The sequence below is a fragment of the Adiantum capillus-veneris genome, chromosome 12, assembly GCF_014529385.1.
Source record: "Adiantum capillus-veneris isolate H3 chromosome 12, ASM1452938v2, whole genome shotgun sequence".
Classification (NCBI taxonomy): domain Eukaryota; kingdom Viridiplantae; phylum Streptophyta; class Polypodiopsida; order Polypodiales; family Pteridaceae; genus Adiantum; species Adiantum capillus-veneris.
In genome coordinates this window covers 65,703,134-65,775,222 of record NC_140942.1, presented here as the reverse complement: position 1 = coordinate 65,775,222, position 72,089 = coordinate 65,703,134, and the positions used below count along the sequence as shown (strand labels likewise).

The 72,089-nt window shown below is 39.5% G+C and overlaps 1 protein-coding gene across 1 annotated transcript; it reads right to left on the bottom strand.

Annotated features, from left to right (window-relative positions):
- Window positions 1-45,031: 45,031 nt before the first annotated feature.
- LOC147445848 (uncharacterized) lies at window positions 45,032-59,534 on the bottom strand. Its single transcript, XM_086525223.1, has 7 exons — window positions 59,011-59,534; window positions 50,576-50,661; window positions 47,332-50,483; window positions 46,017-47,247; window positions 45,700-45,939; window positions 45,503-45,627; window positions 45,032-45,415 (listed from the first exon to the last, which is right to left on the bottom strand). The coding sequence occupies exons 1-7, from the start codon at window positions 59,032-59,034 to the stop codon at window positions 45,168-45,170; spliced, it is 5,106 nt and encodes a 1,701-aa protein (XP_086381349.1). The 5' UTR covers window positions 59,035-59,534; the 3' UTR covers window positions 45,032-45,167.
- Between the last annotated feature and the right edge of the window lie 12,555 nt (window positions 59,535-72,089).

Genomic DNA, 72,089 nt, shown 5'->3' with positions numbered 1-72,089 from the left:
CTCTTTCCTCTGACAAGAAATTGTTTGTCTTATATATGCTGTCTTTTAATGATTGAGTCAAAATTTTGGCTACTCTGGATAAAGACTCCATGGAAGGGGTGAATTTAATTACCCAATACATAGCCCAGCTTCCCTTACTGTCTTCACAATACCAACATGAGCTTGCCCTATTCTCTTCCTCAGGTGCTGATCTGTCTAACTTTATAAGGAAGCTGTGCGGTCTCAATACCTCTTTTATCTGTACACCGACTACTTCAACTATCCCACAAACTGGTGGTATTTTTTGTCGGGATAGTGCAGCCCTTGAAGCAGTTAAGGAATTTCAGAGTAATCTTTGTTCCCTCAATGACTCTAACCTCCTGGAGATGGTGCCTAAGATATCTAAAGTTTTTCCTGTCTTACCTGTTAGACAAATTGAAATTGAATCCCTTGGGGTTGACATCATTGGGTCCTTCCCAACAAAGTGTTCTTAGCACCCATTTTGAGTGAAACTTGGGTTTACCTTGCCAACCTCCCTGCCTCTACTGTGGAAGACTGCAGACTCAAGATAATGAAAGGAGGACAATTTTTGGACAAAAATCATCTGTACCTACTCTTCCTAGAAAAACCTGTGGATTTTCACCTCTCTCTCATTTGCTCTTGGCTAGGTGGCCAAGCTAAGAAAATCGTAGTTGCACAGATTGCCTTTAACATCTTCCGTGGATTGATATTGGATATCTTGAAGAAGTTAAAATCTAATGAACCTGGGATTTACTTAACTACTTATGCAAATTATAAAGGTGTTAAGATCATCATTAGTTTACTTAAACCATGTATTGATGAGGATGACTCCCCTGCTCTTAAAAGACCCAACTCTTTGACTATCCCCAACTCCTTCACTTTCTTTTTAACACCTAGCTCATCCTCTAACCGTGAAAAATCTCGTAGCTACACTAGGGGAAGAGGCAGGATTCCCTCCATCAGAAATTTCCTTGAATGTAATCCTTGGTGATATTGCAAGTTACTACAAGCCCTATGGAAGAAGAACTCTCAACAAAGTGGATCCGAACAAAGGATCTATCTACATACATTGTCTCTTTCACAATGTACTTTTCGATTTGATTTAACCAAAAAACCTTTTTTGTCAGTGCTTTGACCTATTTTTTGGCAATCACAAATTACTTGATAATATACTCATAGGATGGAAGTATCAACATGCCGTGAAAAATTTGGTCTACAGTAATGACTTTCTTCGGTGTGATTCTATTCACGATTGTATAATATACTCATAGGATAGAAGTATCAACATCCCGTGAAAAATTTGGTCTACAGTAATGACTTTCTTCGGTGTGATTCTATTCACGATTGTATATGCTATCGTTTTGCCACCTTTTGCAGGAACTTTGAGGGATATGGAGAACATGTTTGTACCTATGATCTTAGCATTATTGAAAATATTAAAGTACGTAGAATCTTGGCCAATGGGCTCAATCATATACCTAACTTTCCCAAAAACCTCTACCTTGCTCTATCAGCTATACTAAACTGCCTCACTGACCTTGTCAGTACTCTCCATTAGAACCTTTCATGCCTTCATCTTTGAGTGCAAGTGGTTTGCAATGTGTGTAGATGGCATGAGAATGGCCTCTACATGGTGGACTCTAGTGTGCATCACACAGAGAGGTATGACAATTTAGTTATGCCACGCAATTGTGAGCAGGTAAGTGACTACCTTTTTTAATCTTATTTGCTTGTAACATTAATTATACCAATGTTACTCACGTTGAGCTTCTCTTCTATAGGTCATCTATATCCTAAAAATCCACCAACCAAAACTTTGGTTCGTAATTCCTGTAACACCTCGGGGGAGAACCATTTTTTCCACTAATGAAGTGGAGATAGATGATTCAAGTCCGACTACTGCAAGTCTTAGCAAGGATGATTGTCATGATGATGATGATGATGATGAGATGGAGGATGACAAATTCAAAGATGATGAAGCCAACACATCCACAAAAAACAATTTTATTTCTCTCTTTATTGATTTAGGAGCCATGGGCTTAGAATTGGATGACACTTCTTGTAGGGATCTTTTGGAAGATGATTCATAAACATTTTGTATACTTTAAGTTATGAAATTTTTTGGTCTCTCCCCCTCTTCCTCTCTAATTTTGGAGATGACAGTCCTACCGGACTTAAAGAAAGTTGTGAAGGAATGCTTCCTTTGAAAAATATCACAAATACCTAGAAAATGGTTATCCTCGGATGAATCTTGGCTTACATCACAACTAGCTTTTGATTTTCAAAATATTTCTGATACATGGTTTGTTGTTGGGCTTGACAAAAGCTCTAACTGCCCCACTCTTATTTGTAAATAACTTGCTTGGAAGGCTACCCGCGATCGAGTATCTGGAAAGGAATTCTGTAGGATTAACTCTTCATTACAAACAATGACCAATAACATCTCAAAATGCCTAGGGAATCTAGGCTACCTTGTTCATAACACCAAGTTACCAATATTATTTTTTACCTATAAGATTCATAAGTATAAGTTCAGATGGATATCTGATGCTTCCAATGGTATCTTTACTGGTATCACCAAGGATATTACGCTTTGCCTTGATCTTATACTAGCTGAATTTGAGCTTATTTGTGCCACTAAACAAAAAATGTGCCGCGACTTCCTTTATTTATGACTTTGGCCCGACATGCACGCTGCCTGGTTAGACTTATGACCATGGAGGAGATTGATGAGATCTGCCAATGACCAATGATGGATCTCTTGTGATTAAGTACACCCTGCTGATCTTGTGCCAACCTTTGTATTAGCTCTTACTCTTTATTATATCCACACACACACACACACACACACACACACACACACACACAGAGTGTGTTATATTAGCCCTCGTTCACCACTTTCACTCCCTCCATGCTCATATCCTACGTAGTTCCATTTGAGTACCTTTTGTTTTTATTTTTGGTACTTAGACATTGTATTAGATTCACCATGTTGTAACTTTTTGGTCTCATAGGTCATTTTGGCCTTTTGAAGATGTTAATATAACATATTATTTCATTTCTCTCTCTCTCTCTCTCTCTCTCTCTCTCGTCAATTCTAACATTGAGCCATGCTTACACTTCTTCAAAGTCTTCTAGTGTGAATTCTCATATCAGGCCATCCCTAAGTTAAGATATTAGTGCTCTCTCTCTCTCTCTCTCTCTCTCTCTCTCTCTCTCTCTCTCTACACACACACACACCCACCCACACGTGTGTGTGTGTGTGTGTATATATATATATGTGTGTGTGTGTGTGTGTGTGTGTGTGTACACACACACACACACACACATATATATAAAATAGCGTGCGCGTGCACACACACACACACACACACACACACACTATTCATTGATTAAATAGCTATATTAGCTCCTACTGCTGCATTTAGCTATAAGCTTTGAACATGAGAGCTAACACACACGTACACATGGTCTTTGGACAATTTTTTTTTTCTTTTACTTTGTTTTTGACTTTTAAATGGGTTTTTTATTTTAAAAAAGGGACTTTACCCGCTATTTAATACCTCTCTTTACTAACAATTTTTCAAGCCAATTACGGAGTAGCATGCTCACAACAACAGGGTCAGAGGAATAAGTACCCACCTATGGATAATTCTCTATAACCTCCCTTCACTGATGACCACTAAAAAAGACCCAATTCGGCGATATATCCTAGCCACGGACAGATTTCTGGATATTTGGGACTTGTTCAAAAAACAATAAAAATCACTAGCTTTTTACAGCTAAAGAGCTTCAACTTTTTACAAAATAATGAAGATAATTTCAAAGTTTTCCTCTCCATGGCAAACTCTACACTAAACTCTCAATGACCTTGTTCTGACGTTCCTTATTTGACAAACCTCTTAGCCCAGCACTGTAGTTTTACATTGAGAACTCTAAACTTTGGAGTAAATATGTGTTCACTTATTAAGGATAATGTATTTTTCCTAGCCTCACACACACACACACACACACACACACATACATACATACACACATACATAGTAGCTTAGTGTTTGAAAAAAATCATTTTAAAAAAAAACCTTTTCTTGAATTTACCAAGAGGAATTTGTAGTGAATTAGTTGTATTTTATGGTGTTTTTTTCACTACTTTGAAAAGGAATTTTAACCTGTCCCCTTGCCCTCACTGGCATATTTGTTAAAAAACAAAAAACGGCAAGCTATTAAGCGGATACACATTTTTTTTCGGACACCGCTAAAAGCGAAGTGGGAACTACTACCTAACGGGCAAAAGTTTTTTTTTTTTTGGTTTTGTTTTGCATGTGAATCTGTCACGCAATGATGAAGCCTCTGTGACTTGCGCCAGACTTGTGAAACAGATTTTAAAACCTTGTGTTTCACTACACACACACACACACACACACACACACACACACACACACATGCCATGTGTACAACCTGACTAACTTACGGCTTGTTGCGAACTTGCATTAGAGGATATGATGAAGCAAAAACTACTTTTGGATACGCCATACAAGACAAATATTAAAAAAAAAAAAAATCTCATGCAACCTATGTCCGCCAAGTCGTTTTGTGGCTCTCTCTCTCTCTCTCTCTCTAAAAATAGACACTTGCTTCACTCTATGTAATGTGATTGGCCTATTAACTTGAGAGTAGCGGAAATTAGAGAGAATACTTTTGTGAAATTACTTTGTGAGCATAGCGGGTGAACATAATTGATGGCAGCAACATAAACATAGCATTTAGCTAACTTGGTATGAACAATAATTTTGCAAGAGAGAGAGAGTTTAGTGAACATGACAATAGTTGAGGAACGGATTTATGTGGAGCCGGGCGGTCCCCCCTCCAATAGGCATTTGTATTATAGTTTCTCCCATCAAGAGAGACTTGTACAATACAATCTTTGTGTTCCTTGTGACCTAGGTGATGCAATGAAGATGGAAAGATTCATGCATCACAAGCATAACATAAACTTGTGGAAACCATTAACTATCCCAAGCCTCAGTTCCAAGCCCTCAAACACCCTCGAAGGTGGAGAGAGCTAGCAGTGAATGAGGGTAGGGAAGAGGAAGAAGAAACATTCCATAGGAGAAAGAACTAGTTCCTCACTTATCACCACTCTTCTTGCTAGCATACATAATAGCATATTAATGAAGATGGAGAAGATGGCAAGCTTAAGCATTGAAGCATGGCTTTTGGTTGGATTTGCATTCCATAGCCAAGAGTGTTGGTGTAGGCTCTCAACCTCTACTTGCTTGGAGAAGGAGAGGGAGCTCTTGCACTTTGCACAATACATAATGAGAGAGAGAGAGAGAGAGAGAGAGAGAGAGAGAGAGAGAGAGAGTATACCCCTCAAGCATGCCCCCTACTTGCTTTGATCGACCCCCCTCCTTGTAGCTCATGCTTGAAGCTCATTGGACCCTCCAAGCCTAGCCAATCACAAGCAAGAGTCATATCAAGCAACAAGGATAGCCTTGGGACAAGTGTCCCCGTTTCCCCTTTGAGAGAGAGGACTTGATAAATGCAAAGACAATCAATTAAATCTTCTAAATTATCATTGGACCCCTTGAGTGGCCAACCAATAGGCTTCAGGCATATCATGAGGGCAACATGAGGAGGAACTTGATAAGTGTCCCTTTTGCTTTCTTTGTACCAAGCATACCTTGTGTGAGTGTGTGTGTTCTCTCTCATCCCCCCTCTTGTAGGGCTTAGGGGATGAAGACCTCCAAGCCCTACAAGAGGGGGGATGAACACTAACTATTGGAGGTCTTCAATGAAGCTAATCCTAAGGTCTTTATGCTCCATTGGTTAGCCTTGCTCTTTGACATACCATCTCTCATTTGGACCCCTTTGCCATTGGCCCCATGTTGAGATAGATCTATAAGCACATGTCTATATCTTAGCCCTTGCTCCGTTTATTCTCCCACATTAGATGATCAATTTAATATGAGAAAATCATTTGGGTTGGTTAGATATTAGATTTTATGACATTACCTCTCTCTTGAAATCATAGTCGTCCTCGACTATGAGGTAGAAGATAAAGCCTTAATCATTAATCAATCTTACTTAGCGGGTAGAGGATCCCTTTTTACCCTATGACATCTTTACAAGATGGATGACTAATCCATTTGGTGCTTGGGAGGCATAGCTGCCCCAAGCATGTCTGCTCTTTAGTACATTTCATGTTCCCAAGTAGAGTGACAAACTCTACTTGGTGTTTGAGAGACGTCATCATCACAAACATGATTCTATGCATGCATACTATTTAAATTTGTGCACAATATAAAGAGAACTAGTCTTATAAGACAAAAACATTGGTCATTTAAAAGAAATTTATACATTGGCTTACTCTAATGTAGCATCGTAAGCATTGAAAAGGTTCATACTATCCTTAAGCTATATTTTCCTTGCATCCATCTAGCATATTTAAAAGGATAATTTTTGAACTTAATAAGATATCGTTGGATAATCTTACCATGTCGTAGTACCTTGTCTTTATGTCTAAGGATAGCTTCGGGTTGTAGCACCTCTTCTTGGTCTTCAACTTCGGGAGTAATTGATTCACTTGGTGGCTCTTCTTTGTAGGGCTTTAGTAGGCTCACATGAAAAGCATTGTGTATGAGCCAATGGTTGGGCAACTTGAGTTGATAAGCCATCTCACTGATAGGCTTCAAGATTTGGAAAGGACCATAGTATCTTTTTGCTAGCTTAGAATAATACTTTTGATGGCACGTAGGATTTTTTTCCGTCGTTTGCCTTAGGAAACTTAAGTAAGAGCCAATCATTTTCTTTGAATGTTAAGGCCCTTCTATGCTTGTCAGCAGCAACTTTTTGCCTTTGTTGAGAGATGGATATTGCCTCCTTAATCTTTTGAAAAGATTCTTGTAGGTCACGACTATACTCATCGGCAACGAAGATCTTCCCATGTACTTTGAGTAGCAAGGGACTTTTAAGTCTTCCCTCAATGATCTCAAAAGGTGCTTTTCCCATAGAACTATGTATAGTATTATTGTAGGCATACTCTACGTACTTTTCCCATTGTGAGCATTGATCTACTTCTGTAACATAAGTCTTTAGTAGATCGAGTATCATAAGATTTGGCCATCCGTTTGTGGGTGATAGGCCGAAGAGAAATTCAATCTTGTTCCCAGGTTTTCAAATAGACCTTTCCAAAAATTATTGATCATTCTAGGATCTCTATCTAACACGATGGATGTTGGTAATCCATGGTGTTTGAAAATCTGTGATATGAAGAGAGTTTCCATTTGGTGTGTCTTAATAGTCCTTTTGATAGGAATAAAGTGTGCTTGCTTGCTAAACCTGTTGACTATTGTCCAGATTCCCGTATTCCCATGGATAGACTTGGGTAATCCAAAGATGAAATCCATGGATATACTCTCCCATGGTGAATTTCGGATAGGCAATGGATGGAGTAATCTAGGTTGCTTTCCTCTATCATATTTGGTCTTTTGGCATACTACACATTTTGAAACATAATCTTGTATGTCCACTTTCACGGTAGGCCAATAGAAATATGTCTGTACTCCTTGGATAGAAGGTTGAATGCCTCTATGCCCTGCATAGGGAGGAGCATGGGATTCATACATAACTTTCTCACGAAGTGAATGGGTAACACATAGCCTATTGCCATGGAGAAGATTACCATCCTGTAAGGTGAATGGTTCCTCTTTCTTCCCCAAAGCAAGGGCTGACATTATGTCTCTAAAAACAGGGTCAGTAGCATACTCATCTATCATAGAAGACAGATCATTGTGAGTAGCTATAAACACCACATTAACTTTTGGTCGTCGCCGTCAAAGTGCATCAATCACTTGATTGTGCTTACTAGCAATGTGAGCAATATGAAAATTAGATTGCGAAAAAAAATTTGCCCACCTCACTTGTTTGTCGGAAAGCTTGGTTTGCGTAATGAAATACTTGAGACTTTGGTGGTATGTTCGGAGAATGAATGGAGTCCCCAATAAGTAGTACTTCCATGTGTCTAGGGTATGTAGAACATCTAAAAGATCTTTCTCATAAATGCCCAAGACTCATTCATCCGTATTGAGCCTTTGACTCTCATATGCTATGGCATGCCCTTCTTGAAGCAAAACTGCTCCAAGGCAATCATCACAAGCATCACATTGGACCCCAGATGGCTTTGAGAGGTCCGGAAGTATGAGGGCTGGTTGGGAGGTAAACTTCTCTTTGAGCTTGTCAAAAGCATTTTGCTTCTTAGCAGTCCATAATACTTAACGTTCTTCTTTGTTAAGTCATGTAGTAGTCCTGCTACTTGAGAGAATTCTGCTATGAAGTGTCTATAGTATGCACACATACTAATAAAGCTTCTTAGCTCATGTAGATTCCTTGGATTAAGCCATGCTTTTATTACCTCTAACTTGGATGGATCCATACAGATACCATCTTGAGAGATAATATGACCTAGGTATGGAATCTCTTAAAGGAAAAATTCACTTTTCTTTTGGTTGAGAAAAAGCTTGTTTTCCCTTATGCTTGAAAAATCACTTGGAGATGTTGCTTATGTTCCTCCAAAGACTTGGAGTAGATGATGATATCATAAAAGAACACTCCAGTGAATTTGTGGTAGGGTCTAAAAAATTTCTCCATTAGACGGTTGAACGTGGCCGGTGCATTAGTCAAGCCAAAATGCATGACTAGATATTCATAAAGACCAAACGTTGTGCAAAACACGGTCTTTAAGATATCTTCATCCACTATCCTTATTTGCTGATAGTAGCCACTTTTAAGGACAATCCTACTGAAGTAGATAGATCCTTGTAGCTTATCAGACAGATCTTCTACCTGAGGCACGGGAAATCTGTTTTTGATAGTGATATGATTTAGTGCTTGATAGTCCACACACATACGACATGTATTATCTTTCTTTTGCACTAAAAGGACTGGAGAAAAAAAGGGAGAGGAGCTAGGTCTCACCATCCCTTTGTCAACCAATTCTTGTACTTGCCTCATGATCTCCTCTTGTTGAGCTTGAGAAACTCGATAGGGAGGCTTGTCAAGCGGTGAGCTTCCTGGAAGGAGCTCAATGCGATGGTCATCATCCCCTCATTTTGGAGGTAAGTCCATAGGGATATCATCAATGAACACATCTTGGAATCCTTTTAGAAATTAGACAAGTCTAACTCTTCTTGATTCCTACCATTTACATTTGATGAAACATTAGGATCTTTTAGAGACTCTTTGACAAAAATCATGTACGCAAAAACAGAGCTCTTCATTGATTTATCAAAAGCAGAAAGATTTACAAGTGGTATAGTACGACCACACTCACTAGCATCTATATACATGTTCTTTCCCCTATAGGTGAAGTAGATTCTCCTTTTAGGGAACTTCAAATTGGCAGCCATGCGATCAAACCATGGCGCCCCTAGGATAGCATCCTCATGTTGGAGAGGAGAGATGGGAAAGTCTTCTTTGTTGACATAGCTTTGGACATGGAGCCTCAACTTCCCAATCAAGGGAGTAACAGAGACTTGCTATCCCTTGAAGCAGTGTCGACTATTACAGCATCTCCCATCTTGAAAGCTTGAATGCCCAACTTCATTGATATGAAGTTGTGAGTAGAGCCAGGGTCAAACAAGATGAAGGCATCATGCTCTCTCACCTTTTCCCAAGCATAGGAGAGAGGTGCACCTTTGCAATGAGCATCCTTTTTTGGAGCTTCGATGATGGAAGCTCTAGGAGTCTTATTGCAAACATTCTTCTTGGGGCAAGAACGATAACCATGTCCTTACTCCCCACACTTAAAACACTTATGGTCCTTGTAAAAAGCTTCAAGCTCTTCAGGAGAGAGTTTGTTTTTACCTTTGTAAACTCCCTTCTCCTTGGACCGATTGTTGTTGTTGTTGTTGGAAGTGCCTTGGGAAGAATTTTGGGCATTGGTTTTCCCCTTGGCATCACCTTTGTCTTTATTTTCCATGGGCTTGACATTTGTCTAGCCCCTTGTCGGAAGTTGATGCACGAAGCAACCATGGTGTGATGGATTACTTCAATGATAGAACCAGGCTGTTGAGATTTGACATACTCAGACATCTCTTCAGGTAATCCTGCACAAAACTGTTGCTTTTGTTCGTTGGCAAAGTCTATCTTTTGAAAGGCAGTCGCCTTGAGATGTAAATCCCAAAATTTGTCTACATACTTGTGGATAGACTCATGAGAGAGAAGCTTCAAGATGCACCATTTGATAAGCACTTTGTCCTTTGCATTGCTTGCAACGAATTGCTTCATGATGGAAACTCGTAGAGTTTTCCATGTCTTTGGGGCTTTGCTATTGCCACGGAAGGCTTGCCCACCATTGACGAGACGATTTTTGAAAGTGCATAGCTACATGGTGTAGCTTGGAGGACTCTGTGAAGCCCTCGTCTCCAAAGGCCACGTGGATGAAGGCCAACACTTTTTCAGTAGCACCAAAGGTGCCATCATAGGTGAGAAAAGAGATACTCTTTCCTCCCTCTTTGAACTTCTTTAGCTTTTGTGACCTTTGCCATGCAGTGTATGATTTGCGATGTCCTCCCCTCTTGTATTCTCTAGGAGAATAGCCATAGCTTTCATCGGAAGATAAGGAAGGTGAAGAAGAAGGAGAAGATGGTGACCTCTTTCTTGCCCTTTTCTTCCTTTGTTTCCTATGTTCCCTTTTGAAATGACGAGGAGAAGGACTGTGTGTTGATCTTTTCCTCTTGAGACGAGTTGGCAATCGTCTAGACCATCGTCTTTGTGGAGCCACATCTTTAGAGGAACTTAAACTTTCATTGCTTTCTTGCTCTTTGGATTCCTCCTCTCGTATGGGAGAGAGTATTCTTTTGGGGTCTCTTCAAGAGACCTCCTAAGCTCTCTCTCCTCTTGGAGAGGAAGGGAAATCCCATAAGCGCGAAGTTGTTGTGTAACTTTGGCTTGCAAACCAGGGTTTCCCATAACTTGCTGCAACCTAGTAACCAGATAATTGACAAACATGAGGCCATCATCATTAGCACCTTCATGTGCAAAATCAAAGTTATCAATGTTCATTCTACTCTCTTGGTTATTGTCAGCCATGTTACAAAATTTATGTATGTACTTAGTGTATGCTTTGGCAATTCAAAACCTTAGTTTCCACTCCTCTTAGCCTTTGAAAATAGGCTCTTAAGTATCTACACCCAAACCTTGAAGTGGTTAATTATAGAGAGTAGTGGAGTAGGTCTAACATAGCAGAGTTGTTGAGGGCTAGTTCCTTTTGAACTTCTTATGGCTCAATGATGGTAAAGCCATAGGCAAGTCTAAAAAGACTCCATTATTAAGCCCAAAGCTCCCGAGGTGTGCACCATATCCCACATAGTGGGCTCAAAAAAACCGATAATAGATCCCAGTTCCACTTACCCTAATATCATTAACAAAATAAACCATTTATAGACTACTTAAGGACCTCTCTTCTTAAGCAATAAAAGAGAAACCAAATGCTCTGATACCAATGTAATATAATTGGCCTATTAACTTGAGAGTAGTGGAAATTAGAGAGAATACTATTGTGAAATTACTTTGTGAGCATAGCGGGTGAACATAATTGATGGTAGCAACATAAACATAGCATTTAGTTAACTTGGCATGAACAATACTTTTGCAATAGAGAGAGTTTAGAGAACATGACAACAGTTGAGTACCAGATTTATGTGGAGCCGGTCCCCCCTCCAATAGGCATTTGTATTATATTTTCTCCCATCAAGAGAGACTTGTTACAATACAATATTTGTGTTCCTTGTGACCTAGGTGATGCAATGATGATGGGAAGCTTCATGCATCACGAGCCTAACATAAACTTGTGGAAAGCATTAAATATCTCGAGCCTCAGTCCCAAGACCTCAAACACCTTTGAAGGTGGAGAAAGCTAGCAAGGAATGAGGGTAGGGAAGAGGAAGAAGAAACATTTCCTAGGAGAAAGAACTAGTTCCTCACTTATCATTACTCTTCTTGCTAGCATACATAATAGCATAGTAAATGAAAATATAGAAGATGGCAAGCTTAAGCATTGAAGCATGGCTCTTGGTTGGATTTTCATTCCATAGCCAAGAGTGTTGGTGTAGGCTCTCAACCTCTACTTGCTTGGAGAAGGAGAGGGATCTTTTGCACTTTGCACAATACACAGTGAGAGAGAGTATGTGTGTGTGTGTGTGTGTGTGTGTGTGTGTGTGTGTGTGTGTGTGTGTGTGGGAGAGTATACCCCTCAAGCACGCCCCCTACTTGCTTTGGTCGACCCCCCCTTGTAGCTCATGCTTGAAGCTCATTGGACCCCTCCAGGCCTAGCCAATCACAAGCAAGAGTCATAACAAGCAACAAGGGTAGCCTTGGGACAAGTGTATCCCTTTCCCCTTTGAGAGAGAGGACTTGATAAATGCAAAGACAATTAATTAAATCTCCTTAATTATCATTGGACCCCTTGGGTGGCCAACCTATAGGCTTTAGACACACCATGAGGGCAACATGAGGAGGAACTTGACAAGGGTCCCTTTTACTTTCTTTGTACCAATAATGCCTTGTGTGAGTGTGTGTGTTCTCTCTCATCCCCCCTCTTGTAGGGCTCGCCCCCTCCTTGCAGGATTGAATATTGACTTTGGGACACACCTTATCTCAAGCACCTTAGTCAGCAAGCATGACAAAGCACCTCAAGATTGGGTGGTGTTCCCACAAGCACCTCAAGCTCCCTAGTCGGCAAGCACAACAAGCACCTCAAGCACCTTAATTAGCAAGCATGACAAGCACCTCAAGCACCTTAGTCATCAAGCACGACAAGCACCTCAAGCATCTTAAGCTTGGGCCGGGTTCCCACCTCAAGCACATCCCTAGCTTACCTAAGGTCAAAGGACTTTTAACACTAGCTATTGGAGGTCTTCAATGAAGCTAACCCTAAGGTCTTTATGCTCCATTGGTTAGGCTTGCTCTTTGACAGACCATCTCTCATTTGGGCCCCTTTACCATTGGCCCCGTGTTGAGATAGGTCTATAAGCACATGTCTATATCTTAACCCTTGTTCCCATTTATTCTCCCACATTAAATGACCAGTTTAATATGAGAAAATCATTTGGGTTGGTTAAATATTAGATTTTATGACACTCTATTTAAAGCACTCCCTGCACCTCTAATTGTGTACTCCTTCGTCCATATCATCAAACCTCCCTGTAGCCGCTTACAATGGTTGCGCATAATGAACATTGATTGTTCACTTGTCAATTTCAATTGCAAGCATATTACATTCAAGTCCAGTTGGCACTCCATTCTCTAGCACTAAGATAAATCTTCCTCGGTCATATTAAACTAGACACAATCTAGAAAGCCGATACATAAATAACACAAGTCAAAATTATCGTAGAACACAAGTTCTCAGTGTTGGCCAACTTGAAGACTCATAGTAAGACTTCACTCATGGCGAACAAACAAACAACGATTGAAATCATCGGTGCTTCCTCCTCTTAGGTGGAAGGTTTTTATAATTTTGGGTTCTTTTTCTTTCCTAATGTTACTTTACATTAAAACTGTTTTTTAATACCATTGTTGACATAGAAAACTAATATGTACACTCAGTACGATTTCTAACATGCATAAAAATTAGCATTTTTTTTGCAAGAAAATTTCAATATTGAAACTTACAATTGAGAATTTTTGTTATTATTTGAAAATACTGACAAGTCAACTTGGAATAGATTGTGGACTATTATAGTTATAATAATTTTTTCAATTATTCATTTAAGCTGGCGTATTAAAGCTATGATTAAAGAGTTATAAATAATGCTTTTAGAATATGATTCCCAAGAAAATAAAGCTTTAACTTTCTTTTTCTACAGTACTCTTGATTACATTGGAGATTAGTATGTTACTATAATTGTGAGTACATATAGCTTTCAATTTGCTAAGCAAAATGCCTCACACTAAAACACTATAGACCCTTTCATTGATTAAGTATATTTTTGGCTCTTGATCAGGATTTGAAGTAGTCCATAAACAATGGTTTTCTTACATACCATCAGAGTATCAACTCTAGCCAATCACGTTGATATATGGATCTTAGACATAAAATACTTGTTATCTTTGAACTGTTTTTGAATGCATGGATAAGAGGGACATGGATAACAATTGTTGGGTCCGTCCTATATCTGCATTCCATGCTTAAACAAAAATACTAATGATTTATTTGTTTACATGATGGTTGCAAGTAAGGATTCCGGCTTCTTTTACTGTTGAATTCAAGTGTTGTTCGAACAATTTTTGGCAGGGATACTTCTTCTATTGCTGCTACTTCATTTTTATTTCTTAGATGTAATAAAACATCAAAACTCTATTTCAAATTTACATAGTTTTTTTTTGGTAAAAATTATGTATGTAATCACTTTTGTTAATCTTTGTCATGTCTCTTTTCGAATATCTCTTCAAATTGTGAACAAAGTATATAGATTAATACTCCAACACACACACATAGGCACAAGGGCATAAATCGCTTTCTCAATTTATGACTAGGAGTATGACAAAAATACATAAAAATTAGATTATTAGGTTTTGGCATGATTATTTAATTGGGATACATACACATAGTTATTATATCCTCGGATTGACTGGTTTAAAGGTTGTATGTATTACCTCTTTAATTTTTCATTCACTTTTTGTCAAGTATCTCAACCCTACAAATACACTGTCCGAATGCAGATTCTTAACTCCCCAAAAAATATAGAAGCTATCAACAAAAAATTGAGAATGGCCCATGCCAATTTGTACAAACAGACCCTTAGGCATCCTTTGACGTTTCAAATAGATACAAACCTTTACTTGCTAGAGCTGTCAAAAAATATTAAAATTTGGTTGTAAAAACCTTTTTTAGTTTTCTTTCTACTTTCCTCTAATTTATGATGATTTATCTATTTTTCAGACTGACTCCTTTTCCCTTGGGTTGGAATTTCCTATCGAATTTGCTTTCTCTAAAGCGAGTATTTATGTTCTACGTTGCATAGAAGAAGCAACTATATCTAAGCTTATTATTGGATCAACAAATTTAGAGAATCATTCTCATGGTTCTTTCCTGCAACTTCTTTCATTTAACAATTGGATCAAGCTCTTAGCAGCTCTTTGGCTAAAAACAAGAAGGAAGGACTTAAATTCTTAGAAGAGGAATTAAATCAACTTCCTCTGCTTGAGAAATTGCACACACAGTCACTTGCTACCTTTTCTTCCTCTGGTGCAGAGTTAACCAATTTTATTAAAAAATTATGCGAACTCAACCCAGCATTCATTACTACACCGGCTGATCCTACTATCAATGTAACAAGCAATATCTTCAATGTACCGCAAACCGGCGGTACTGGAAGTTGTTAAGAATTTTCAGCATGATTTATGCTCGCTTAGTGAGTCCATTCTTCTAAAAACGGTTCCTAAAGTGTTGAAATGCTTCCCATTTCTTCCTTCAAAACAAGTAGAAGTTGAAGGTGCAAGTGTGGACAATCAGCTTTGGACCCTCCCCAACAAAGGCTTTCCGGCGCCTATCTCACTTGAATCTTGGATTTTCTTAGCTAACTTGCCTGATGCCTGCATGGATGAATGTAGGGTTCATATTCCTAAAGGTACCTAATTTTTGGATAAAGGAGAGTTAATCAATGCTCCCTTTACCATGAACTTTTTGGATCTCGCAAAATGCTCTACTAATACTGGGATTTATGGGAAAACAAAGGATATTAAGGCTTTCTCCAAGCCAAATGCAGACTACTATTCAGATTCTATTTGGGACATTTATAGGCCCTATATCAAGTGTGCCTGCAAGTTCCTTGACAACAAAGCAGCATGCAAATCAAGCATAATTTGGTTTGATCATGAAGTTTTGGTACATTCTTAATCACCTAGAATTATTATTCCCAGACAAAGCTACAGAATTTCACTTATCATTAATAGGTTCATGGTTGGGTAGACAAGCTCGTAACTTGGTTTTAGAAGAGTTTTAAAAAACTTATGATCTTACACTTCTTCAAACTCTTCTAGTGTGAATTCTCGTGTCACGCCATCCCTAAGTTAAGATATTAGTGCTCTCTCTCTCTCTCTCTCTCTCTCTCTCTCTCTCTCTCTCTCTCTCTCTCTCTCTCTCTCTCTCTACATACACACACACACACATACACACTCTCTCTCTCTATACACACACACACTCATATATATATATATATATATATATATATATATATATAAAACTTCTTAGAGTTCAAAATTCTCATCATATCCTTAGAATTATCTTGATCCACCCTATTTTTTTCTCTACGGCAAGAAAAGAAGAAGATATGACCATGTGTGTCTACCTAAATTGCACTTCTACAGTGTGTCTGTTTCAAGTGTTGACTCCCACAATTTTTTGCTATAAATTGAGAAAGTATTGTAGAGCCTTTTGGTCTCATTGTGTCTAAGAAACGCATATATGAGTTGATGCTCCTTCACAAAATGTGTTACATAATTTTCATATGATAGTATCTATACAACAATGGGTTTTTCAATTTCATAGCAAGTTGCGCCATTGAAATTATGCTACTTTTGTTACTTAATTTTAATTGCATGTTAGAAAATAAGGGAGAGATTAGCATGAGAAAGACAAGAAAATAGTTGATAGTAGACTATTAGACATGCTGAACAAATGTACAATGAAATGCTAACGTTTATAGCCAAATGTTAAAAAAAATACATAAATTCTTAGGTTAGTGAATCAAGAGCTATCATGTAGAGGATTTTGATTAGAAAAAGCTTTAGATGGATGAGAAATTAACCAAGATGCCCCCTTTTTTTAGTGAACCTATGAGATGACACCTAATGGAAAAAGAAAAATTCCCAAATGGTGGAACAATAACTATCATGGTCTTTGGATAGATCATAGTGAATCAATCATGCATGGCTTAGTCTCTAAGAAGTCACTATAGGCTAGAGGCATGTGTTCCTTGGCTATAAAGACAGAATTCTTGAGCAACAGAGAGCACAATTTCCCTTGGGACTAATCTGTAAGAACACTATATAAATGCACACACAAAATGCATAGGACATTCTTTATCTCATGCAAAATACATAAGTGGTTTTTAACTCCATTTTACAATGCCATGTTTACAAGCAAAGGCTAGAACTCAGGAAAGTGCCTTTTACTTTGTACTAGGATGTATGTAGGTAGGAAAGTATTCTATTTGGAGCGTAGAATTGAGTTAAGTGATTCGAATTCTTGGTATGAAGTTATAACCTTCTCGTTATCTTGGATAAGTTGAGCATAAAATTTGTCAAACTCTTGATTTGTTTTTGCTACTGCAATCCAACTTTTTGACTCCATTGCTATAAACCTCAAGGCGGGAGGAGAGAAGTGGTCCCTATCTTACAACATGGCTCATGTATAGTACTATGACTTGAGATTCAAAGGCACTATGGAATACTGGCAACTTTATTTATGTTGTCCATAGATTCATGCTTTATTGTTAAAGGCTTGATTTTTTTGCAAGATATTGCTTGTATCTATATTGAATGTAACTTACCTAGAGTATATGTAAGAAAATATGTTTTATCATGTGGACTCTATAGGATTGTGGTAATGTAGGCACTAGTATATTGTATGAGAGATGTATCAAAACCTGACCAAGTGAGTTGAGAGCTCTTTGAAAACTCAGGTTTGCAAAGCATTTTCTACCTTACATATCGTCACTGCACATTTCTTTTTATAAGAATTTAATTACCTTGTATCTTACTCTTACCTTCTCTTTTAGCTTTACAATGTGAGAAAGAATTGAAACAATTTTCATGCCTCTATAGCTTTCCTCTCACGCACTTTGGAGCAACACCAAGATACAAAATCATTGAAAAGATACCAATTCCAACTCCTTTTTTCTCAAGGTTTCAAATTGTGGTACTTGCTTTGATAGACCAGTACATACTTTAACAAGAGATATAAGGAGGTAGAGAGAGATTCGATGTTGATGCTTACCAATAACCCACCCCTCATCTTGATGGGTCATAATATCCATAAATCATAAGAAAAAAGCTGAAGAAAATCCATTAAGATTTTGTTGAATTTGTTGCAAACAAAAAAAATAATTTGGAACATCTAAAAACTTTGAGCGCGTCAACGTGCCAAAACCCCCAAAATAACTCTTGGACTTTGCAATTTTGATGTCAGATGAAAATTATGAGAAAGCTAGTGTTCTTTTGGGCTACAAAGCACAATTTTGACTTTCTCTACTTCCTTTCATCATCATTAACCTCAAATCTGTGTTTTCCATTCTTCTTTCACGTAGGATATCACTTTTTTCAATAAGGTGTGAACTTGCCTTCATGGTCCCTAAGTGCATGTTAAGCCTTCCTTGATCACTATGTGATTGATTAGAGAATAGCTAGACTTGTACAATGGTACTTGATTGTTGTCCTATGTCAGTGGTTGACTAATTATGGATATTGATGCATGGAAATGTATGGAGTCTTGAAGAGGACAAAACGACCAATAATCTATCATTGGATGTGAAATTTGTGAATGCTAAGTGTTCACTTTCTAATTTTCTGCATGCTCTTTAGCTAATCATGGCATGTAGGCTAAGTATGGTTAAAAAAGATAAAAGAAGACCATTTAAAGAAGCCAAAAGCTCTAAAAAGAGGGATTCAAGGGCACTTTTGCTTGCAAAGGACTCTTTAGATCGGAGAAGTAAGTTGTCACATGTACAAGACAATTTTTCACAAAAATTGTCAATCATAACTTGAGCTATGATTATTAAAACCATGTAATATAGGGCTCAATTAAAAGATTCCTTCGATGTTTATGTATCTATGGTATTAGTTTATGTTGTATAATGTCCAATATTGTTTGCAATAGTATCTTTGCTCGCCAATTATTCTTACAAATCCCAAAGAAGATGATGGAGAATCTATTTGCCATGAATGAACCATGCATGGAACTTTATCAACAAAAATCTTCCAAAGAGAAGCATGAACATTACTTTAAGAGATTTTTATGTTTTTGTGATCTTATACATTTGGGAGAAGGGAAGAAGGAAGAAGAGAATGCTTCTTCACTGAGATGACTCTGTGAGCGTATGTTTTTTATCAATGAAGACCGAAATTGCTAGCTTGGTTAGGTTAGGCCATTATGTTGGCACAATGAAAAGGCCATCTTATTGGAAAAATGATGTATCATGATTATAGCCCGATGGGGGGTTTGGCCATTCTAGCCCTCAATATTATGTCTTCTTTTTCTTTTTCTCTCTCTAAGTTCTACTTATGGCTATGTGATTTCCTTTGTTTTTTTATCTGATCATATTTCAAACATGATGTTATGAATCTCTTTTCAATTATGTGAGTAATGATGGCAGTCTATTTCTTTTAAATTTCATTACATTGCACTATATGGCTACCTTGCTTTCTATATTTACATTGCATTATTCGTAATAGAGTCTATAGCAAGACTTTAGATTTTCAAAAATGAAATTTGTTTACTACTAAGTTTATCTCCTACATAAAGCACACATTTGATATAAAATTATATGCTACTAAGTTTATCTCCTAAGTAAGCACACATTTGATATACTTTACAAAGACCGTTTTCTAAGAATGGCTAATGATGACTAAGAAAGGATTCCATTGTTAGTGAACATACCACACAGACTGCATTCTAAATAATTACCACGTGGTACCTATGCATCATAACTCCTCATCATCCATTAGACTACAATGGGTTTCACAAACATTGCATTAATAGACAACTTTTGAAGACTCTCCTCCAAATTATATTTACATTTATATTTCATGTGCCACATCACAGGTAGGCTGTGTAGCATATACAGATTTTCAATGAAAATCGTGCACCACTATGTATTGCGATTCTTACATCAGTAATAATGTTTAAATGAGTTAGGAGATTTTTCCTCTCTTTCAAGAATGGTTTTTGTCTTTAAACGCATTCAACCTTGGCAATCCTCATGTTGGTGCCATGTGTCCAAGATTATAAATCTTAAGCTGAGATAGGCCTAATAGCTTGTTTTTGATACATCTCATAATGGGATGGTGCTAGTGTCTATGCACTATTTCTAATAGATATAGATAAAAGATTGATGCATCATGCTTGTAATTTTCTATCTTTGTGTGGTTGCACATGTGGGTGTATCTCCTAAAAAATAGTGTCTATACTACTTTTCCTTGTAACCCTATAAATAATAAGTTAGGCTCCTACAAAGTTGTGAACTCCTTTGAAGACCGATGGTAATTAAATCTAGCATATGTAGTTCCATTCATATTTCATGATAATTGCACAATGAGAACGTCCTTGTATTTGTGTATGATATACATATGGAGTGTAGCTAGAACATGTAATTTGTTGCCTTCTAGTCATAGTGGAAAAAAAATGATATGGCTCGTAGGTAGTAATCTCTACTCGACAATAAGTAACGAGTAATAAGTCTACAAAGCTACTCTTATACGTGCTTTGTGGTTCTACCTTCAAGGACTTATGGCTATAGATTAAGTCACATGTATAAACTAGATTATTTAAGTGTAAACTTCATCGATAAGGACTAAATGTGCAAATGTCGTTAAAAAAGTAGTCGCTTTTGTTTAAGTTAGAATACATGACAAATTGTATCTCTTGCCACAAACAGCCAACCTAAGTTACAGATGATAGGCATCACCTCCCTGTTGTGAACTAAACTATGGATAACTACCATAACTCATCATCAACTACAAATTATCTTTAAACTCACTAGCATAAGTAATATAATGATTTTTTTTTCAAGACTTTTTCCTCTTCCTGTAAAGTTTGACACCATTGTATCCATTGGCATATTCCACTGATTTGAAATGCCATATAAGCTATCAATACGGATAAGCTCAATTTGTTTAATAAAAAGTGACTGTATTCAATGACCTCTCTATCATGCATTGCTTTACAAATGATGGTAGGCTGAGTCCAATCTATATCATAAAGGTTTCGTTCTAAATTAGTGTATAAGTCTTGTGGAGTCTTCGCCAAATTTACTACACCATCCGAAACTTGACTAACAAAATGTGGGCCCAAAAGTCACCATTCCTATAACTTCGTAAAACATTTTGTTTTTACTATGGAAATTAATAGTACCTTTTTGTGATGATAGGTTTGTCATTGCTGAAATTCATATGTACTATTTTTGTGTGGGCTAACCTCAAGCTTCTATATACATACTCTAAAAATATGTCTGAAGTTGAACCCTTCGGATGAATTGAGCAGTTCGGCCCCATACCTTGAGTTTACATCTCTGCTAAAAATTGTCGTCACAATCAAATAAGAATATAAGTAGCAATACCCTTTTCAATTGCCATTAGTAGCAGCTAGTGTCTGCTCAAAGTGAGCAAAAGTGTTGGGGAGTACAAGAAGACTAGAATGTAGTAGGGCATCTCCCATGCATCAAAAAACCAACATAAATGGTTTGTTACTAGCCTTGATTTAAGTCACTCTTTAGCTAAATCCAATCAACACTATGCATATGCATCATAGCTATGATTCCTAAAGTATCTCCACACTCTGAATCCCTATAGTTTTCCACATATTTTTAGGTGTGCTAGGGTTTACTTCCTAAATGCAATCTATGAAACAATTTTCAAGTTCACTTATATCATGCATATTTTTTAATACAACTAAAGGCATACAAACTTGCCAAAGAGTCCACAAGCCTTACTATCCCATAGGATCAAAACTACAATTAATGCACTTGTAATTTAATGTCCATACCAGAAAATACCACCAAAGTATTTGCAAGGACATACCCATTGATTCTTTCCCCTCCTAGATAGATTACCAAAAAATGTTAAGGAGCATGATGACTTCACACTGCACATCAAAAGGAAACAGTTAAAAAAAATGTAGAACATAAATTTTTTTTTGGCACTTAGCAGTGATTGCAGTTGTCCACCAACACTTGGCCATCCAAGATAGTGTGCAGTGTCCATGATGTTGACACAATGGTTACCTTGTTAGCAACGTGGAGCATTCAACCTTGATGAATTTTATTAAGACCGTCTTTAGAATTTTAATGCCTAAACCTGGTATAGTCCAAGTTTGTGTAATAAGCAAAAAGACGATTGTAAGGTCACTTCATTATATTTTGTGTGCATGCAATTACCATAATGATAAATGATGCAAACTTTGGACTTATTATGCACACTACTTAAGAAAATGAGTTGCAACGATTGTAAGAAAAAAAAATGAACTCTATTAGTATGGACCTTGGACATTTGCAATCATTGAAATTTCAAATTAGCTTTGAGTTTGCTTAACTTCTGGTTAAAGTTTTGCAGAAGAAATCTACCAAATACTTTCAAGAGTGCACTCTACTATCGCCTGGGCTAAATAGATTTGTACATAGATTCATCTTTCATGGGGTTGTAGTATCTGAAGTAAACAGTAGACTTAGCATGAAATATGTGTAATGATGCTTATGCCTCCAATGTCAGTCTGAAGATCAGGTGAAACCCATGTGGTATTGCCTTAAAATGGAGTGCTCAACTATCTTGGTCTTTTCGCCATTGAAAAACAATATAATTGTGGTTGGTTTGGCCTTTTGTGATTTTTGGTTGCGAAACAAAACCAACATATATGTATATATATATATATATATATATATATATATATATATATATATATATATATATATATATATATATATATATATATATATATACACATATATATATACACGTGTGTGTGTGTGTATACATATATATATATATATATATATATACACATATATATATACACGTGTGTGTGTGTGTATACATAGATATATATGTATATATATATATATATATATATATATATATATATATATATATATACATATATATATACACATATATATATACACGTGTGTGTGTGTGTGTATATAGATATATATTGTGTATATATACATATATATATATGTATGTATGTATATATATATGAGAGAGAGAGAATATTTGCCTTGCACATTTATTTATTATTCACACATGTTACAATTTAACATGTCGTTAATATATCAAATCCTAAAGCTTTATTTAATATTTAATAAGCTTTAAAACTGAGGCCATTTCAATCTTCAACTAAATTGCTCTAGCCCACACTTGGAGCTTATTAACTTGATTAGATTAGAGAAAGACCAAGGCTGGTGAAAATAAGACAAAAGGGCCAAAGTTCCCCCCCCCCCCCCCCCCCCCCCCCCCCCCCCCCCCCACACACACACACACACACACACACAGAGACACACACACACACAGAGAGAGAGAGAGAGAGAGAGAGAGAGAGAGAGAGAATTTGCCTTGCACATAGATTTATTATTCACACATGTTACAATTCAATATTTTGTTAATATATCAAATCCTAAAGCTTCATTAATATTTAATAAGCTTTAAAAATGAGGCCATTTCAATCTTCATTAACTTGTTCTAGCCCACACTTGGAGCTTATTAGCTTGATTAGATTGGAGAAAGACGAAGGCTAGTGAAATAAAGACAAAATGGCCAAAGTTTCCATTGAGGGTTGCAAGAGGAAGGAAGGCCTTTGTGATGGTGGGAGCTGCTAGCAAAATAAGTGGTTGAGAAATTGATTTTAGAGGCCAAAAGAAAGAGAGAGACCGTAGCAAAATGATTAGTCAAGAGTTGTTGGATGTTTGGGCATAACCTTAACACAAGAGATAGGTAAAGGACTAAAGCCTTTAGATCTGGGCAATGTGAAGTTTGCACATGACAATTGTAGGGATTTTACATGCAACAAAAAAAAGTTATTAAGAAGGTGTCAATCTCTCATATTTGAATAATGGCTATATACATGATTGGATGTGTTGTTCTTGGGTAAAGCATTGCCACATGAGTATAGAAGCAGAGAAGGGATATCGTGATTGTTATTATTACGAACATTTTTTAGCCATAATAATAACAGTCACAATGTCTCTCCTTTGCATGAGTACATTAGTAGAGAAGGCATATTGTGGCTATTACTATTCCATCCATTTTTTCGTTGTTGCAGAGGGACTAGACATAGCATACAAAGAAGGGGTCAAAGTAGTGTAGGGCTGATCAAAATCTTGGCAGAGCATTGAGAGAGAGAGAAACTCCTTACTAATTTTAACCTTCTACTAAGAATTGAGCTCTCTCTCTCTCTCTCTCTCTCTCTCTCTCTCTCTCTCTCTCTCTCTCTCTCTCTCTGTGTGTGTGTCTCTCTCTCTCTCTCTCTCTCTCTCTCTCTCTCTCTCTCTCTCTTTGGAGTCATCTCGACAACAAGCTCTACAAGGTGATACATCATGTTGGTATGGACAGATGGCATCATGGTTCCAGTCGCATGGTCTCAATATGGATAGATTACCTCCGCTTCAATACTCCTTGGATGCACCCTCCTTGTCTCTCACACGGACAGAGATCACCAGGCTCATACCTCAAGATCTGATTCAACTAAATACCAGGAGCACATGGATACAGCCGACACAGAAGTTGGGCACGAAGATGGCCTTCTACAGAGAGCATCTTCTCCAACTCACGGAGGACGGCTTTGTGACTAGGCCACCATACATGGATACACACTTATCTCATGGGATAAGATGTGCTATTGGATAGATACACACATCCTCACATCAGCTCCAGATCGAGACTGGTCGATTCCGAGGGGTGCCAGGATATGTCACCTATGTAACTTAGAGCTAGAGACAGAACTGCACTAAACATGCCACTGCCCGACATACTATGAGATACGCGCACGCTTCCACTGCTTGTTCAGAGAAGGGTTCAGACCTTTTTCTAGAGTCATGAGATACAAGGATTAGAAGTGTCTTGGATTGTTCCTGCTAGAGCTGCGCAGACTTAGGGAGAGCTTGCTGAGGACATCAGGGGAAAGACATTCTCAGAGACGAATGACAGAGTTCTTAACACTAGACAGAGGAGAGCAAACAGAGCAGTCATTAACCTACTCATACTAGAGGTACACTGCTTGACAGAGCCACTGAACTTGGTAGATCCAGACGTCCACGACCTTGGGGGGTCTCCCACTACCGATGAAGGTTGCAACAGAAGATACAGATCACTCTAGCTCAACATGCAAAACGCCCAACCAGAGTTCTGACCATGGAGGAAGTCGATGAGATCCGACAGCGACCGATGAGAGATTTCATCTGAACCCACAAACTTCCCTTCCCCCCCCCCCCCCCCCCCCCCCCCCCCCTCCTTCCCTTCCTCCTTATTTCCTTTCTCCTTAGTGCCTTAGTGTTTTAGTGTTAGTTCTTTGTAACTTGGTAACTTTGTAATTTGGTAATTTCCGTACTCAGACATGGTATCATATTCACCAATTGTAACTTTTTGGTCTCATAGGTCATTTTGGCCTTTTGAAGACGTTAATATAACATTTCATTTCGTTTCATTTCTCTATCTCTCGCACGTGCGTGTGCGCGCACACACACACACACACACACACACACACACACACACACACACACACACATACACACACACAATTGCATGCGTCTTTTCTCAAGCTTCACTACAAAATTGGACAGGAAGCATGGCTTAGAATTAATAAAACCCTTTGTCATCGCCTTTACATCTCAATTAGCCCATCCATTACATGATCACATAGGCAGTTGTCACAATAAAAACACATGTTTGGACACTCAGTCAAAGGTAAGATACATTGGCTAAAATTACTCTAAACTCCCTGGTTCGAGGTGAATGGTCAAAATATCCTCTTAGGGGTAGGCCAAAATGGGGATACAAAAATATCTTACAATGTGGTAGAAACTACGCTAGCAAATATAACCGCTCATAAAATCCACGCTTCATTAAATGTTCCACATAATAATATTGTGGCCCTAAACCTAGGGCTTCCTTTACCATTGCCAGATGGACAATGTTTCTAAAATGTTCTCGACCCCAGAGGGTCACCCGTGTCACTCTATTTTGATATGTCCACCATTTCGTCTGCGCAACCGAAGCTCCTAATAGAGGGAATAGAAGACACTCATATCAGAGTATGAAGTTTCTACTGATGGACTCGCTTGACTGTTGCAGATGAGCAATGGCTATTGCTAATGCCTGATCTTGATGATAAGTCATAGATGATGAAGTATAAGGCAAAGCTTAAGACAAGATATTGAAGAAACTAGTAAAGTGTTGACTAAACTCTTAAAAATTGCTCAGTCTGTTACAGTGCACTCATAGTCTTATTTTATGTAGAGCCACAAAGCAACCTTTACCTAGTGACTATCCTTACTAAAAGCCCACATTACTTGCCTACACTTGCTGGAATCCCGTAACACATTAACCCACCTTGGTTTTTTAGCAAAATGTTTTTCCTAGAAACTGACCCAGCTGGTAGTCCCACCTATAATGGTCTCTTTAGAAACATTGGTGCTATGAATATTTCTGTGACCATCCAGATTTGGAGACTATACCTCATAAGAATTTTTTTATGTTAAATCGAGCCTCGCATCAACTTGGCTAAAATAGCATGATAAGTTCAAGTGGCTACTATTGCAAAAATAGTATTAATTCTTAAATCTTAACTACTGGTCTCCTCTAGCAGAAAAGTGTGGTTCTTTGAAGCCTATTTTCAAAAATATTCAGCTAGTTTTTTTTTTCTTTCTAAAGGCCCTATATACTTCCAGCTAAATTTATATCTTTGCGTCATAAAATCTTATATAGCTTTGCTATTGTTTTTAGCCCTCTTCAACACCAAAACTATGCGTATAACTTTTTGTCGCACTTTACCCTCCTCTGTACGAAACCTGAGCGTTCACGGATACGCAGCTATACTGCACACAATCCGATTTCAAAAATACGGACGATGCTCTACTAGATCCTACGCTGATAAAATCCCAGAAAACATGGGATTTATGAGATACCTCGAATGCAAGAAAGACTGGAAGAAAGCCTGCAATAAAGAGAGAGCTGTATTTTGGGTCTCTTCAGCTACAGCTGGGTATTAAACTCTATAAAACCTTCACAAGAACTTCCTCATACGTATGAGTCTCAATTTTGCATTACGAATTGTGTGATTGTTATCATGCTGGCTCATCATGACATGCTACGATAATTGATTGCTAACACTAGGCTTATATGAGAATCGCCAGGCATTTGATATAAGACAGCAAAAACCTACCATTCAAACATCTCTTGGATATGTGATGTGCAGGTGCCAAGGAATGCCAGTGGCAGACTCTACCTTCCTCCAAAGAAAGAAGCCTGTATTGGAATTTTTACACAGTGTTTGTTTACCAGCAAGATTCTAGAATTTTTTACTCCTCAATCAATTTTTGATGAATGCTTTAGACATGTTTTTGGACCTAATCTCATTTTGAAAGAAGTTATGTTTGGGTGGAAGTACCTTCCTTCTATGTATTCCAATGATTTTCTCCGTAAAGAGGACATTCTACAATGTGATTGTATCCAACACCCTGAATTTTGTAAAACATTTACTAATTTTGGCATACATGTGTGTACTTGTAACTTGGACTTAATCTCAGACACTTAGGTAAGGAGCCTTCTGAGTAAAGGCTTAAATCATATACCCCTTTACCCCTTAAATCCTCATTTAGCCTTTGCGGCACTACTCAAATTCCTGGCTGACTTGGCCTTAAAGCTCCAACTAGAGCGTGAAATTCACTCACTAGAGATTTTTTTGAAGAAGATCAGTTTAATGCCTCAAAATTGGCTATGCATTGACACTACTTGGATTACTCCTAATTTAAGGATGGCTATCTCCAAAATTATGGAAAAGTGGTTTGTAGTCAGACTAGACAAAGCAACTAACACTGCTTCTTTTATCTGTAAAAAACTGGCTTTTGAGTCTGCCTTAGCCAAACTCAATGGGGACGAATTCTACAAACTTAAAATTTCTCCTTGTAGAATTACTACACTAATTTATGATGAACTATCAGAACGTGGATACAATCCTACCTTGCATATACTACCAGTACTCTTCCCAACATATAATAGTCATAAACATAAATTTAAATGGATCTCTGATGCATCTCATAGCCTACTTACATGTATTACAAATGACATTACCTATTGCTTAAATTTTATTCTACTAGAGATTGAAGCAATTTGTGCCATTAAGTGAAGTGACCTAAAATGGTTCAGGAATATTGACTGCTGTCCTTTTTGGTTAGTTAAAAATGCAGTTGATGTTAACATTAACCTCCCAATGAACATATACTCTATCTTTACTACTGATATAGCACAGTGTTATGAGAATATTCCACTAACAGGTTCTTTTGGTCTTCTAAATACCCTATCTGATCTCATGCACATACCATTTGCACATAGAGAAACTCTTGGATATACCTATATTTCAATTTAAAAAAAAACTCGTTGGGTAAAAAAGTCAAAATTAACAGCCTCGGATGTTTTTAATGAAGATGATTTATATAAGTATAATACTTGGATCCTTAATAAGTGCTTTATCCAACTAGAGAAATCATGCTACATACAGGTTATGGGTATTCTGATGGGTTTTTCTCGCTCCCCAGTAATGTGTAACCTTTATCTAATATACTTCGACTACAAGTGGCTCCTGAAAATGATAAGTGACCCTGCTGTGACTCCCTTGCTCACTCACTTATGCATTCTTTTAGATTTATGGACGAACTTTGTAGCCTTAATAATCCCTATTTGAGGAAACATTTAAAGATATATACCCTCCTTGTCTGACTATTGAACCTACTTACTTAAACAAATTATATAGTCATGATAAGTGGGTCGTCTCTAAAACTCACTTTCTGAATATCATAATCACTATGAATCCTCCGTTCATGGGAAATTTTCAAACTTGCTTCTTTTGAAAGAGAGACAATCTCAAACTCATGTCTTCAGAATTTGTGAAAAGAAAAAGCAATAGACCCTTTAAAAACTCTCTACATTCTTGTTTAGGAATGTTGTTCATAATAATATACGCCTCATCAGACATCGTTTCAGCTTATGAAGAAATCAATAGTCTCATAAAAAGTTTGTCAATAATGGTTTTCACAAGAAAGACCTTGTTGCCTGCATCTACAAATCATTACAAATGAATGATTGGTCAGGCCTCAAGTTTGACCTTCAGAACTTGTTTCTTCTCTTACAACCAGAAGGACATACCTCTGATTTTATTCGGAACTAGTTTTCTCACTAAAAGCATGAGTGAATACTTCCCTTCTAAAAGGTAGTATCACTTTGTCTCTTTTTCTCTATTGAGGTAGTAGGCCCATATTCTATGGGTCTACTACCTCATAGAATATGGTGTCTGTGAATGGGTGGGTACACACACACACACACACACACACACAATTGCATGAGTCTTTTCTCAAGCTTCACTACATAACTGGACAAAAAGAGCATGGCTTAGAATTAATGAAACCCTTTGTCATCACCTTTACATCTCAATTAGCCAATCCATTACATGATCACACAGACAGCTATCACAATAAAAACACATGTTTGGACGCTAAGCCAAACGTAAGATATGGTTAGCTAAATTACACTAAACTCCCTGGTTCGGGGTAAGTGGTTAAAATATCCTCTTAGGGGTGAGCCAAAATGGGGATACAAAAATATCTTACGATGTGGTAGAAACTGCGCTAGCAAATATAATCGCTCGGGAAATCCATGCTTCATTAAGTGTTCCACATAATAGTACTGTGGCCCTAAACCTAGGGCTTCCTTTACCATTGCAAGATGGATATTGTTCTGGAGATGTTTTTGACCCCAGAGGGTCACCCGTGTCACTCTGTTTTGATATGTCCACCATTTCATATGTGCAACCAAAGTTCCTAATAGAGGGAATAGAAGACACTCATATCAGAGTACGGAGTTTCTCTTGATGGACATACTTGACTACTGCAGATGAGCAATGGCTATCGCTAATGCCTGATCTTGACTCTAAGTCATAGATGATGAAGTATAAGGCACAACTTAAGACAAGATATTGAAAAAACTAGTAAAGTGTTGACTAAACTCTTAAAAATTGCTCAATCTGTTACAGTGCACTCCGGAGTAGATTACTCTTGTCTTATATAGACCCACAAAGCAACTTCTACCCAGTGACCTTACTAAAAGCCCACATTGCTTGCCCACACTTGCTGGAATCCCGTAACACATTACCACACCATCCTATGTTGATAAAATCCAAAAAACATGGGCTTTATGAGATACCTCGAATGTAGGAAAGACTGGAAGAAATCCTGCGATAAAGAGAGAGCTGCAGATTTCGGGCCCTTCAACTACAACTGGGCATCAAACTCTATAAAACCTTCACAAAATTGGAACAAGTGACTACTACACTCACTTAGCATTGTTGTTCTATGTTTTCAGCTTGTGTCTACCTTGTAAGAAGTTAAGACTGCAACATGCCTAAGGGAAAGGAAAAAACTGTGGTGGAGTCGTCGTCTTCTCTGAGTTACAGGTTATTTATTTTTGCATAAATTTGTTAGATGGAATTGTATGATAGCTACTACATGCAGCCTAAGGTTCTAAACTTCCTCATACATATGAGTCTCAATTTCGCATTACGAATTGCGTGACTATTGTCATGCTGGTTCCTCATGACATGCTACGATAATTGATTGCTAACACTAGGCTTATATGAGAATTGCCAGGCATTTGATATAAGAATAGCCAAACATTCCATATGAGAACAGTACTTGTTAACCTCATGAGATGTTTTTTGTGACTGTAATCATCGTTCATTGAAATCGGTTCCTATAAGAATGGTTCTATGGATGTATGGGTTTACATAATGAGGCTGATAGGTGTATTGTCTCATGGTGGACTATCATAAGATGATTGATGCACTTTTCTTTATGGGTGTTTCTTGACTCTCTCTCAGATTCGTCTAGGTAGGTATGTTTAGACATAGAGGAATCCTATGATCTAGGTATATTGACATATAGTGCTCATCCTCTGAGTTTTTCTTTTGACTGTAACATGGGGTGGCTACTGTGCTTGACCAGTAGCAAGGTTGGACCTAAATTCCTTGCTTGATAAGGATGTTTGTGGCAATATAGTGGGCAACTATTAAACCTATTTGCTTGCTTTAGATACTGCAATGGCCACATGAATTCTTCGTTGGAACTTGGAAGATTTTGCTTAGATATACTAACTTGGTGGATAGCTTGATGTAAGTTTGTGTTTGCTTTTGGGAAAACCTTGTGTCTAAGAAGTTCTGAGGCCCAGCTATGGCCAAAGATCATAAAAGGCATGTGGTGGTGGACCAACCCATGGCTTCATTTCCTCAGGTCTGATTACCTTTATTGCTAGGAGGGTCTAGTTATGCTATCTACTTATACGTTCTATCCCTATATAAATCATGTGAGAAGTACTGGCCGATTTGCCAATGGACTTACTAGCTTTGATAAGAATCTTAGATTTCACAACCTTTTGCTCTAGGTTATTTTATGACAAGGGGTAAGTATAGTGAGTTTGAACATATATGGTGCTCTCTTTGTGTACTGTTGGTGCTCTATGTGCGTGTCTCTGTTGTGGGAAGTGTCTAAGGCATGCTATTCCCATAGGGATGGTGAAATTTGTGGTGGTTGATCCACCTGCAGTGGCTTCTCTTCAGGTAAAAAATGTGGATATTGTTTGACTTTTTGGTATTGAAAGATAGTGTGTTCATTGTTGCTCTTGTTCGTATATACAGATCAATTGTATGACTATAAGCTTGAAAGTACATAGGAGTGTGATGGACAACAACATAGTACTTGTTATATACATGCCTTGTAGGACTCAACTAATTTGCGGACACTTGATGATACATGGGCTCTATGACTTGGGATGAGGATGAACTAGGCTTTATTCTGCTCTACTCGCATGAGAATAGATGCTGCTCTATTGAACATATACACACCTTATTTAACTATTGACATGGAAGTAGGGCAAGCATTCAGCTTCAGCTTCTGTAAACTGCTCATGCTCATACATAATCCCCTACTTCCTTATACGTTTGGGAAGCTTAGAAGGAAATTTTGTACCAACTTTGTCAAAGTTGGTTTAAAGGGTATGTTGCTTTTCTGATTACCTGGAGGACAGTTGGAAACGTTCTAAATTTCATCGTAGACTAGTTGAATCATCTGACTAAGTGGTTAGTGCTCTAGTTGTTCGAAGAACTGTGTTTTTTCCCAAGTGATAGCAGGGTGACCCTATGTAAAATCATATGATAGTATGTGGAAAGCTTCTTGGTTGTCTTCCTAGTGCTAGCATGTAAATCTTGGTTGTTTGTGGAACCTGCCCAGCTTCCTATATATTGGTTCATGTTGATTGTTGGGGCATGATTCTCTCCAGCTAGATTACACTATATTTGAACTTAGTCTACTGCTATGAATATGATAAATTGATACACAATTAAAATTTGATGATGAGACTTGATGTGGTGGTTATGAACCTGTACTTGCACAATTTAGTGGCATAACGCTGATGGCTTTTTTGATAGCCTCACCACACAAGATTAAGACTTAAGTTCAATGGACCTTATGGTTTGTTAATGGTTAAACCATACCGATTACTTGGTATAGGTAACATGGCTAGGTGCTTTTACTAAACTGTGGATGTATCATGGTAAATAATATCAGGTGCAATAGATTCCCGAGTTGAGCTTAAGGTCTTGGAAATGTTGCAACTGCATAAACTGCTCTGCTGTTGTTTTGTGATAGATACATGAAGGATAGTCTTCTAAGTTTGAGGCTTCTCTTAAGGTTAGAATGCATGGGCATTCATATCTCCACTCTTGCCTTGTAAGATAGCTTAGTATGGATATAGAGCTTCTGAAGCCATGCTCTGAAGCCATGCTAATCTAGCATGTTACTATTCTTACTAACGGGCTGACATTGCTACCTTTGCTAAGTTTGTTTTATATATCTTGTACAAAATAAAGACGGATGATCCAACCTTCTTCCATAACAACAATCATATTGAGATCTACCTTCTCTTGGAAGTGTTAGGGATTGTCTACTGATCATTAGAGTAGCTTTGTTTTGTAAGAAGAGTTAGCCAATGAAATGAAGTTGGTTGATAATGCGTCTAGATAAGAACTTCTTTTCTTTTTTATATGGGATACCCATATGGTCTACTGCTATGTGTCAGATTTGGTAAATCTATGGAATTTTTGTTGTTAGATTATGCTACTAATAGCTGCAATTACGACATAAGAGTTATGATTCTCCAATTGGAGAGCACATATGGTTTTTTACTTTGCTAACAGTAGGCTATTACATCAATGTGACATTGATAACAATTGGGATGCCCATGCATCACCTATACACAGTAACAATGCTCGCTGAGCGTTTTCTTGTTGTTATGGGTGTAGGTGAGGGCTACCTTCTTTGATGAAAAACATATATTGTTCTGTTATGGTGGCTGAGTTGAAGTTCATCTTTAAAATCATAGAGTGGCAAGATTCCATCCAGGAAGATCTCTTCCTTCCTTTACCCACTGGGTTTCCCCTTATCTTTGTACAAAATTTATTCTCAATAGCAAATAAATCATTTGTACAAATTCCTCTGTACTTGTCTAGAATTATTGGTCTGTGAACAGGTAGTGTTCTTTTGCAAATATGTATCTATTTGTAACTACTACACACACACAATAATCACAAGTGGGAGGATGACTTAGACCATAGTTCTAGGATTTAGTGCATCTTATAATATAAGGGATTATTTCTAAGAGGTAGGGGTGCTATCACACGGTCCTAGTGGCCTCTTAAGACCTGACTGGTGAAAGGTTGCTAGAACTACTACAATATTTTGACATATTTTATCATAAAAATAATCCACCTCTCTTCTTGTCCACATTTTATTTACCCTATCATTTCACTTTGTTTACTACTTTTTGTCTACTAGGTAACTGGAAAACTTACAGCCAGAATGAAGGTCTTCTCTGACCCAGCAAAAAGAGCTTTTATTACGGACAAAAATCTAGAGAATTAGAAACTTTCTTTCCAGCTATCCTACTTAGGACTAGGCCCTATTTTCATAGGGTTGTAAAACTCAAAAAAGTTACCTATTGAATATGCTCTAAGCAATTTACGTTGTTCCTTTGAGATGATTTGCTCTAATATAAGTTATTGGAATCTTTTCATATTATTTCACTGTCCCAGGGACTTACTCTACCTATGGAGCCCCTATCCATGGCTTCTCTTCTTGTTCTAAAATGTATCCAGGATGGGGAAGGCTCGTGTCTTATTGCGGATGCCTCACTAAAGGCTAGTCTATCTCTAGTTCATCTTATTACCTTTGACCAGTGGGTAAAAATCCTGGTCCTCCTTGTTAAAAATAGGGCTGAAGACATCAACCTACATGGATAACAATTGGGATGCCCATGCATCACTAGTACACAGTAACAATGCTAACTGAGCGTTTTCTTGTTGCTATGGGTGCAGGTGAGGGCTACCTTCTCTGATGAAAAACATATACTGTTCTGTTATGGTTGTTGAGTTGAAGATCATCTTTAAAATCATGGAGTGGCAAGACTCCATTCATGAAGATCTCTTCCTTTCTTTACCCAATGGGTTTCCCCTCATCTTTGTACAAAATTTATTTTCAATAGCAAATAAATCATTTGTACAAATTCCTTTGTACTTTTCTAGAATTATTGGTCTGTGAATAGGTTTTCTTTTGCAAATATGTATCTGTTTGTAACTACTACACACACACACACACACACACACACACACACACAATTTTGATTCACCCCTATTAAACTAGGAGTCACTTGATGGCTAATGCTTAAATTTGTACCTGGCTTTGACCTAAGGACCTATGTTTCCTTTAATTTAAAACATTTGGATTTTTTTACTGAGTCTCTTGGTCACTTTATTATGCTTGAATTGCTACATTATAATTTGCTAGGTTTACTTAGCCCAATAATGCCCTTTTTTAAGAAGCTACTTTAGAGATAATGGTTATATTGTCTTGTGGGTATTTACTAGGAGTCTTTACTGTGCTATTGCTTCAAGTGAAGAAACAGGCTCAATTATGTAGGATGGAGCCAATGCGTATACTGTTGTATATGATTAACATAAGTGGTGTGGAGGTTTGCCTTGCATTTGTTACTGCACTTGCTTGTGCCATACTTATTGGAGATGATGGTTTTATTTTCTTAAGGATGATTACCATAAGACTTTACCTGCTTATGCTAGACATAATGTTGTTAATGGTTATATGGCCTTGTGGGGGATTACTTTGATTCTTTACTTGAGACTCGCCTCGTGGGTTTTATGGTTGGTAGCATGGGGTTTGATGTAGAGTTATTTTGTTGAACAATAATGTTGTATGGGTGATTACCTTGGTTTCTTACTTGGCATCTTGGTGGGATACTCCCCTTATGGTTTTATTGTTGAAGGACATATCAACTATCTGTTGGCCATGGAACCTCTAAATATTGATTGTAGCCTTAATTGCCTTGGCATAATGAATAACTGCTGATGCTTTCTACCTCCTCTGTGGGACTAAACCCTTGTAGTTCACCTACCATATTAACTAACCTTGGTTTTTTAAAAAAAAAATCTCATTTTTCTAGGCTCTTTCCTTGGCTTACCCCGCATTGTGTTGTCATCATTCTGTGAGCAAATGCCATTCTCTACTCTCTCTCTCTCTCTCTCTCTCTCTCTCTCTCTCTCTCTCTCTCTCTCTCTCTCTCCCCCCCCCCCCCCCCCCCCCCAAACCAAAAATATTGTGATTTCTCACTCTCTCCCCTTATTCCTCCCTCCCCTCCTACACGGATCGGAACTATGCTCTAAATATGTTGCCTTGTGTTGCAAATACTAAGCAGGTTCCATGCTACGATGTGCATCAACTTCATTTTTCCACTTAGGCTTGCCGAAGAGCTCCTCCTTTCAATGTAAGGGCTATCTGGCCTCACCTCTGGGTGCTACAATACAAAGATGCTTGAAGTTTGGCCTCTACCTATTGTCCTTTCACAAAGCAATGCATACCTCTATATATAAAAGGTTTTTTGTTGCCCTTACTTAGCCTTGCATTTTTTGTTGTTTTTTCAGAAAAGAGTGTGTGATAGATTTGCTGATAACTCTTTCACCATGGATATTATCAGTACCTGATGTGGCATAAGCTGGCCGCTATGGAACTTGAAGAAATGATTGCACACGTTTTCTGTCACTAGTCATGGTCTTTCACATTATTATTGGCTTGAAATTTGATTTGATGTGGTTCATAACCATAGCTCTGTTGCCTTTATTTAGGTCCCAAGATCCTACAAAAATAGGGGCTAAGAATGTTACTAGTTTCACTGATTTTATATGGACATTCATTTGGATTACTATGGTAATGGTCTAGGTTTGAGCTTGGCTTGGATATTTGAGATTATGAAAACTAACATGGATCATCCTCTCAAGTGGATATTGTTTTGTTTGTTGAATATAATATTCTCTTTCTTTGACTACTGAAAAGTGCTGAAATGTAACTTTATAATCCAGCTTTGTCTTGAGACAGTTGAGAATTTTGGATGGTATTACCGTAACAGTTAATGAGTGTCGTTTAAGTATTACTGATGATACACTCACTCGACAGTGTGTAGTCGACCATGCTTTTATTGTTCAAAGATACGATGGTAGCAACAATGCAGCCACTTCTTATGGTTCTTCTGCGAGTCAAACATCACATGTTCCTAATGCTTCTGCTGGCAGCAATGCGTCTGGAAAATTTGATGATAAGGGCAATTATTGTAAAGCTAATGATCGTTTGATCAAGCAGTGTCCTAAGTTGAGGGCCAAAGAGGCTAAGAAGAAAGAGGGTGGTTCCACTGCAAATGTTGGTTCCACTGCAAACGCAACCAATGTTGAGCCTTCTATGAAAGGGGACTGTGATGCTGATGTTGATGCAGAATGGGCTTTTAGTGCAGAGTGCACTTAAAATTCTGTTGTCCATGATGCATGACAGTTTCTGCAGATTTGCATGTGTGGTATTTTAATAGTGGTGCTACAAAGCACATTACCTCACATCGTGAATTGTTCACCTCTCTCGAGTCCGTCGCTCATGGGAATTCAGTCACTTGTGCAAACAATGCCTCTTATCCGGTTCAGGGAGTTGGAAAGATTGTGCTTACTGCTGTGCAAATTGCAGTTCTTTCACACTTGTTGATGCACTTTTTGTACCTGGGATCAAGAAGAATCTTTTGTCTATATCTGCACTTACTAGACTTGGACTTGTAGTCAAATTTGTGGATTAGAGATGTACAGTTTACGATCTTAGTTTTGGTGATTCAAACATGTTTCTGAAGTCTGTATTTTGGGTAAAAAGCAGCGTGCTAAGTTTCCAAAGGATGGGTCAGTTCGTGCTACATGCAGATTGCAGCTTTTGTGGGCCTATGCAAACTCCGTCCTTGGGAAATTACTGTACTTCGTGACTTTCATTGATGACTACTCCAGGCATGCATGGGTATATCCGTTGAAAGCTAAGTCCGAAGTGTTCATGTGATTCAAGCAATTTCTTACTGTGGCTGAAAATGTCTCAAAATGTACTATGGGCACCCTCCGTTCCGATCGGGGGGGGGAGTATATGTCTCATGAATTTAATGCATTTTTGGCTAGTTGTGGGATAAAACACCAATGTACAGTGTCGTATATGTCTCAGCAAAATGGTGTTGCTGAGAGGAAAAACAGGTTTCTTACGGAAATGGCAAGATGTATGGTCAAGAGTCAAGCTTTACCACATTTGTTTTGGCTCGAGGCTCTCATGTGTGCCACTTATGTACTCAACAGGTGTCCTACAAAAGCGTTGCAGTCTATGACTCCATATGAAGCATGGCATGATAGAAAGCCATCTATTGAGCACATGCATGTTTTTGGTTGTTTGGCTTATGGTTTAGTGCCACAAGTGCAACACAAAAAATTGGATGATAAGGATGTCAAATGTATTTTTGTTGGTTATAGTGCTGAAAGCAAAGGTTACACGTTGTACTATCCGCAAACAAAGTGTATTTTGGTCTCACGTGATGTTGTGTTTGTGGAAGATTATGTTTAGCCTTTGTTGTCATGTACTAGAGACAGTAATGTAAGCTCATGGGACATTTATGACACTTTGTTGCCTCTTTTTAGTGGTGGAAGTATGAACGTAAATTCCAATGAGGCAAATGTACAGCCTATGGGGTTTTTTGAAAGTGTTACAGATCAGCCTATTACTGATGCAGATTTACATGATGTACTTGATAAGGAAAGGGCTGAAAATGAGCAGGCTAGAGGTATGCCAAAATGGCTGGTGCACACTTTGCATGACAGTAAATTGGATGCACCTTTGTCAAGTCGTACTCGTTCACGTTCTTGCCATGCCTCTTATGCATCCGATTGTTATGCTTTGGCTATCTCTAGCTTACATGATGTTGAGGAGCCTCTATCTTTTGATGAAGCACAAAATTCAAAAAATTGGATGGCTGCCATGCAATCAGAACATGATGCACTTATAGAAAATGACACATGGACTTTATATGATTTGCCTCCTGGCAAAAAGGCCATTGGTACAAAGTGGGTTTACAAGTTGAAACGCAAGCCGGATGGTGAAGTTGATCGCCATAAGGATCGACTTGTTGCAAAAGGTTATGCGCAATAAAAAGGCATAGATTATGAAGAAACTTTTGCTCCCACTTACCATATGACTATATTCGTTTCTATGTGCATTGGCATCTCATTTTGGTTGGGATGTACATCATTCCAGTATTGTTATTGCTTTCTTGAATGGTGACATTTTTTAGGAAGTCTATGTAACGCAGCCTCGCGGTTTTTTCAAGAAAGGACAAGAGGACAAGGTGTGCAAATGTAAGAAGGCTTTGTATGGGTTGAAGCAATCTCCTCGTGCTTGGTATGAGAAAGCTGGCACTCATTTGGTCAAACGAGGCTTTCGTAACAGCCCAATAGAAAGCACATTGAATGTCAAGCATGAGGGCGATGTACTTCTCATTGTTGTTCTTTATGTGGATGATTTGTTGATCATCGGTCCCAATGAGGCGCATATTGCTGAATTTAAGATTGATTTGAATGCTACTTTCAAGATGAAAGATTTGGGACTCTTGCATCATTACTTAGGCATACAGTTTAAGCAGTGTGATGGTGGTATTGCCTTTAGTTATAAAAGCTACATAGAGACATTGCTATGTAAGTTTGGACTTGAGGATTGCAAACCTATTGCCACTCCCATGAAAACAGGTTTGAAGTTGAGTCTATATGATGTTGGTGATCCTGTTGATGTCACTCTTTACCAAACTGCTATTGGTTGCCTCATTTATGTATGCAACACGAGGCCAGATATTCAGTTTGCAGTCTCACAGGTCAGCAGATTTATGCATATCCCAGGTTCTAAGCATTGGCAGGCTCTCAAGAGGATTTTTCGCTACTTGAGTGGCACTTTACATCTTGGCTTGTTTTATCCCAAGGAGGGATCATTGCCGCCAAACTTACATGATTTTAAGACTCATATTGGGCTGGTTGTTTTGACACGCAAGTGTCCACAAGTGGTTTTTGTTTCATGCTTGGCAGTTCATGTATATCATGGTTGAGCAAGAAGCAACCTACTGTGGCCACTTTGATTTTTGAGGCTGAGTACAAGGCAATCTTCACAGCTACGGTTGAGTGTGTATGGCTCAGACACATTATGGCTGATTTGGATGTTGGACAGGACACTACCAACACTATCTACACTGACAGTCAAAGCGCATTGACAGTTGCGAGGAGCCCAGTTTTTCATGCTTGCACAAAGCACATTGAGGTGCATTACCACTATGTTAGGGAGAGGCTCTCAGCAGGAGAGATCATCTTGGCTTATGTGCCAACACATGACAACCTTGCAGATCTTTTCATACAGGCATTGTCTCATGAGAAGTTCAAAGCTTTCCGCAAAGCTTTGGGCTTACTCCCCTTTGTGGACAGATCATGTCCTCAGGGCATGGCACTTCCCTTTACTCATGTGCCAGCTCTTGCTCACCGCATCACTCCAGGGGGGATTTATTACCATGTACATGTGGTAGTGATGTGTGTGAACACACTTAGGACGGTGGGGGCATTTTTTTCCTCTTTAGGAGGTTTTTCCCCTCGTGCATTGTATAGACACCCATCACTCTAGGGCTATCTATCTTTCCATTGCACACTAAATAATACACTCTCTGTTGTGTGCCTTGATCTTTTTTTGTCTTCTCCAAGCTGTGTGTGTTTTCCTGCAACCCTAATTCCAACAATTATTGTATTTTTTGGGCTTCAAGTAGATTATATCTAAAAGATAGGATCGTTCCAAGTGTTGGTTTTTCAAATGTGGAAATATGTTGGATTGTCTAATGCCTAGGTAGTTATGGTTTCTCTATTACCTCCTTGTGTCTTTGGACCTTTGATGCTTTTTGATGAAAATTCTGATATATTTTGGCACTGTGGTTGTGCTTGCTTGCCTAGCAATACAGTTCTAATGGTATGTTTTTCTGATGGGGCTTGGTTTCTTTCTTTGTATTGATTTTTTTCATGTTAATACTTTCTTACTATTATTTATGGAGCCTTCTGACGATCGATTTCACTTTTAGCTCTTTGATCTTACCTTCTAATGTATAAAAGTATAACATCTTGGATCTTACTACTCATATGGCTCTATCAGACTTGGTGGATGTAGCCTTGCTTGGAAATTATACCATGATAAGTTCGGATTCCTCACAAAGTTGAAATTTCATGAAATAATACTTAAGAAACTTAAGCCTTTTTTGAAAAGTATGCGTTTGTTGGGAGGATATTCTAAAATATTGATTTGACATGACTATACAATTGGTTTCCATGCTTTGAGACAAAGAACTATCAACGCTTATAAAGGAATGGGATTTTCCACGTGATAGGCTAAAACAGATAAAAATATTGATGTGGACTAAGAACACAAGATGTATATTGATGAAATATTGTGCATTGATGGTTTGCATTAATTGTAACATAAGTGAGATGCTTGCCATGATGGTATACATGGTTCAAGGATAAGTGGAAATATTGTTCAAGAAAAAATCCTTCAAAGGATAGTGGTTTTCCAACTGTTGATTTAAGGAATATGACTTCTGACTCATGTGTATAAGTAAACCACAACATAATGGTTTGGCAAGATAATGGGATGAGTTTATGGCCTAAAAAAATAAAACTATAGAGATATTCTAGGTACATAATATGTTTTTTTAAATCACTTTTAAAAAGAAAGTTAAATGATTAACTTGGATTTTTAAACTTGAAAAAAGATTATAAAAGGGGTGATGACATTCTGATCTTGAAGATACCTCTTGGAACTTGGAATAAAGAGAAGTTCTTAACATTTATTCATACTTTATAAACAGAACTTAACACCTTACCATGCAAGCCACTTGCATCAAAAGGGGTGATGGCCTTTTGATGCTTTATATTATTATATATATGCAAATAAAACTTTTATGGATAGTAATTTAAGTTTTTTAAAAATTCAAGTAGGACAAGAATAACAACTGATAGGTTCTTTGACACCTGTGATACGTATTCAAAGCTAACGAATATGTTGTCTTGTTTATATGGATGTAGGTGAGAATGCTATCTTTACTTAAAAGAATAACAACTGATAGGTTCTTTGACACCTGTGATACGTATTCAAGGCTAACGAATATGTTGTCTTGTTTATATGGATGTAGGTGAGAATGCTATCTTTACTTAAAAGTTTTTTGTCTTAGCTACTGTCCAACTTTGAAGATCCCCTCCCTATTCAATCTGGATGACCTCCATAATTCCATTTCTTTTGTATAGGATCATTGGAATAATGTCTCATTCTTATTATATTGTACAGAAATGAATCTAAGACTGAGTCATTTTTGTACAAATCCTTGTACAGTTATCTAAAGCAGTTGTCTTTTGAACTTTATGTTCTTTTGTTTATATGTATTAAGTTTAATACAAAACACACACACACACACACACACACACACACGAGGCATTCTTTACTATCATTTCACATACTTCAAATACAACCATAGAAATAGGGAGAAGTAATCATCTTGAGTATAAATATTAGCAGAGCTTGAGGAATAAGTGAGGGTGCCATTTGTAGATAATGCGAGAGGTATCATCGAGCATTGTGACACTGTAGATGGGGCCTTTAGATATCTTGCCCTTGGGTTCCATAGGAGGATCTAGCTTTTGATTGACTCTCCTCACCACGTTGAAGATACATAAAAAATTTAAACAATTGCCTACTCTTATTCATCTTTTGGCCATTCTTTTCCAGTGCATATGATATTATAAAGTAGAATGGCTTTATGACCTCAAAAATTGTGCATAAGTAGGTGGTAATTCCCACCAATTTCTGAGGGTAAACCATGAAATATCTCGCTTAATGATAGCTAAGGAGTATTTTACTCCTGAGCTAACCAGCACATTGTGGTATTTGTTAACAAACCTGATTCCTGGTTTTGATGCCATATGTACGATGTGTCCTTACAAATTCTTCATATTAGTTTCTAATGCATTACGTTTCTAAAATTATAAAAAGCTACACCATAAGAGCTACATATTACACTTCCAAATAATTTGGCATAGTTCAATAGCATCAATGAGACCCTCAATGACCCTTGACTAAATGATGAACAAAAGTCTATTGTTTTCAAACGATGCATAATAGTCCCAAAATGCTTGCACAATTTTAAATACTTATGAATGTAAGGGCTTGACTGAGGATCTTGAACAGTTTGGCTTAATAAATTTATTATTTCAAATTTCCAAATTTGAAATGCCAATGTAGTGTCTCAAAGGAACAATCTTTTTATTTTAAAGAGGGTGCTTACAGAAATCCTATATCAGAAGCATTTCAGCTTTCCAGTAGTGGTTTTTAGCATGCTAAAGCAAGTTTTAGAGAAGGGAGATAGGAATACAAGTCCTATTTGGATATTTTCTAGGAGTCCCAATTGTTGTCCATTATTTGATGGCCTCATGTAAGGCATTGAAAGCATCTCTTGTTATAAAATGCCCATGTGACACCTCACCTTGTTCCATAAAGATTGCTTAATACAAATTAATTAGGATATAAGAGCGCTACTAACAACCTTTTCGGCCACAAGATAATCTTCAACCAAAATCTAAGCAAAACCAAATGAAGCACTCTTGAGTGAATTTCCACGCAGCATTGGGTAAAAATAATCCAGAGTTGGGGCCATTAAGAGCAACCAAGAGGAAGGGAATTACAAAATCAAAGCTCTACAACTGGCTTTTTATTCATCATTATGTATTCTATCTCCTAATGCCTCGGAAAATTTGAAACATCATGAATTCATATTCTACATGTATATGCATTGATAAAAAAAACTTCCATTCTTTGATGAATTTTATTTTATATGAGAGACCAAAAAAGGAAGGGTAGTGATGAAATTGAGGTCTTGAATACTTAAGCGGTTGAAACTAGTGTTATTCAAACACCTTCTTTTGTTAGTAGAAAACTCATTTCCCTCTTGAATAACAGGTCTTGAGTTCAACTCTCCTCGTTGAATAGATCTTTAAGGTCTCATGGGATAGTTTCCTACGACGCTAAAATACTCTTCTTCCTACGAGTTTTTCCCCTTATACGTATGTAAAAAGACCCTCTATTCACTGTTTAAAATTCTACCGATAAATTGAGGTTTAATCAACCACTAGGTAGACAGAAGTCACGACTATGACTCAAATGCTCAATATGACCACAGAAAACAAAGAAAAAAATTTGATGCTTTCACTAACACCGATGGGTATCAACATAAATGGCACTTTATTTGGTTTCAATGTTGCCACATTCCTCAAAACTTCACATACTCGCCAGTTTTCTACGCCTGAAATTTTTTCATTGCCAACTACTACATTTTCTTAGTCCCATTTAGTTCTTGTCACTAATCTACTTTCATTTTACCAAGATTTCAGGGGTTGTTTTCTTCGGGGTTTTTACAACACACCAAAGGGCCCATAGGGTGTTTTTTGGTTTGTATTGTCACTTCTTCAGAGTTCTACCCTGACCAGGTCTTTCAATTACTATCCATGGAGTCACTCATTCGGACCATAAATTTTAGTGGTGAAGAAGCTTTCGACAGTCTAAAGCAAAGCATTTTTTTCATCCTACTTCTTACTTTTCTCTATGATTCAAGATCATTCACACTTATATTCATGGCAACCCTAGCGTCTTCCCAACTTCATGCTCCTGAGGAGTGTGGAATAACACCCTAAATACTTGTGGACATTGTGATACAGATGATTGTCTCACATAAAGTTAAACACAGCAGCTTCCAATCAACATTTTTTTTTTTTGGGGGGGGGGGGGGGGGCAGCTGACTGAAGAGTAGGGTAAGAGAGTGCCGGAAAAAAACGGAAACTGTGGCTGAAAATCACTAGCATGATACACTTCAACATTTTGAACTGTTAACAGCAGTTGAGTCGACTGCCTTGAATTGTACACAAAGAATGAGCCTCACTGAAACAATCCTTAGTACAACTTCAGCACCAACCCTTGCTTCACTTCCGGAAATCTTTCTCGTGGAAGGTGGCTCTGCAGATTGATGACTCTATTCAATCAGAAGAACTTTCTAACCTGAAAAATCAATGGAGGCAGCTGCAAAGTTGAGTTATGAGGGCCTACAGAACAAGGACTCCGCTTACTTCAAATACCTGACAAACATTGGTGCACTATCAGAGCTACTTGTTCAAGGAACAAGCATTCTGCCATATCAGAAGTGGCATAGCTACAAAATCCTCTGACCAACAGCAATTGCTTTCAAGGTAAGCGCCTATGCTGTATCACAGTAGTATGGCGTCAATCCTCTCATCCTACAAGCATTTTCCCCACGGGTATTTGGATTTGCATTCCTTTAATGGACACAATACTCCTTCCTTTATGGGACCCAGCACTCCTTTCTGCTGATAACTCGGAATAAGAAAAATGAATGGAGCATTGCTACCAGCAGACTGCCAGTAAATTTACAAGCTGCTGAGCCAAGTACTCTCGGAGTGATGGCCTCCATCAACTTCTAGATGAAGCAGAGTTCGACAGCTCATAACCATGACTGCTCACTCTACTGTTTTCTTGAGAATAAAGACCTGCACAAGATCCTTTATGCACTGTAAATACCATTCCCTGGAAACTCCAAAGAGCTTGTACAAGGCAAACGAATATGCACTCCTTAAAACAGCCAGCTGAAACCTTTCTTCAATTTCAAGGAAGGGGCGGCGGAGGTGGTAGGAAACCAGGAGGCAAAGGGGGGCTAAGATTGTGCAACTCCCGACAGACGGCATCTCTCCCCCCAACCATGTCTATGTCCATGTCAATAACTTCACCATTGCCTTCTGGCGATCCACGATCACTTCCATGATCTCTTTCAGAAGATTGTCGCGGATCTACTATCGTTCTTCCACTCTTACTCCTCCTGAATATACCCCAAAGAAAAAATCTACCGTCCCAGCCTGAGACAGCACACAATGTAAATCAATACAAATGCCCCATAGCAAACGTTTTGTTTTGCTTATTATCTTTGAGAGTATGTAACTTACGTTGCTCGGCCTCTGGTAGAAGCTGGGACGGGTATACAAGAAGCTGTACGAAGTCCATCTCAGATTTGAGAACAAGACCACGAGCATTCAAACGATGAACAAGTGCCTGATACCATGCATTATCACTGCACAAGGAAAGGTTGTGTGTGTCAAACGGCTGATGGCAGCGAGACCACACATATACAAAAAAGACCAACCTTTCCATGTCTTTTGGAGCAAAGAAAATGCCAATGCTTTCACTTGTTGGTGGACACTGTTGAAACGTTCTTGGCCACGAATCATTTCCTTCTCCCCGTTTGATTTCTTCCATTTGCAGCTCATAAGGCAAGGCCAACAAAGCCTCAAACACTTTTGGATCAGCCACAGTCGAGGGGTGGGCCTGGATTCCTTTGTAAATCGTTGACCAGCGATTTTCAGCGACGACATCGAAACAACCACTGCATTAAAACAAAGAAATAAGAAACAGAAAGCATCTGCCAATCTTCCATCTGAAGGAGGTCAAGAAAGCACGTACATCCACAGCACTTCAGAACTTGGTAAAGCCCGCCTGTCTTGCACAAAACAGTTTCTAGCTGGCCCATGCAATTGAGATGACATGCGAGTATCTTCTGCTTGCACTCTCACTATCTGTCTTTGATGGACACTCGTATATTCTGATGGCTCTGAAACTGGCTCTGTATCTAATTCTGTAGCCTTTGATAGGTCCAGTCTCTCTCTCTTACATCCTCTCTGCTCTTTTGACTGCCATTGGAGTGTGGGCCCTTTGTCACGTTGAGTACAATCATGTTCTTGTATTGACCTCTTTGAGCATACACGGACAGAATCTGCATGTTTCAGTTCGAGGCATGACCTGCTATTCAAAGCTTTTTCTTGTCTAGGGCCATATTTCCCCCGCTCCCCTTCATCAGAAACTTGAAAGCCTGGAAAAGACCTTTTTGCGTGTCTTGCATTTGATCTGTTTCCCGGCACATCACCAACAACAAAATCCAAAGAATTGTTCTGTCTCCAATGCCTCCACTGTTTCTCAACAAAATTAGATGGATCCTTCCTTCTCCAGTCCCTCTCTTTCTCAAATGGATTGGGTGCATCTTTCCTTCTCCAATCGTTTCGTTTTTCAAGTAAGTCAAGGGATTCACCACTTTTCCATTGCTTCTGTTTATGCATAAGATCGGTTGAGTCTTTCCTTCTCCATTCCCTCAGCTTATCATTTTCATCAGGTGGATCTTTCCTTCTCCATTCCCTCTGCTCAGCGTTAGCATCCAGTGAGTCCCTCCATTTCCATTCTCTGTGCATACCATAATAATCAGGAGACTCTTTCATTCTCCATTCCCTCGGCTTATTATTAGGATCACGTAAGCCCTTCACCTTATCATTAAGATCAAGTGAGTCCCTCCTTTCCCAAACTCTCTGCTTATCCATACGGCAAAACTCGGTGGAGTGTCCAGCCTCACCACATCTGCCACATCTATAAGCACCCTTGTAGAATGCTGAGTCACAGAAAGGCCCATTCGTATGCCCCGAGTTTAAACTTCTCTCTGTTGACCCTCGTTCCAAAAAATCTAGTGAATAACTCTCTCTCCACTCCCTCTGTCTATCATTTTTATCTTTTAAGAATTCTGTAGAATATCCTGCCTTACATTTATCACACCTACCCGCTCCCTTGTAAGAACCGGTCTCACAAATTTGACACCTAGAAACTTCTGCACGATGGTCACACTTCATAGCCATGACATCCAAGTTTGAACCTGCAAAAACAATTTTTAATCAATGAGACAGAGATCAAAGATTCCAAGCAGGAAAAAACAAAAAAAAAAAGTTTTATTTGCAACCTTGTGTAACTGCCAGTGAGGGATGCTTTGAGCTCAATGATGATGGCTTTTCCATGCAATCAGACAGTTCACAACTCTCGTCCCGATGCTTTGCGTGGAAGCCCAACTGTCCACTGTCCCTGTTAAAATCATCCACCCCATTAACGCAAAAGTGTACCTTTTTCTTACTGTGATCCTTACCTTCAGGCACACAATTTATTGCCTGATCATCACCAGTTGCCATAGGCACAGACCTACTGACAGCACAATGCACTCTTGAAGCACGTTTGTCAGCAGGCAAAGGATTGACATTACTAGAAAAGTCCTTGTTTACATGATTTTGGTCTGCCTGCCCAAAATCAATTGATTTGCAAGCCAAGGCCTCCTTATTTGATTGAGCCTTTAGCACATCTGTCATAGTTTTCCCTGACACAGATACATGACTAGAAGTCCTTTCCACTCGACCAGACAATGGCATTGCGGCTCCTCTTAAAACTCCTTTCTGCTTCAAAAGATTATGTTGAATTGGACCTTCAACATTCTCTCCCGTTGATGAACTGTTCAACAGCCTAGTGTTGGTCAGTGACAACCCTTTTGACATTGCAGCTTGGACAATCGATGCATTTTTAAGAGTATCTCCTGCAATAGGCCCTGACTGGTTGGAAAATGCTTCTGTTCTTTCAAAAGTAGCTGCTGTGTCATTTACAAGTTCGGAATCAATCGGAGGAGCAGAATTGCTAGGCTCTTCAACGATCTTTTGATCTGAAGCTCCTTTAGTATGCAATGCAGTTGTTGTTGTCATTATAGAAACTGGCTCTATTATAGTTACATTTGACGCATTCTTTCGAGGTGCTTCCTCTGAGGCACAAGACACTGAGATTCTAGCATTGCTTTCCTGCTTCTTGTCACAATCGTGTTTTGTATCTGCGGGTCTTGTCTGATGTAAGAGAGGGCTTTCCTCTTTGCTGGTTTGACAAACTTTCTCTTTAGCCTGTAATATCTTACTAGCAGCTTCAATGTCTTTTTGGGCAGTAGATGAAGGCTTGACTGACGTACCTTCAACTGGTAGCTCTTGAGTAGAGCTAGTACAATGTACAGAATTCGAGGAGACTGGAACAATGGGGACCTTTGGAAGGACTGTGGGAAAATCTCTCTTTGTCACTTTTTCAGCTTCGCTAAGGAAGCTGCTCCTATTTACTTGCATATTATCTTGTGGAATAGTTACTTCCTGTCCTGCAATACTGGTGCCTTCCTTGCATGTTGAAACTGCACTCTTACCCAATTTCACTGAGTGAGATTTGGGAGAAGGAAAATCTCTTCTGGTAATTTTTTTCAAAAGAGCCCTAGTCAACCTGTTTATTCCAGCACCTGAGGTCCTCTTATGAACCTCGAGCTCTTGCTGGGGTTCTGACACCACATGAGAAGACTCTTTATCTTTAACTCTTGCACACTTGGACAGGTCAGGAGATTCTTCTGACACAGAATAGGTAGCTATCCATGCTTCCTTGGAAAGATGATCACTTGCTGGAATTTCTATCATAGAGGAAGGTGAACTAGCCATTCGACCTTTCTGCATAGCATCTTCATCCTGAACCTTCACTCCCACCCGAAAAGGCTGAGTCAAACAGTCGAAACTGGTAGCCTTCAACATTTTACAAGAGTCTTTGGTCCTCTGTTCAACCCAATCTTTATTCACAGAATTTCCTTGCCTTGTGAGCTGCCCCTGCTCAATTTTGCACGAGGTATCAAAAGGCGTGGTAGAACCATCCATGCCCTTAGTCTCTAGTCCAATGGCAATATGCTTTATAGAACAATCCTCTACAGTAAGCTGCTCCTTTCCATTTTCACATGACATATTTAAGGACACTGTAGAACCATCCATGCCCTTCACTGCCTCTTTTGTTATTTGTCCAGTGTCTGTCATGCCCTTAGTCTCTAGTCTAATGGCAATATGCTTCATAGAACGATCTTCTACAGTAAGCTGCCCCTTTCCATTTTCACAAGACATATCTAAGGACACTGTAGAACTATCCATGCCCTTCACTGCCTCTTTTGTCATTTGTCCAGTGTCTGTCTCTTCCCCCACACCAAGCAGCAACAGCCCCTTTGGAACTGAAGGAGTAACCACTTCACCTGCAATTTTTTCCTTTTGAGTATCCGGAATATACTGAGATGGCTCACTTATTGTCGTAATTTTCTGTGTGATTGTGGGGAAATATCTTAATGTGCATCTTCTAGTTTCAACATCTTTTTCATGTCTACCAGAGTTGATTGCAATGTGATTGAAACTGGTAACTTGTGGGTTTGAAAAAGCTGTCTCTGCTAACATACTACTTGGCACACTCTCAAGCCCAACAGTCACTATCACAGAGTCCGCAATCATTGATGAAGATGTTTTACAAGCTTTACCAGCTCCAGTACTAGCTACACCCTTAGCTGAATCTCTCTGAACATTGACAGGCTGACCTACATTCTCCCTTACAGCAGAAGTAAAACCTGCTGGTTTGCCTAGTTCTTGCCGTTCTCGCTCATCTGCTAGCAGTTTAACTTCAGAGGTCTTAGAAAACGATTCCAAGCCTATCATGTTAATCTCACCCTGTGCAATAGGTGAAGTGCCTTTGATCGTAGTGGCTGGTACAACTTTCAATGGGAGTTTTCTGACATGTTGGGCTACTACACCTCGTCTTACCACAGATTGAAAGGTTGGTAAAGTGCCAATGGTCTTCGTAGAGACCAAGGGCAGGTCTGTGTTTGGATGCTTGTCACAATTGTCTTTCCTGGTAAAAACTGCTGTTCCTGTTTCTGGACGATATGCATTTGAGTCGAAACGCTGATTGGTATAAGCTGGCGATGCTTCCTTGAAAGTTGTGCCAAGTTGTACTTGGCTCTTCGAAAACCCTTTAGCCATCCCGGTAGAAACAAACTGCTCCGTTTTACTTTCATGGGAACTTTTCTTCACTGAAGAGCTTCGGAACAAACCTGCATCGTTGCAGAAATCGCTTGGCAATGGACTGGACAGTACTCTGCTTAGAATACGCTTTTTACCCGCCTGACCAAGCCGAACTTCATAATCCGCAGATCTTTTCTTGCTGACAGTGTCTTTCTGCTTCAAAGTACACCCCTCACATACCCAGTCCATGGGAACCACATCAAAGATCGTTCCCATGCAGTAACTGAGATAAAGAAAGAACATGTGCATCAGCAAGACTACAACTTACAGAAAAGCCTGCAGCAGACCACATGCTATCTAAAGAATGATACTAACGTATGTTCTGCTCCATCATTGCATTGACTGCATTTTGCGAGACAATTATCAAAGCCCGCATGTCCACATATGTTGCACACTTTTACCTGTAGAGAGAAATGAAATCATTTGACAAAAAATACTCGCAAAATTTTGGTGCTATACAAGTCTGCTCTTTATCAAACAACCACCTATGCTCAGATTTCCCCAAAAAAACTTGCAAGTTGGAACAGCAGAGGAAAGCCGTTCAAACCTAAAGAATGAACTAGGCAAAGAAATCGACTGAAATATTTTCTTTGGCACTAGAAACATGTTATAATATCCAGTGGAAACCAAAGTTGCAAGTCTCAGCACAATGGAAATGGATAGAGGGTTTCCACTTCTGGCAAGGCTAGTCGAGGGCAAACACTGGCATCCAAAAGCATGAGGGAGGCACAACAACCAAAGACCTACAAAATTCTCATCTTTTGCTGAAATTTCCTTAGTTTTTACATGAGCATCACTTGTATACAAATAGCACGTCAAAACACACACTAATGGACACTTAAGGTAACTGCCAGCTAGCGCTAGTAAAGCAACTTACCTTGTATGTACTTGTGCTTGCTAAAGCAAGCTAAAAATCCCACAAAAAGAAAGCCCCTTGTCACAAGTGGGATGAGGTGGCATGTCCATTAACTGAACCACTGAAGAGCTGGCCATAAAAAAAGTGATGATGTGGCATTACTTAGTGGCTGGGCAGGAAGAGAAGAGGCTGCACAAAACTTTAGCAGAACCATAAATTGGCGCAAGGATGATGTGGCAGCAGCTTCCATAAACGCGCCGCAATTTGCAGGCTGCAACGTGGCAGATCCATACAAAATCTTTCGGCAATTTTGCAAGAGCTTTGAGCTTCTAGGCAAGGTTCTTTTTTGCAGCTTGGTGCTTTTGGGGGCGCCCAGTTTAAAGGCCCCTCGTAACCTTTGTAAGTGTGTCCTGGGGGTGGCTCTAGCAGATCAGCTTGGAAGCGATTGCAGCGCGTACCTCCCAGCAGTTGTTCTTTGTGATCATCAATCAAGAGAGAAATACAAAAACATCAATCAAGAGAGAAATACAAAAAGGGGAGCCAGGCTTTGGGGCTAGAGCATTTGGAAGTGGAACTCCGCCGCTTCGTCTCCGTCTCTCTCTCTATATATATGTGTACTCAGACTTTGTATCAGATCCACTACATTGTAATTGTCTGGTCTCATAGGTCATTTTGGCCTGCTGCCCTGCCCCCTCGCGCTCACCTCCCCTTGCTGCAGCAACCCCCCCCCCCCCGCCCCCCCTCTGCAGCCCTGCCCCCCTTGCTGTCCCATACATAGAGAGAGAAAACGGGGAAAAAAGAGCGTAGAGAGAGAGAGAAAGAGAAAGCATAGAGAGAGAATGTGGAAAGAAAGTATGTAGAGAGAGAAAGTTGAAAGAAAATGCGTAGAGAGAGCCTACGTGCGTAGAGAGAGAAAATTTGCACGCGTAGAGAGAGAGAGAGAGAGAGAGAGAGAGAGAGAGAGAGAGAGGCGGGGGGGGGGGGGAGAACCAATTTTTTCTCTCTTCAACTATGTGAGTGAGGGTTTTTGGCAGTGGATATCAACCCAAGTCCCCATCCCCCCCTCCCTCCCTCCCTCCCTCCCTCTTTCTTCCCTTTCCCCACATTATCTTTTTCTTCACTTCATTCTATTTGTCTCCCTCTCCTTTTGCGGCATTCAATCATGAGGAAACAAAATGGCAAGGATGACCCGATGGAGGATGCCATTCAAAAATGCAAAGAAGAAATGAGCGAGTCCATCAACAAGATCAATCGCCACCTCCTAGGTACTATTAAGGCACTCAACGAGCGCATGTCGGCACAGGAAAGCACAATACATACACTTGAGGGCCCAAGATGAGGAAATCGCACTACTCAAGAAAGAGCTTGCAGAGGTGCAATCGCAAAATGTCCTCGAAGAGGGAGAGCTTCAACCCTCAGTGATTGAAGAGCTTAACACGATTAAAGAACAAGTGCGGGCCATCAAAGAAGGTGAGGAGCAACAAAAAGAAATGACGACCTCGTGGGTAGATGTCATTACAAAGACGCAACAAAAAGCAGAAGAGGCCAAGAAATGGATCGAGATTTTCAAGAAAGGAAAAGGCAAGAAAATAACCCCCACCTCCACACCAACCATCACTAACCTGACACTAGAAGAGGAGCAAAGGAGACGTGTGCGGGCCTTACACGTAAGGATATGTGGCCTCAAAGACCAAGATAATGTGGATGAAGAGGTGAAAGAACTCATGACTCTGGTGGGGGTTAACGAGCATACGCATACGAGGGCTTGGAGAGTGGGCAATAAGAAAAGTGGGAGCAACGGGGAAACCTCGAAGGAAAGGGCACTCATCCTCCGTTTCCCCTCCAGGAAGCGAAGGACTTCTTGAAGAAGAGACCGACTCTAAAGAAGAGAGGCATCTTTCTTGGAGATGACCTCACCCTCTCGCAGATTGCTCATATGCAAGAGGTAATGCCGGAAATTAGAGCAGCAAGGGAGAAAGGGAAGATTGCTTTTTACAGGGATGGAAGGGTCATGATATTGGACCCGCACTCCGCATGACAGTGCGAGACCTATGGGACCACACTAGAGATGGCAACCTGGAATTGTAATGGGTCACTCCGTCTGGATGTAGGTGCCTTTGAGGATAATTTCACTGGGAGAGACATCATTTTCTCTTCTGAGACGCATCAAGCTCCTAGGCAATCCATGCCGCAGGTGAGCAGATATAGATGGGAGACCACCTGCAGACAGGAGACCAAATCGAAGCATCGAGGACAGGGCTCAGGGGGAGTGGCAATTTTATTAAGGGAGGAGTCGCAGCCGTTGATATATATAGCGCGCAAGGATGAGCAGGCTAGGTACATGTAGGTGAGGCTAAGGGCAGAGACAGGCAAATACCTCTACATTGCTATTTGTTACTTTCCTCCTAATATGTCAGTATATGCATCACCTAAAGGAGAGTCCCCCTTTGCTATTTTGGATAATGACATATGGGAGTTTTCCAAGGACAGTGACATTATCATACTAGGGGACTTCAATGCTAGGACTGCCCATCACCAGACAATATTTTAGGATACTTCCGAGGAGATGCTTAGGGAGCTGGACGTCACAGAGATGGGCCTATCCAAACTATCACAAGATGAGTACACTCAGTATGGCAGATACTTGATAGATATGGGAACTACACATAGATTGGCCATTTTGAATGGCCTACAAAGGTTTTTGACAACTGGAGGTTTTACATGCTTTCCACATCGACATGGTGCTAGTACAGTGGATTATGTTATGGCCCAGCCAGGTCTCATTCCATTCTTTCAGGATTTCATGGTGGACACTAGGCTAGTTGGAGTAGCAGTTGATTATGCTATCTGTCTTTCACTCTTACGTTCCAGTTCAGCATAGCTTCATTAGGAGAGGTCCCCATGCACACTCGGTATACTTTCACGAGGGAGACGGATTTCGTGTACATGGATGAGATATACATGCAGCTATGCACCCAAAAGCAAGGACGGCCACTAGATGAACTCACTCAAATACTGATAGAGACGCTCCATGATGAAGCATCAGAGGCATATCCCCACAGTCAGCCTACATGGAAACGATCAGGGAGTATGCCCCAGAACAGTTGGTATGATGAGGAGTGTAAAGAGACTAGGATCAAATTACAGATGGAAGTGCTCATGGGTATTACCACATATAGACAATCACGGATTATCTTTTGCCGCCTAGTGCGACGAAAGAAAAGGGCTTATCTATAACAAGCTAGAGCGGGATCTGTATAAGCTATTTATGAGTCAAGGCTCAGGCGAAGCATGGAGGCTATTCCACGAGCATTCACCACCACCAGCGGTCACCTCCACAGAGACATGGGGGGAATATGCCACATCTCTCTACACAGCATCAGGCCAACCACCTTTGCCGGACCCACTAGAGACATGCCCGAAGACATGTACTTTCTTTACTGCAGAGAGGGTAAGGAAAGCCATTGACAAAATGAAGACAAGGAGAGCACATGATCATGATGGTCTGGTAGCAAAGCACTTCATCCACGCTAGAGATATGCTTGCAGAGCTTTTTGCTATGATGTTTAATCAAGCCATGTATGAAGGCTTTCCTGAGACTTGGAGTATGTCTACGATTGTGCCTATTTTCAAGTCAGGAGATCCCATGATTTCTGGGAATTATCGCACCATCATGGTTGGTCACACATTGGCTAGGCTGTATGCATCCGTTTTTGAGCAGGAGCTGAGTAGATGGGCAAAGCGAGAGGGCATACGAGCACCAGGGCAAGCAGGATTCAAGAGAGGTTTCTCCACTCTTGACCAAATTCTGACACTCAGAGCTATTATTGAGGAGGGTAGACACCATGGCAAGAGGATCTACTGTAGCTTTGTGGATTTCCGCAAAGCTTTTGACACAGTTCCGAGAGCCAGACTTATATGCAGACTACAGGACATGGGTGTGCCTATAGAGCTGATATGGGGTATTCTGGCTTTATACAGGACAGTGATGGGGCGGGTACGCACTACTGAGGGAATGTCTGACATGGTCCACTCCACTATTGGAGTGAAGCAGGGATGCCCCCTATCTCCGACTCTTTTTGGGATGTATGTGGATGAGTTTTCAGACTATGTAGAGCGTCAGGGAGACAAAGGGGCTCAACTAGCACGGACATGGATTCCGTTGTTACTACATGCTGATGATATTGTGTTGATTTCTGACTCTCCAGAGGGGATGCAGCGTCATTTAGATGCTTTGCATACATTTTGACGCTCTACAGAGGGGCTCACCTAGCACGGACATGGATTCCGTTGTTACTACATGCTGATGATATTGTGCCGATTTTTGACTCTCCAGAGGGGATGCAGCGTCATTTAGATGCTTTGCATACATTTGCTCGTGACAGTGGATTGTTTGTCAACCTTGGGAAAACCAAGGTTATGGTGTTCAACACCACACCATAGTGGGTCAGGAGGTCAACACCCACATTTACGTATGGCTAAGAGTCTGTGGAGTACACAGATGCATATACCTATCTTGGGGTAGTTTTCGGTGGACCAATGTTTTCACTGAGGAGAGCATCAGAGACTAGACTGACGAGAGCATATGCAGCCTTGGGAGGACTCGAGAGGATGTGTTCGCAGATTCAGTTTCAGGAACCGCGAACGAAGCTCTGGCTTTTTGACACTCTAGTGAATTCAGCTATGCTCTACGGAGTTCAGGTATGGGGACCCTCAATAGACCATCATGGGAAATCTAACAACACAGATGGATGGAGATATAGCTGCCCCACTCTTAGAACACAGTTCCGTGACTGTTTAGGACTGCAAACAAGGTAAACACCAGTCAATACCACAAGCTCTAATTGCTGTTTTTGGGCTGAAAACAGAGGGTTTATGTCAGTGGAAGCAAGTTTCAACAAGGAGATTTGTTTAGGGCGAGTTTTGGGGCCGTTATGCTGCCGAAAGTTAGCCAGAACAGATGTGATCTAGTTGGATGCAGGTGAAGATCCCCAGGACTCTAGTTTTGTAACTTTACCCTCTAAAGGAATAAAGAAATACCGAAAGGGGCACCAGTTTTTGAGGCCTGCAAGTTGTCCAGTCTGCTCGGAGCATTCTAGCTTCCGAGCTATGTGTGCTTTGAAGTGTTAATTCCCCTTAAAGGTTCCTTCTGCAAGGTTTCTTTGTGTGTTAAAGCTTGAAGTTAAAGTAATGATCGGGTGACAGCTAAGGTCTACCACCCTACAAGCCGGTTTCATGGTTCCGTTGCCGGGACAAGATCACTTTTTCCTCAAGAAGTGAGCCTCGGTTGTTTTGGGTAAAGACACAAAGTACACGAACGCAGGATTACACTATGGCTGACAAAGGGAAGGGTATAATGGAAGAGGGCTACTCTTCGAAGGACAGATACGAAATTCCGCATGTTCCTACATAACCTTTTCAATGTTCGCCTTGCCAAAAAGTGGTCAAATTAGGGCTGATTTTCTGCTGCGTTTTTAGAATTTGCAAGCATGAACCAAGATGAGATAAGGAGAGGTCTCACAGTGGTAGACTGGCCACTAGATGTCCTGCGGGAGTGATTTGGGTTTGCCAGGTGGCACGCTGCTCGTCAATTCTCTGAGGCAATTGCTTGGATTCTTTGACACATTGGTAAATCATCAAGAAAATTGAGCATACTTGGTCGTGGGTACTACGCTACAGTGTTGTAGAATTATGCTCGTTTGCAGAGGTAAGAGCCTCTTGCACAGGTGAAAAGTTAAGGGACATACTTGGTCGTGGATACTACGCTTCAGTGTTGTAGAATTATGCTCGTTTGCACAGGTAAGAGCCTCTCTACAATGCTTGGACTTGCCGACGATGAGGACAACGACGAGACGGGCTGAAATCTGAAAATGCTAATGGCTGAAATCTGCAAATCTTTATTTGCTGAATTCTGACTCTATGTCGGTGACGATGTCGATGACGACAATGCAGCGACGACGCGCTGAAAACGCAGATGCTGAAATCTGCGTTTTCCGCGCTGAAACTGCAAACTTCGCGGGATGTGACCGTGCGGCGAGGATCTGCTGCGGGAAGGTGAGATCTGCGAGGTTCGGGACTTCTTCTGCGGGTACTGACTGCTAAAAACTGAAAACGCTGGTCTATGGGCTGGTTCTGTCGCGATGGAACTGTAAAAACGCTGAGGTTGATCTGTAAACCAAAAACGCTAGGGGCTGAAATTTGTCTTTGTTGAGGAAACTCCTAACACTAGGGCTGATCTGTTGTCGCTGTCGCTAGGGAATCTGCTATCGCTAGGGCTGATCTGTTGTCTTGTGGTCGCTAAGGCTGATCTGCCATGCAAAAACGCCAAGGGCTGATCTGGGAATGAAAACGCTAGGCTCTGCTGTTGGGCAAAAACGCTAGGTTGGTCTTGGTGGGTCCTACTTAGAAGGTGTCTGTTGAACCGGAGCTCCTGCTGCCTCTTCTGCCAGAAAGTGCTAGCTTTGGTTTGCTTATATATTATCTTAGCAAAATTGCCCTACCTAGTTCCCAAAAAAAGTCACTTAATAAATAAGTGAAAAATGTCAAAAATAGGAAAAATAGGTTTAATGCACTGGAAAATTCTCCTCATGGATTTTGATGGATTCTGATGGTAATGCTGATGACCATGCTGAGTGCAACCGGAGGATATGCATCTAATCTAAGTTATATATGTATGTATATGTATATATATGTCACGTGACACATCCAACCCTATGTGCCCGTGGACAAGCTACAGCATGACCAGGGTTCGGTTCAGTCAGTCAAGTCAATCTAGAATAGAAAGTGATCTGACAGTCTGTTCGCAGACCGTGCATGACCAGTTATAATATACATACATACATACATATATATATATATATATACATATATATACATACATATATATACATACATATATATACATATATATACATACATATATATACATATATATACATACATATATATACATATATATACATATATATACATATATATATATATATATATATATATATATATATATATATATATATACATATATATATATACATATATATATATATATACATATATATACATATATATACATACATACATATACATACATATATATACATATATACATATATATATATATATGTATATATATATATATATACATATATACATATATATGTATATATGTATGTATATATATATATACATATATATGTATATATGTATGTATATATATATATACATATATATGTATATATATATATGTATACATATACATACATATATAACTTAGATTAGATATATATGTATATATATATATATATATATATATATATATATATATATACACATATATATACATGTTGAGAGGCAAAGAAAATCTCCTATGAGGTTCTTTATACAGGAAAAGATTGGCGGCATCATGAAGTGGCCCACAAGAGAGTTCATGTGATGGTACTTACAAGGGCAGCCCACTGAGAAGATCCTTTGGCAGATAAGCCACCAGTTGGCTCTACCAACTCACCCATTTGTTCACATTTTAGCATTTGTTACCTTAGTCTTTTGTGCTTTCTATACTGAACATTTGGATCGTATGATGATCATGTCTTTGTTTGGTCTCATAGATCTTGTAGGCCCTTCCCAGACGTAAATAAACACTTCATTTCATTTCGTTTCTCAACGTAAACTATTTGTTCTACGTTGATGTAGATGGACACAATCAAGGATATGTACAACTCAAGCACAAAGTTTAGCCTGTAAGCACTGACTCCGGACTTCCAACTTTCAACATCCCACTTGCCTAGCATGCACACTAACTCAGGAAACTTTTATACCTCAAAAATCAAGCACCGCACAAACCAAGACAAGGGAACTTGCCCAGCACAAGGGAAATTGAAAAGGAAAAATCACCTACCTTGGTCACAGGATCTTCCTTCATCGTGGGAAACTTTCCTATAATTGCAGCCCCACCACATTCATGAACTCTGCTTGCTTCTTGCTCCACTCGCCACAGTAACCTGGAAAATAATCAAATTCTCCACCATTTTCTTCGGAATACAAAGTTGCGGTTCTTTAAAAGCATTCACATCTTTGCACTATTTTCCGAAAGCATTTCTTCAGGAAAAACAGAGTTCTGCCTTTGTGACGCCTAGGGAATGTGGCTAATAGAAAATGCGAACCACTTCCAGTGAAGGGGCAACTTCAACATCCACGAAATGGGTGTTTTTTCTAAAAAGGAAAGAGGTGGTGGCTATGGTGTTTCTGTTTCGAAGGGCTTCATTCGGCACTTCTTTCTGCACACCGCCAAAATCTTTCTTCAATTTGTTGTCCGTTGTGACGACGAAGTTATAGCCTGTAGGCCTACGTAAACCTTGCAAAATTCGCAGACCACTCATTTGTTTTTTGACTTGGCCACGTTCGTCTCGATCCACTTTGGACAATCACGTCTTGAGTTCAAAACTGGTCGACAACGTTCGCCAATTCACATGGATTGTGCACTTGTGCGCAACCTGCAACCTCTCCTCGCCATGTTCACGTAAAAGCTATGCAAGTAGCAAGAAACTGTTTAAAAAGGGATTTTTCTATTTGCGAACTGAAAAAGTGTACGTCCCCCCCCAAAAAAAACGAACATGGCCTTGTCGTTCTGTGTGGTTACCTGCTCAATCCACCCCTTCACCATGGAACAGCACTACAATTGGTTTCCAACCAATTGCGGCTCTGTTTCAAAAAACTCCTCATGGAAACCAAATGGGTTCGCAACTGATCGGCAACCAATTGCAAACCCAAGGCGCATGTGAATTGGTTCTTAGCTTAAAATTGTAGCGATTTGAAATTCATAAATGTCGGATTGAGAGGAAGAGAAGGAGAGAGCTTGAGCTCTTGCAAGCGCGCGCACACACACACAGATGGACGAAAACCTTTTACTTCTTCTTCTTCACTATCTCAAGATAAGAAGTTTACAATGCATAAAAGGGGAAGTACAACATAACGGGAAACTTCTACAGAGGTCTAGTGTAAAATTGCTAGTGAGTGAGTTGGATGGACAAGTGTGCCATCACTCCGATAGATAGACCAAGTCAGTGTAGTCCAGTTGCAGTATCACTGGCAAAGATATGTGTATCCACCAAGGCACGCTATTGATAATGACTATCGGTCATAGTCATTTAGGAGTAGTACATGCTAAGCTGGACATCTCAACACTCCCCCTGAAGCTCAACGTCATCTCCCATATGGCTCAAAATTGTCGCAACTTCTACGCTCCAAGGGCCTTCGTGAGGATATCTGCAACATGCTCATCTGTCGTCACGTACTCAAGTTTGACGTTGTCTTCCAAGAACGTCTCTCTAATGAAGTGGGAATGCACCTCAAGGTGCTTCGTCCTCGCATGAAACACTGGGTTCCAAGCCAATTGTATGTTGTTAAGGTTGTCACAATAGATGACAACCAACCTCTGTATCTATACTTCAAAGTCTTGAAGTAACAATCGCAACCATGCTACCTCACATGCCTCCTTGTAGCACTGTTATACTATGTCTCTATAATGGATAGAGCAACTGTAGGTTTCTTCTTGCTACTCCATGTGATAGCGGGGTGATAGCAACACTCTCCAGTTGTGAGGTATCCTATAGTTGGGCACAACACAGCACAACACCGGGACCTAGGGCCATGGTTTGCCGTAGGAATCACCTCTTAGTTTTAATAAAGGCCAAGGGACCAAGTGTGGAGAAGGGGAAAAGGATTCCCATACACGAGGCAACAAAGACCATGAAGGGGGTACGGTGGAATCTTTCGATGTGTGTGTGTGTGTGTGTGTGTGTGTGTGTGTGTGTGTGTGTGTGTTCTCCCAGCTACCCAAAGGCTTGCATCATTGTCTTAATATTGGTATTAGAGCATGAGTCGGTTCTTTCTCTTTCTCTGAAGTCTCTCACCATAGCACAACATTTATAGCTTCAAGGCTCACTACATAGATTGCAGCCTATCAAGTTCGCCAAGCTACACAGATGGCAGCTTACTTTGCCAAAGCGCAGAAGCAATACCATACTTGCTTTTCCTGCGGCGCCACTCTCCTCTCCTACGCTATCTTCCATACGGTCCTGCAAGGCAGTGCGCCCGACTCCACTCTTTGGCCGCTGTCTCTAAAATTAGCTATCTAGCCTGCATAAGCCATAATACTTAGGTTTGTATGGTTATTGCAAGGGGAGCTTCCCATGTTGTTGAAGACCAAAGTGGAATTGAAGTAGCCGACAATACACTTATGTTATTTGTCCCGAGAGTAGCTAGCAGAGAAACACCCAAGGCAATTGAGCATCTCGTACTCAATTGAACCAGCCGAGCTTATAGACAAGCAATAGCTCGTGATTGAGGGTGACTAGTTACAATATGAAGTAACTCATTTGTTTCGTGGATCTTGCCATCAGAGCAATAGATAAGGTAGCACCTGCCATGGCTAAAGCACTTGTAGGATAACTATACTTACTATGCACTGAGTGGTGTATCAAGGGCAGATGCGGAGTATAGATATGCCATTGACACTCTCCATCAGAGCCATCTTGGTATATCTCCGAAAGTGTTCGATACATTTGTGCATAGCTTCCATAGCATATTTTTTCATCTTTTTCAAATAAAGACTCTGATGTAAAAATGAAAGATCAAGTTTTCTACTCGTCTTTGTCTTCTCGTTAGTGATCACGAAAGTGATTTGAAAGTCTTGTTAGAGGAATTTGAAGATGTTTTTCCTATTGATTTGCCAAAAGGTCAACCTCCATCCTATTGATTTAGTTAAAGATGCAAAGCTTGCCTGTAAACCACCTTATAGATTAGACCAAGCACAACACTTAGAAGTAGAAAAGAAATTGCAATATTATATAGATAAAGGCTTTATTAAACCCAACAATTCTCCATGGATTTTGCCAATTTTATTGGTAAAGAAAAAAGATGGCTCTAGGCAACTTTGTGTTGACTATAGAGCACTAAATAATCTCACAATCAAGAATAGGTTCCCTATGCCTAGAGTGGAAGATCTTTTTGATCAATTAGAGAGAGCCTAGTATTTTACCAAGATCCACTCAAGATCTGGCTATCATCAAGTTAGAATGAACTTGTTGAAGACATTGCAAAAACAGCTTCAGGATTAGATATGCGCTTTAAGAGTTCTTGGTAATGCCCTTTGGGCTTACCAATGCACTAGGAGTTGAGGTTTGGAACGAGATTTCACGTGAGCTTTTTTTTTATTATTGCTCTTCTAACCAAATCTAGTAAAAAAGATTGCTCTAAAAGCTTGCCCAAAAATCTCGCTCCAAACAAAGTTTTCAAATCGAGCTTGTGGAGTAATTTTTTTTTCTCTCCCTCTTTCTCTCACTCCCATCCTATATGTGTGTGTGTGTGTGTGTGTGTGTGTGTGTGTGTGTGTGTGTGTGTGTGTGTATGTATGTATCTCTCCCCTTCTCTCTCTCTCTCTCTCTCTCTCTCTCTCTCTCGTGATAAAGATGCATCAAAACCCATCACATCATCTGCCTACAATTGCATGGGAAGCAATCAAAAAAGTTCAAAAGACACATAAAAGCAAGATCTTGAGCATGGAATGGATGCAAGACATAAAAAAGTGGCTTGGGAGATGGGATGCATTACACTTGCTACATGATGCCCCAGTAGACTCCCAAGTGAATGAGGCTTCTCTACAATGCCAATGGGAGATTGGAATGGACCGAGCTTTTCAAGCAAGCTTTGGAATGAGATTATTTCAGATAATGCTCAAATGATTAAATCTAAAAAAAGTTCGCTTTGAAAATCTCGCTCCAAAAGGTGTTTTCGGAACGAGCTTTTTTTCTCTCCCTCACTCTCTCTCTCTCTCTTCAAACACTCTCTCTTTCTCTCTCTGTCTCTCCTCCCCCCCCCTTCTCTCTTTCTCTCTCTCTCTCTCTCTCTCTCTCTCTCTCTCTCTCTCTCTCCATCTATCCCCTCCCCCTTTTTATACACCTCCTCTCTCCCTCTCTTCCCTTCCTCTCTCTCTCTCTCTCTCTCTCTCTCTCTCTCTCTCTCTCTCTCAACCGTTTTTGACCTTGTAGACAGTAGCTCACTCTTTTAATCATAACTTCTTCATCTAAACTCCGATTTGGGTGACCTATAGCCTCAATCTAAGAGCACAACGCCCTCTACACACTATTGTAAAAAGAGAAGTTTTTAGAGTTATGGAAGACATTTTTGCAGCAACACTTTTGAAGTGGACAGGTTCAGGGAAGTTGACTCTCTCTTATTTTACATACAATGTATTCTGGCACTCGCAGTGGTTCTTCTTTTTCAACAAGGTCCATAAAATTGTAAAAAATGATGCAAAATCTCCTAAGTGTGGAGATAGCAACACGATCACTCAACCAACGACATCAAAAACCATGATCATGGCATACTTGGTATCATTTCAAGGGACTGTAAACAAAGAAGGTGAAGACTTATGGGCACTTGCAATGGAGAATGGCACCTTAAGGGTTCATGTGGTTGAGAATGAAAATCTCAAGAGGACACTTGAGATGGAAACAACACGTTTGATGCAGCTTGAAGAGGAAGTCAAGGAATGTAAACGCTCTCTTTTGGAGTTGAATGCTTTGAAGGAATGCATGAGCAAAGTAGAGCATGACCATGTATTAAAAGAGGAGAAATTTGACACCATAAGTTGGGATGTATACGACATGAAAAATGTATGCACAAATAAGTCTTAGACTGGTGTATGTGGTAGCAATGTGGTTTCTAATTCCTCCCTCATGCAAGCAATGGCTCAAACAAAGAATGTTGAGAATGTGGATGTAGAGGAGTTAAAGGAATGGGAGCAACGCTCCCAGAACATTGTTATTCATGGAATTACCAAAGAGAAGTTAGAGACACCTCCTTCTCTTGCCATTGTTATCAAAGATATCTTCAAAACCCACTTTGGCATGTTAGGAGTTATGGTTTACGTAGCACATAGAGTGGGTAAGCAAGGAGCTGCTCGCTCGAGAGAACGGCCATTTGTATGCACCATGCCGGAAGAGACCAAACGAAAGATTATCCTTGATAATAGTTGGATCTATTTGAAGGATACAAAATGTTTTTTATGTGAAGATCACATAGTAAGCAACAAAATATGTGTCGCAAGGCACATATGGAGAGGAATAAGAAAAACAAGGAGATCTCTCATAAAGAAATTGTGCCCAAGGAGGATGCAATAGGAATGCACAACCTGTGAGGCCGAGTTACAATTGAAAGTATGCTTTTGGAATTGCAATGGTTACCCATGAAATGAGGAGGTTGGCATTGATGAGCTAACAAGCAAAGACGATGTTGTACTTCTTGTTGAAACTTGGGAGCATGATAGACAAAGGATTAACAGGTTGGAGGATTACAATGTACATTCATTAATTGGTCAAAGAATCTCAAGCAACAAAGAGGGCAATGAGGGGTAGCATGTATGATTAAGAAAGGATTAGAAGATTTTGTATCAATTGTGAAAGATGGCAAGCACAAACGTTATGTATGGCTGAAAATTATGACATCAAAAAGAGCACCCATTTTTGTATCCAATTGCTACATTCCTCATCATGATTTCCCTTTTATGCTTGCATGGATATAGATCATGAATTTTTTGATTAAGAGGAGGATATTGCTTCTTTTAAAGGGGAAGGTGATGTTATTGTCTTTGGGATATGAATGCTCGCACAAAAACATTGCAACATGATACTCAACAATTTGATATGTCATACATTTCAAGGGAGTTGAAGAAAGTTCATTTGTATGATCGTACTTCAATGGATGAGAAAGAGACGGATCACTATGGAAAGTTACTTTTATACATGTGTAATAGCATGGGTATGCTCATTGCCAATGGTGCATCTTTGTGGAGTGGAACAAATGGATTTACATGGTGTGATTAACTATATGCTACTCTTCGAAGCCATCATTTATCGCATAAAGAGTTTTACACTTGGCTAATGGACCCCGAATTCAAAACATTGGACCTTATGTATTGACCTTGCATGTGGAGAAGCAACTAAGCATGATAATCTTAGCCAAAGGGAAAAGAAGTTATCACTATGTATGGATTCAAACTGGCACGTATGTACATTGAAATGGTTGAGCAAACGTTATGGGTGCCAAAGCTTCAATATGACGCACCATTGGAAACTAAATGGGAAGCTTTCAAGAAAGTTATTTGTTATTGTGTCGAAGAATGCTTTACAATAAAGCATGTCCATTGTATCAACAAAGATAGATCACGCAAAAGGTGGTTTGATAAAGAATGCCAAGATGCTTGAAAGTCCTTGATAAAGCTTGATGCAGCTATGGACAAAGACAACAATTCTTTCAAGTCCAAGAAAAGGCATGTGCATGTGGAAGATTTTGGAGAAACTTGAGGGACAAGCCGGTTGAGAGTTTTGGTAACTTGAGTCTTTTGGATATATACACACATTGTAGGCAACTATATGGGCAACCAAATGATGGAAAAAATCCATTTTATGGTTCACTTCCATGTATTTCCTCCTATTTTTACTATTAAGGATGTATGCGATGGGCTCGAAAAGTTGGCCAGTCGCAGAGTGATAGATCTTCAAGGTATCAAGTTGGAAATGATTAAATGGAGATTTTACACGAGTGGATGTGTGATATGTTCAACCTTCCACTTCAACATGGTATGCCTTATGATTGGAGTACTAATTGGGTCAAGCCTTTGCATGAAGGAGGGGATGTAAAGAATGTAAATAACTACTGAACTATAATAATTGGGTCTTTTATGGCAAAGTTGTTTGGGTGCATAATGGAGATAAAATTGAGTGATTGGGCTGAAGAGAATGACAAGCGTACAAAAGGACAAGTGGGTTTTTATCGACGCCATAGCACCATTGATAATCTTGTCACTCTTCGTGTTCTCATGGAGGAAAGTCGGTTGAAAGGCAAGCGATTGTATTTTTGCTTTGCGGACTTTAAGAAAGCCTATGATATGATTCCATGTAACAATTTGAGGAGAAGGATGGAAGAATTGTAAGTTCCAAGTGAGTTTATAATTGCAGCTTCTCGAATTTATGAGAAAGTGATGTGCAAATTGCACATGGAAAGAGGAATTTTATAAATTTTTGCAAGCACTATTGGGGTTAAACAAGAATGTCCATTGTCAACAACTCTCTCTAGTCTATGCTTTGATCAATTGGAAGAATTGGTACTTGACTTTGTGCAAGAAGAAGGCAATGAAGAGGTTACTATTTGCAATGCGGTAATCATGCATTTGTTGTATGTGGATGATGTAGTGCTTCTAGCACATACTTTAAAGGATGCACAAAAGCTTATGGTTGTGCTTGAGAACTTTTGCTTGCATAGTGGGCTGATTGTGAATGAATCCAAAACAAAGGTTATACTTGTGAAAACCAACCATAAGGAGAAGACATGCATTGTGTACAACAATGAGATACTTGAAGTTGTTGAGAGCTTTAAGTACCTTGGCCTTGAGGTTGTGGCCAATCACAAGTGGCACGAATGTGCTATGCATCATTTGAAGAGGGAAAGAGTGTGTATTATTCATTTGAGAACATGTGTAATGTGGGAAACATCAAGCGTTGGGTTGTCAAGAAGTACCTTTTGATGCATTGGTGACATTGGTTCCTCTTTATGGAGTTGAAGTGTGGGGCGGGAGCATCTCAAAGTCTACCTGGAAAGAGTTTGAGAATGTCCAAAAGCGTTTTATTACAAAATTTATCGAAGTTAAGACACAAACAACATATATGCTCGTACTTCTTGAGTCGGGATCTTGTCCAATTGAGGTTATGACATGGAAAGGGTTGTGGAGTGCATGATAAATATGCATCAAAACCCCTCACATTGACTTCCTATAATTGCATGGGAAGCAAGCAAAAAAGTTCAAAAGATGCATAAAAGCAAGATCTTAAGCACGGGATGGATGCAAGACATAAAGAAGTGGTTTGCGAGATGGGATGCATTACAATTACTACATGATGCCTCAATTGAATCCCAAGTGAATGAAGCTTTTCTATAGCACCAATGTATTATGGCTTGGGAGAAATCCGTTGGGTCACGCTTCATACATTACACCACCCATGTTTCCCCCAACTATAAAACCATGTTCTTCGCCGAAAGAGGAAACCATACTCACCCTTACATGCTTGAGCATATCCCCTTGTCAACAATACGCACTATCGTAGCCATTCGGCTTAGCTCTCACTCCCTTCAATGCGAGACAGGGCATTGGGGAAATGGAGAAGAGTCAAATCAATTGTGCACATTATGCTCACTGCAAGTTTGCGAGTCTGAGTACCACACACTACTAGAGTGCTCAGCTTTTGGTCACATCCGAACTTGCTTCCCTCACATTTTTAGCCATGACTTAGACCTACACACTTTCGTCTCCCAGCCACAGTGTGGGCTCTCCATTATGACTCTCATCACCACAATTTTGGAGCATTGAGAGTCACTCATCAGCGAAACACATACTACATCACATGTAACTTTGGTCCCATAGGTCATATTTGACGATACTAGAATCTATCTATCTATCTATCTCTCCATCCCTTTCACACTCTCTACCTCTATATATCTCTCTTTCTATATCCCCTCCCTCTTTTTAAATATCTCCTCTTTCTCTCTCTTCCCCCCCCCGCTCTCTCTCTCTCTCTCTCTCTCTCTCACACACACACACACACACACACACACACACACACACACACACACACACACACACACACACACACACACACACACACACACACAGAGGGAACCTAAGCCTTAGGTAAATGAGGTAAGCCTCACCATATGGAAAACACCTCTTGTCACATCCACATGCTTCCACTAACCCACTACTCTAGGCTCGCACCCCTGCATGGCGGGCACAGAGGGTGAGTTCTTTCAAAAGGAGAAACCCCACCAATTCTCCCACGTCGCCCATATCCCCACCACCCCACTCTGCAAAAAAACTGACTACTCCCGCCTACTACTCTTTCAAATGGATAAGCTACCTATATATGTGAAGGTTGCTGTGTGGGATGCTGAGAGCTTGAGCTTGCAGGACTTCTTGACAAGACCTTACTTCACCAACCAACTTAACATGGAAGTTCCTACTCAGGTCTGGGCGGGCATCACAGAATACTTCCTCTTTCTTTCATTCATTTTTTTTTCTTTTAGCTATGGTGGACATCGATAACAAGTGTCCTTCATTGATGACACCTGCCTTCCACTACTAACACCTCTCTTTATTGTTGGCTGTGATAGTGGCAGATAACATTTGAAGGACTTGCCATATCTTACATGCAAATGGAGTATTGAGGATGTTTTTTCTTTGATTGTACTTTGCCCACATTTTCACATGAGAAATTGGGAATTTTCTGGCATACCATGGTTATTAGTAGATGATTGTCATCTTTGTGCTCTGATTATTGAAATCCTCCTACACACACACACACACACACATGGTCTATGAATAATATCTCTCGAAATATGTCCCCATCCCTCTCTTTCTCTCTCGCGTTTGGGCTTTTTAGATGGCCACATCTCTCTCTATATATGTCCCCATCTCTCCCCCATCTCTCTCTCTCTCTCTCTCTCTCTCTCTCTCTCTCTCTCTCTCTCATATGGGTTTTTACTGGATGGTGGATGGTGGGGCATAAGGCACATGCAGGTCATCTTATCTACTTTTTTGTCTAACAATTGATACCTATACTGGATGCTTGGCAGTTTGCATGCATGCATTTTTTTTGGTTATAAAAAACACACACACACACACTTGCTGGCACATACGTGGTTGTAAATGACTCAACAATTTGATCCAGCCTGGCCACATGGGGCTCCAACACACACACATAGGTTTGTTGACTAAATAAGGGTATGCTTATCTCTTGCCGAGGGTTGAATGGGTGCAGTTCGTGGCTCCTCCACAGGTGCTCACATGTAAATATGAAGGAAAGGCCATTCTAAGCGGTGTATCTCCCCCTATCAAATGTGCAGACTACTCATGCATGGGATGTTTGAGTCCTCGGGTTCCACTGTTTTTCAGGACACACACACGCACACACTATCTCTCAACCCCTCCTACTTTCTCACAATCACCCATGCACTTACTAAACCAATACTATACATCTGTAAAAAGACAAGCTCTGAGGGTACCCACCGCTACAAATGGCACTTCATGACATCGTATTGCCCTTTCTTAGTATCACACACATGTGCTTGCACTGTATTCGATAGGTGGAACCTACGTTTTTCTCGCTATGTATGCCCAATCGTGGTCCGTTTCATAAATGTGAATTGCTATACTTGCTCTCGTTCTGGCTTGACCTCCCGTTCTGGCATTATCGCACCTACTACGCATTGTTATCCCCTGGTTTTGTAGACCTCTGCGCTGGCTTCTCTCACACCTGCACCCACCTTTTATATAGTGCAACACCAAATCATTCTCTCTTTCACACCACACATGCGGGATCTCCTTAAGCATTGTTCTCCCTCTCTCTCTCTCTCTCTCTCTCTCTCTCTCTCTCTCTCTCTCTCTCACACACACACACACACACACACACACACACACACACACACACACGTGGTATGTTCCTTAGAGGGAAAATTGTTGCATCTTGGTGTTGATAAAGTTGGTGCACTAGCCTATCTCCTCCTCCTCCTCAAAACGGAAAATTTGCAGCGTGCTCATCTTAACGTGCGACCCATGCAGGCTATCAAAGGATAGCTGAACTTTCTTGATAAGGTACACACACACACACACACACACACACACACATGTATATGCACACACATATGATCACATTACATGGACCCGTGGTTCATCAATCTACGTGGATCCATGTGCAAATCCACAATGTTTTATTATCTTGCTTAGCACATGGTTACACTAACTTTCGGTGCACACACACACACACACACACACCTTATATTGTGGTTGATTAGATTATACACACAAAGATACATATGTTAAATGAGCATGGATACATTATGGTATAGCATGTCCTTCTTTTAAGAATTATCCCAAACTCACACACATAACCTACTAGTCTGATTAGTGCATTGGTAATCACGAAGATCAAAGCTTGATACGTGTTGTAGGATTGCCTAGTATAAGATAATTTTTCCTTCTCTTAGAAATTGGTGATTTTTCGTATGAGGGAGTATCCCAAACTAACACAACACAGTACAAATCATTCAGTGGTAGTCAATTGGTTTAAAATTTGTTATTTTATATCACTAGTTTTCTAGGGTTGGTCGTCTTGGTACTCTCAAAAAAACACGAACACTAAAAATTTACAATGACGACATCTTTTTTCTTTGGTGAGTATCTCTCATAGTCACTTTAAACATGTAGCATCAGTAAATTATCTTTTAGTCATTTTTCAGAAGGCGATCTTGAGATATTTATCCAAAACTTTGTGTGTCAAACTCCTCCTGTTGAGGTTGCGTGGTAAGCGTACTAGTGATTTTGAAATTTGGCTTTACATACAGAGGAGACTCTGTCTGTGTTTTCGCAATAGTTTGAGACAACACCGTAATGTAGATAAGATTTTGTTGAATTTATCAAAAAACCATGCTGGATCACATATATGCTAGTAATGTAGAAGGGAGTAATATTACCTTCTTGAAGATATTGCTCTTGATTTATTTGGTGCAGCAGGAACCTCTCACTACTCTCTTGAATTGGAAGCTTCACTATTAACTGATTGTCATAAGTCATTGGTTAGTAGATAATTGAAATACTATTTTTGTCAAAATCCTCCCGTTGAGGTCACTTGGTAAGCGTATGGTTTATTTTGAAATTTTGCTCTACATACAAAGGATACTCTGTCCAATTTTTTCCACTAGTATGTGGCAACATCTTAAAAGTATGCTTAGAGTTATCAAATTTTTATTTTCTCAAAATCCTCCCGTTGAGGTCGCTTGGTAAGCGTACAGTTGATTTTGAAATTTTGCTCTACGTACAAAGGAGACTGTGTCCAATTTTTTCATAGTTTGATTAGAGAGAGATGTCATGGACTTTCATAAAAACTTGGTTATGCTCTTAACATTCACCTTATTTTTTGTCCTTAGGGTGTGCTTCTGCAGGACTCCAGGGGTGACAGGATAACAATTGGTTCCAGTTACGACACCTACAAGACCATCAACTCAGATTGGTTCTCACCTTAGGTTTTTGTATGGATGCAGGTAACAGCTGGACCCTTCTTTTGGAGGGACCGACGGAGGTTGTATCCAAAGGACTATCCATAAAAGATTCAGTTTGGAATCTGTCCACAAAAATGGTGGCTTCGCTTACATATTATTAAACTTTTTTGTAAGATCAAAAGATTATGAATTGCTTGGATGCCATGGAACTAAACTTTTACCATGGTATCAATGATGTACACAATAGGAAACTTGTATTGACAATTTGATATTGTAAAAGTCGTTGGCGTAATAGAATGTATTTTTACTTGATGGAATAGGCAAAATATTGCTACTTGTACGGCTTGGTTTGTGAAGGACCATAGTAACAATTTGTATTTTAAAGATAATGCACTGGAGTTATAAACTGTATGATGTATTGTCTCTTGTCTCATCCATTGTATAGTTCAATAGATTGTCTATTGCAATCTATTGTTGGGATTTTTACATAAACACACACTTTTTTCCCAGTTAGCCTTTGGTCGGGTTAGCACTATACAATGAACGTAGAGCTTTACCCTCCTTCTCCTTTATACTTGACCCACCCATTCCAAGCAGAAGGGTTGGTGCCTCGAGGTGCCTAGATTGGTCAAGTATACCTCTCTTTGTGTCATTTGTTCTGCAGGTCTACACTTATAATGATACTAGAAAAGTGTTCGCATCGGCTCTCACTGTAGATGGTGGGCAACATCATGTATATTTTTCTCAGCTGCATCACACACACACACACACACACAAGAAGTTATGATAAAAAGAGTGAATTGTTTTCTACAAGTTCAAAAATGGTTACACTGACGAGAGAGAGAGTATGAGTACCACACACTACTAGAG

Bases quoted from the DNA above. Each gene is read 5' to 3' on its own strand.
- LOC147445848 (XM_086525223.1), bottom strand. From the start codon at position 59,034: ATGAAGGAAGATCCTGTGACCAAG. The intron at 47,248-47,331 runs GTTGCAAATAAA...TTGTTTTTGCAG, and splicing joins CTCACTGGCAGTTACACAAG to GTTCAAACTTGGATGTCATG. The intron at 45,940-46,016 runs GTACGTGCTTTC...GTTTTAATGCAG, and splicing joins AGTTCTGAAGTGCTGTGGAT to TGGTTGTTTCGATGTCGTCG.